Raw genomic sequence first — 70,328 nt, 5'->3', positions numbered from 1 at the left:
ACTGTACTGTGGGATAGCGACTGAGCCAGCATTCTTTTTTTCCCATCCAAAATCCTGCAAATTGAATTAACTAGTAATTCTCGGTCGCACTCCCGGCCTTTTGAAGACAACTTGGGAGAAGAGATAAATATGAGATAAGGCAGCACTTGAGAGGGACTGCAGAGAAGCGCAGGCTAGGCCGTGGGGGTGGGGGATCAGCCAAGGCTTTCAGAATTTCCCTGTTTGAATTTTCTGGCGGTCCCAGCATTCTGTTGCTAGAATTTCAAATGCTTGAAGTCATTTAGAGGTGTGAGAACTCCAACATTGTTCCACTTGGAGAGGGGATCATTTAACGTTAAATTCCATTAGCACCTAAATTGTTTCTTAAAGACATCCGCTCAGACGCAGGACTCGAAAGCGAGCGTTTCATGCAAATAAATTTCTCAAATTTTAAACCTTGTTAAAAGCTTGTCTCGCACCTCGGCTGCCTCCCTTCCCGGAAGAGAACAATAGGCCGCTGGCGCACCCCCACTTCGGAGTAAATATTGACGGGGGAAGTTGCTAAAACATTTGGCTTTCTTTTAGGAAATCGTCTGGCACGATTTTGGCTGGGACCTGGTCATAGATGAATAATCTATGAGGCGAGAGGCGCGTTCTTTCTCCGCGCTCTCTTCTCACGCGATTGCCCCGCGGGGCCGCGCCGCCCCGGGCTCTCGTTGACCCGGCTGTCGGTCCAAGTTTGGAATCGCAAACCCTCTGGTGCCTCTTAAGAGAATTTCACAGACTGCTGCGAACCCACCGTAAAGCTCCGCGACCCACCTCGAGATGGGCTTTAAAAACACTTTAAAAACGAGAAACGCTTTACAACTTCGGCTCACACCAGACTCATTTTTTAATGGGAAACAGTCCGGGTAAGGACGTTTGGGCCCGTAGTTTAAAAAAAAAAAAAAAAAAAGTGGAAAAACACACAAGCCACTCAAAACGCAGACGCACAGCCGGAGCAGAAAAGCACATTCAGACAAGCTGGCAAAATCCTCTCTAGGCTCGATTCCCGGGCACCGAGTTGGAGGGTACTTCTATTTTCTGCGTTCTGTTTAGGACGGAAATTATTCACCGAAGCTGAGCCAACGAAGCAGTTGCATCACCCAAAGCATGCATTTGATGTTACCTCGATTATTTAAAACTCAATTTCCGCGCATGGAAAAAACCCAGCCCAATAATAATATTCTTTCATTCGCCAACAATAACAAGCCGCTGGCTCGCTCTCGCACATACGAAAACATCTCCCGTTCCAGGGCAGGGGCTGGCGGTCGGCGCGTTTCTCCCAGCCAGCTAACCACGGCTTCTCTCCCTTCTGCGCCCCGAACCCGACCCGACCCGCGCGGTTACCTGTGTGGGTCCTTTTGTGGATCTTGAGGTTCTCAGAGCGCGCGAAGACCTTGCCGCAGCCCGGGAAAGGGCAGGGGAAGGGCTTCTCGCCGGTGTGCACGCGGATGTGGTTGACCAGTTTGTATTTGGCCTTGAAAGGCTTGCCCTCGCGCGGACACTCCTCCCAGAAGCAGACGTGGTTGCTCTGCTCCGGGCCGCCGACGTGCTCCACCGAGACGTGGGTCACCAGCTCGTGCATGGTACTGAAAGTTTTGTTGCAGCTTTTCTTCGGGTTGCTCAGCTGCTCGGGGTCGATCCACTTGCAGATGAGCTCTTGCTTGATGCACTGCTGCCGCATGTAGCGGAAAAAGGCACCAGGGTGGTGGTGGTGGTGGTGGTGGTGGGCCGCGGCCGCTGCCATGTTCATCCCCATGTTCATATTCATGGGGCCGTACTGGTTGTGGAGCTGCGCCGCCGAGTAGGGGTCGGTCCGCGGGCTGGCCACCTGGCGGTACTGCTCCGAGCGCCCGAACACCTCGCCGGGCAGCCCGAGGCGCATCTGCCCGTTGAGCACATTCTGCGAGCCGTGCGGCCCGTGCTGCTCCGGGAGGCCGGGAAAGAGGAGGTGGCCCTGCGCGTCCGAGTGCGCGTGGTGCAGGCCGCCGGCCCCCGGCCCGAACAGCCCGTGCTGTCCGCCGCCGGGCGCCGAGTCGCCAAAGCCGCGGCTGCGGAACAGGAAGTCCCGGGTGGAGTTGAAGGGCGGCCCGGAGTAGGAGCCGACATGCGCGGCGTGCGGCCCGAGCGCGGCGGCTGCCGCGGCGGCCGCTGCAGACCCGGGGTAGGCGCCGGGGCCCTGCGACGTGAACGCCGAGCTCTGGCCCGGGGACAACTCGTGCGCCCCCGGGTTGAGCTTGAAGGCGCCCATGTGAGCAGCCGCTGAGTCCACGAAGCCGTTCTGCGCCGCCGCCAGGCTCAGTTCGCGGTCCTGCATCTCCGCGGCCGCGGCGGCCGCCGCCGCAGCCGAGTGGTGATGGTGGCGCGCGAAGCTGCCCACCCCGATGGCCGGGAACTGCGGCCCCGCGTCCAGGAGCATGGCCAGCGCGCCCGCCCGCCCCGGCGAACCCCGCGCTTCCTCGGCTCCCACTCCCGCCCCGTTCGCGGGGCTGCGTCCAGCGGCCGCCCGGCTCCGAGCACAGGCGGCGGCTGCAGTGGTGGCGGCGGCTTCAGTCCCGCGAGCGGCGCTCCTGCGCCCGCCGCCTCCGCCGCCGCCTGGATGTGCCTCGGGCGGCCGGGCGCGGAGCGAAGGCGCGGAGAGGAAGAGGAGGCGGCGGCGGCGGAGGAGGAGGCGCGGGAGGAGGAGGAGGAGGAGGAGGTGGTGGAGAAGAGTCCAAAGGCAGCCGGAGAACCAAAGTGTATTAAAGGAGCTGCGGCGGGGGCGGGCGGGCAGGGCAGGGGAGGGCGGGCGGGAGGAGGGAGCGGGAGGGAGGCGTGGGGAACCGAGCGGAGAGGGGGGTCGGCGGGGGGCGAGCGCCGCGCCGCGGCCCCCACCCCTGCGCGCACTCGCGCGCGCACGCACTCACTCGCTCGCTCAACCGCCCGCCCCGCGGTCCCGGGGCTCGGCAGCGCCAAGCGGCGCCTGCAGATTGCGATCACCGCCGCGGCGGGGCCGAGGTGCCCGAGCGCGCCGGCCGCGCGCGGCACGGGCAGGCGGGCGAGGCGAGGACCGCGGAGCCCTCGGCGCTTCGGCGGCCCAGTCCGGCGGGGCCCGCGGCTCCACCTGGCCGCGGCGGGGGTGCTGGGGGCGGCGGACGGAGGCCGGGTACCCTCTCCGCGGCGCGCTCGCTCGGCCGCTCCCTCCCCCGCGGCCCTGCCCGCGCCGCCCGGTGCGCGGCGGGTATTGTTTGGCTCGGCGGCCGCGGTGTTTAGCCCTCCGCGTCCTCAGCGCTTGGCATTGGCTGCGCTTCGCGTAGTAAACTTGCTAGTGGCCCCGGATTCCCCCAGATGAAGGAGGCTGCCGCGCTGCTCCGTCTTTCTTTAAGTTGTGCGGGAGGAGGAGGCGGAGGAGAAGGGGGGCTGTGGGAGGGGAGAAGGCGAAGGAGGGGAGGAGGGGGAGGCTGGACTCAAAAACAATAACAACAATACCAAAAAAAAAAAGTGTTCTCCAGCTCGCTCGCTCCCTCCCTCTTTCTCGCCTATCGGCTCAGGAACCCCGGGCCCGGAGGGGCGGCCGCACCCGCCAGGACCGAGCGGAATTCGGAGCGAGTGTCCAAGCGGAGGGCGAAGTGCGTGTCCCCGCTTTGGGCTGCGGTGGGCTCCGATCGCCACCGCCTCCGCCTCTGTTTATCTCACGGGGTGCAGCCAAAGCCGCAGCCTTTTATTTTTTTATTTTTTTGTCTCCTCCTTTTCCTCTCCCCTCCCCCTCGCCCCGCGTCTCCCGCCCCAGCCTCCCTCCCTCGCGCTCCCGGCCCGGCCTACTGCTCACGCCGCCCCTTTAGCGGCGGCTCCCGCCCCGCCCTGCCACCCGCCCGGCGCCGCCATTGGTCGCTGCCGCGCCGTCAATCCAGCCCCCCCGCCCCGAGGCCGGCCCGCCCCCTCCGCTCGGACGCAGCAGCAGCTCCCAGCCGCCCGAGCCGCCGCGCATGGTGGCAGCCCGCCGGGTCGGCTGTCCTCCCGCTCCGCGCCCCCGTGCGCCTGGGCGCGACGGCTCCTCGTCCTGCAGGCGGAAGCGCTCCCCGGAGCCCGCTGGCCGGCCGAGCGAGGGCCTGAGCCGCGGGGGTGGGGTGGGGTCACAGTGCCCTTGGTTGGGTACCCTGCGCCCATGCCCTCCTGTAGAGGCCACCGTTTCTCCGGGGACCGAAAGCGGGCACCCCTGGTTGTTCGAGAACGCGGCTAGCGACCGGGCCCGCGAGGTGGGAGGTTCTGTACGCCGGGCGCCGGGGGGCGCGCGGCCCAGGAGCAGATCTCCCGACGTGTTGGCACGCTCCTGGTCCGCGCCCACCTCCCCAACACACACTTTTGTCGACTTGTCCTGGGGTAGTGAACACACAGGTGCACGATGGGGGGTGTCTAGAGAAAAACAGACGTGCCCTTCCCTCCCACCCTTCTGGACACTCACCCAGACGCCGCCCCCTCCCCGGCCACGGCCCCCACCCGGTGCTCGGCGCGCTCCACTCCTCCCGCCGCTCGCGTCCCGCTCTGATTACCGCTGTAAACACTGGGCAGCGGCCCCCGCGAGGGAGGGGATTGTTTGGAAGCGGTTTAAAGACTGTCACCCTCGGGGTGGGTGCCCAGAAGCCCGGGCCTCTGCCACTGTAGGGTGGGAGGTGTGGGGACGCCGGAGGCGCCCGGCCAAGCCAGGCTCAGGCTGTAGTTCGGCCGAGGGTCAGGCTCACCAGAGTCTCGGGAAAAGAGATCTCCAGACTGGTAGGGCTCAAACCTAGAAGATACTTATAAATCCTTCTCCAGAAGCGAGAACCTCCACCCCCGCCGCCCTCCGCTCTAGGCGATAGCGGGGCCCGAGGCTGCTTTCTGGGTCCCAAGTCCCCGGTTGGCCGCTGAGGACGTTTCCCGTCCCGAGGCCGAAAGCTTGCGCTCTGGAGGTAGAGGGAGCGACGGGCCCCGGAGGCTGCGGAGGTGCGAATGGAAGGCCCGAGGCCAGCGCCTTTCTTCGCCTAGCTAGCAGAGAGAACTGCTTTAAAAAAAAAAAAAAATCTCTGGGAGTTAAAATAAAATTCAAGGAAGAAAATAATGAACACGCATTTTTTCAAAATTTGAAGTTGAAATTAAAGCCACAGAAAAAGAAAACGCGGGAAGAGAACTCGAGCAGGCGATCGGGGGCAGAACCGGGCCCTTGCGCTCGCCCAACGCAGCCTCTCCCGGCTTGAGCGTGTCCCTAAAGATCCGAGCTGACCGCAGCCCTGCGCACAAGGGGCCCGGTGCCCTCCCGCTGCCCGCCTTCCCTGTCCCTGCCCCGGGGCTGGGGACAAGGAGGAGGAAGGCCCGGGCATCTTGTCTGAAAGCCCGGGATTTTGCTCGGAAGTTAGGACTTCTCGACTTTTCTGAAAGAAGGAAATGTTCCTCCTCTGGGCACACCTCTCCCTCTGTCGGGGGGGCAGGGGAAGGCAAATGCCAAACTGCCCCTCGAGGCAGAAAGGGACCATGGAGAGAGAGACAGAGACAGAAATACGCCAGGCAGAAAGGCTGCCCTGATACAGTGAATCTGCCCAATGCACAGCCTGTCACACTTGTTTCTTGTATTCATTAATTTGTATGGGGGGTGGGAGGTGGGAGAAGAATTGGCAAAGCTTACCCCGAAAGTATTTCCCAAAGAAAATATTTTCTTAGAAATAATGGTCGTGAGAATAACAATCCTGCACGTCCGCAAACCTCACTCTTCTTCCTTCTTCCAAACCATCAGACTTCTCCAAGTTTTCCTTCCTTCCCACGTACTAGCCCCCGCCGCCCTCCTCTGTCCCCTCCTCCCCGCCCCGTTCTCTCCTTTCGCTTGAATTGCCCCTTAGCAGCGCCCGTTGCGGGCCGAAGCCGCTGGGCGCTCGCGGGCCCAGGATCCCGGGGCTGCGCGGCCGGGTGGTGGGATGGACGGCTGATCCCCGCCGGGGACCCCGCGGCCTGGGCGCTCCTGGCTCTTCGTTCTCGGCTCCAGTTCACCTCTCTCTCTCTCTGCAGGACACGCAGGAGCTGAGCCAAGTTCAAAGTCACGTCGCCGTCTCCTCTTAGAAGTGCTTTATTTCTCCACAAACCGCAAAACCTCTTCGCTGCAAGACAGTTTTTTGTTTTGTTTTGTTTTTTGTTTTTTAAGGGAAGGAGGGAGGAAGAGGGAGAGATCAAGAAAGCAAGGGACAGAGAGAGAGAAAGGAAAAATAAAAAACCTGCAAAGGCTTTCAGAGTCATTGCCTCAAAAGTACATTTGAGGTCCTTGGCCGAAGGAAAAAAAAGCCAGCCGACTTCCGCGCCCTGGGAGTGAAATTCAGTTTTTCAACAGGTTTCTAGAAGGGCCCGCCGTGTTGGTGTCAGAACCCAGGGACCCCCAACCATCTCCATCCGGCAAACGTTTGCTCTCTTTGTAAGTTTTCCAAAATTGGGCTTTTCAGATGTCCTGGGGCCAGTGCAGGGCTAGGCCAGCGAGACTCCAGGCTTCTCTGTATATGGATGATCCCAGGGCTGGTGACCCTTTCCCGAACAAGTGGAGAGAGTGGCAGTGTAGTAGAGAATTCGGATTGTCTTCAAGAAAAAAAAAAAAAAAAACCACAAGAACACCAGTAAATCCCATCAAACACCCGGGCACTCATTCATTGAACACCTCGTTGCGGTTTGTGGGCCTCTGTAAACGGGTGACTGGCTTCTCTTGTAGTATGCTGATTATTTTGTGTACATATGCCTACGAACAATGCGGAGGCTCACACAGGGTACTCACATGCTCAGGTATATCTTGTTGGCCCAGAGAAGCCAAAACCAAACAAGCAGACAAAAGGGATCTTTATACTGGAAAGCAGAAACAGTGGGTGAACATACCACTCAAACTTCTAATTTTCCTCTTAAGGGAAAAGATGGAAATGGAGGAAGAGATGGGAGAAAAAAATGTGGAATCGACTGTCCATATACACTGGGCCAAAAAAGGGGGGGGGTCGAATTTCACAGGATTTCAGCACTGTCCTCTGTATCACAGACACTCATAAATTCAACAAGATCATCAACAGGATATTAAGTTGCAGGTCACCTTTGATTCAGCCTCTCAGTCACTCCTGGGCTGGGCGACCCCTGACCCATGAAGGACCACATGTGTGGTGGGGGACCCCCCCTCCCCTGTAAAACCCACCTAGAATAAAAGAGCTTTGTCTGAGGTTTAGAGAAGTGTAATGTAAAAGAAGGGGAAATTGTGAAAATCTCAGCCAACGTTGTAACTTTTAAATACCATTTTTAAGAAGGGGGAGATTTAGTGGAAGCAGGGAGTATCAGGGCATAAGGCCCTCTCTAGCCTGCTCAAAGAACTTCTTTCTACAGTTAAAATTTACTGTTCTGTAACCAGGCTTATTAAAAGTCTCTCTATAAAATATATGTTCACCAGCAGTTTAGTGATAGAGATGCAAATGTTTGTGTATTTGTCATTAGGGACTCAGAAAAGGAAAAAAAAAAAGAATCCAACATTTCTGGGTGACAGTGGTTGTGCTTTTGCAAAATGAGAGGACAAACTGTCTTTACTTTGTCTCCTTTCCTGATGAGAGAGTTTCTACTGCCGTAAAACAAAAACAAAACCAACCCCCCAAAACAGAAGGCAATGACTTATATCAATGTGTTTGATTATTTTGAGGGCAGTTATCCTTTGGGCTCCCAGGCAAACTACAGCCAGGAAGGCTGAATACCGGTGACAGGCGAGCAGCTTTCCAATAAACTGCAGTGTTATTGCAATAGACTTTGTAATACAATTTATGCTGTCATTCATAAATAACAATGCCATATGTCAACCATATTGCTTACACAAGTAAATCCGTCAACGTGTCACTATTTGATTTATCTCAACAGCTTCTTCAAATATTGAAGTATAGATATTGGAAGGGGTATGGGAGTGAGGGGAAACTACTCACAAAATTTGAGATTAGAAATAAAAGAACTTCTGCTTCTCTTTTATTCCTCATCCAAAAACATTCTAAAGAGTAAAGCATGTGGGGGGAGGAGAAATAAATCTTGGAGCCAACATAAAGAAGTACTGGGTGGTTATACGAACTGTGAACAGGTAAGAGGGTTTCTGCTTACCGTTTAGACCTTCTAAACATATTTTAAAAGACAACAATTAGGGATTTTGCAAGAAATTACCAATCTTAATGGTTGAATGTGGGTCAAAGGCCATTCAACAACGCTCACCCCTGAGGATAACAAATGATAACCAAGTGATAATATTTGATGACAGGTCAATCTTACTGATTTTTTTCGAAGTGGGGAAGTGAAGAGAGGCAGAATTTTTTAAGGCTTTTAAGTACTAAGGTCAGGTGTAAATGGGATGAGTCCAGTTCTTGAGTATCCAAAACAAATGAATAAACCCCAAGGTTGCAGTGATGGCTTCACACCCCTGGCCTCTGGGTTTTTTGGTTTGGTTTTGAATCCTCATGAAGTCCATGTTCATGGGACAGGGATCAAAAACTAGCAAGAAGCATGTATTTGGCTACTCTCAGCCTCACACATGTCCCAGGAGTCTGAGGATTCAGCTGCGGCTCAGAAGGACAAGAAACGGAGGGAACCCTCGGAGAAACTCTTAAAACTGAGACCTGAGCGTTGCTTCCTGGCACCCAAGGCCCCAGGGCCGGGTCCCAGGTCCCACCAAGTCAGGTCGCCAGCGGTGAGGACTGGGGGCTGGGCAACTGGTACCTGCCGAGTGTGAGCAGGGCAAGGGGCCGGATACCTCACTGCCTAGTGGCCTGGAGAGCTTGACTCGGGAAAAGCCCTTGAATCCGGTCTTCATCACTTCCGGCCACGACAGAGCTCAACTGAGACGCAGTGTTGCGGGTCCTCGTGCTCCCCTCGCCCCAGCTTTTGAGAGGTCTCCCCCCCCCCGCCCGTACCCCGCACCCACCTCCGCCACAGCCTGCTAATAAACCCTTCTCCCAGTTGAGCACCCACTGGGGAGCCCTTGGGCTGGGCTACCTAAGTCCTCTGACCCCTCGAGGGGCTCCGACCACCCTCTCCGCCCTTGAACCTGCCTCTGGTGCAGCCCAGATGGCGCAAGGTGCTCCAAACCGCTGGGCACCCAGCCCTTCTGCAAGGAGGCCGCCCTTGCGGAAACCACGGGCAAGGGCGTGGGCAAGCCATAAAGCAACTGCAAAGGCAATAAAGGCCAGCTCAGTGGGTCCCCCAACTCCTTTCTTGTCCACCTCCCCGTCCCCAGCGTACCCCTGCTCCCCACCCCCCTACCCCCGCCTGCCGAAACAATCAGACAAAGGCTCAAAAGCCAGGAAATGTCCAATTCACTTCCCATAGAGTTTATTAATTGCCCACACCCATCGCGAGGAGACTTGGCTGAGTCCAGGGACGAGCGGAGGGCACCGGGGAGCCTCAGTACACCCCCTCCCCGGCCCTCGGAGCAGCGAGGAGCCGTGAGCGCCCGTCTGGGCACCCCGAGACCGGGTTCGGCCGCCTTCGGGCAGCGGAGCGCAGCGTGGCCGCCGGGTTCCGGCCGGCTCGGCGTAGACGGCATCTTCCCACCCTCTTCGCGCCTTGGTTTGGGGCCGGGAACCGGTTGGGGTTCGGGGTGCAGCAGAGAAGTCTGGAAATCGACGTTCCCCAAGGAGCACCTGTTGACCCTAGAAAGGACACCTCCATGGATCGCCACGTTGCTGGCTCCACACCACCACCTCCGCTGCAAACGCGCAGAGAGGAGCAAGGGTTTGGAGGCTATGCCCTGGCGACCAGCACCAATGCGGAAATGGGGCTAAATCCGCACGGGAACTGGCATAACGACTTCTACACCCTTTTGCTTAAAAAAAAAAAAAAAAAAAAAACCCACACTAGTATTTATTTTCTTCAACGCCCTGGAAATTGTTGGTGTTTACTTAGGAAGTGTGACACAGTTATTGGGTCCTTAGAAACTCGGGATGTGAAGGGGTTTTGATTTGGCTCCCAAAATGGCTTGAAAAAGAACCAGAGCACCTGGGGTCAGGCAGGTCATCACAATAACAAAAAGCGCCTCTACAAAATAAAAAGCTCTTTTATAAAGAAAAGCAATCCGGAAATCCATTGCGAGCCTTCCTGATGATCATCTAGCCAGGCCTATTCTCAGGTTTAATTGGCAGGCGGTTTATTGGCGCCTTATTGGTGTTGATTGAAATTTTGCTTCCAGTTCTTTCTTTTAAGAATTAGCATCTCAAGTCGATTTACCTGAGTCAATTATCTTTTTTAGGGTCTGAGTTTGGTCATAAGTTTGCAAATATTCATTAAACACATTTCGCAAGTATCTCTCTCATTGCTATCCAAACCTCTATCATTTCCTAAGGAAGATTTTCTTTTTTAAAGCTTCCCATAAAAAGAAATTGATCAGGGAGCTATATTTGAATTAAGACATATTAAATCGATGACAGATACATATCACGCTGTGTTTAACAAGAGTTGTACAAGGAGGCGGGTTCCAGATTCCGGCAAGGCTCTGCTGCACCATTATTCACATTTTTACAGCCTCTCCTTCATGCCTTCACCCATTAAACCATTAAATTTCAGCAATTCAATAAAACAAAGCAGTTATAATTTTGAGGAAAAGCTATTTTGAAAGAGGTGGAGGTACCCATTTTATTGCACAATAAAAATGCTCAACAGTCTATATTAAAGGCTTATTTTCTTCTTTATTCATTCTTCTTGCTTTGTTTTTACTTATAACCTGCAGGACTGCACGCCACGCTGCCATTATGGACTTGTTGATGACTATTGCTAAAAATATTCAAATAGAGGAGCCTCATTTGCAAGGTTCTGAGAGGAAGTGAAGACGGTGGACAATTCCAAATTAGATGCTTTCTTCATAAACCATTCATAAAGATGACACAGTCCTTCCTTCACCTTGCCTGGGTGGCTTGAGACTTTTTAAGTCTTGGAAAAAAACATTGTGAAAGACTTCTTCCTCTCCAACTACAGATGTGGATTTTGTCTCTGTTGTTTATTAAATTGTTTTCCGTTGTGTTTGCACTCAAGCCTTGCTTATTTCACCTTATTTGAGCTTCACTGAAGCTTAAAGAAAATACCCATTTGAAATCTGATTGTACTATTTTCTTTGTTGGTTTGTCAGTTTCATATGAGTAATGACATTCTCAAAGCTCGCAGGGAAATTCCCTGTTAAACACTGTTCACATCAGTGTGGAATCAGCTCTTTTCAAAATAATTCTTCCCACTTCTCAGGATGATCTCACAGATGGTGGCTTTATGGAGTCTTTTCTTTTTTTTAACTTGGACAGCAAATGAATAAAGTGGGTAACATGTTTTACTGTATCCCAAACGGGGAGGGGGGAATTTTAGTCATGATTTCTTTTTTTTTTAATAATTTTATGTAGGGAAGCAAAAACAATTTAAAAACCTGACTTTAATTTTTGAGCACCATGGCATATGGCAAAATTCTAAGATGTTTTCTTTTTAAAAGCTGAATCACACTTTAGGGCAATAAGAACCCTTAAGTGCGAGGGATGTCACATTTCACTGCCCCCTCCCAAGTGATGCAAGGACCTATTTCTCTCTTCAAAAAGATTTGATAGCAAATCACTTGAAAGGGGGTGAGGCTTACTTTTTTTGAAAGCCAGTTTTTATGGTTTTTCAAGGAAAGCATCTCTCCTGCTTGATGAACTTTTTAGAAAAATGGTAACAGTGTTATTCTATTAGCACATTAAGTACAAAGATACTGCTTGCTTTTAAAATAATTATTTTATTATCTTCAATCTAACTTGTGGTCCTTTCGGAGAAAATGAGGCACCCATATGGACTGCGTTCTGCACCGGAAGGAGAACTTCTGTTTTAAAGATATGGTTTATTTAGCCGCTTCCCCCTGGACAGATGCTGTCTGTCCTGCCCTGCCAGTGTATCTCGGAGAAGCAAAAGTTAGAGTCACTGCCCGATGCCCCTCCCCCTCCGTAGATCTAATTGGAAGTGGCAGATCTAGAACCGATGAGCAGTGAGATTACACTTCGAGCTGACTCCTTTGAACCATGCTGAAAAGGATTCCATGAGCTAAAAAGTCGAGGTAAGACGGTTCCTTTGGGGAAAGATGTATTTTGACTTCACCTGGTATTTTGCAACCAACAGGATTTTAATATCCTTTCTCATTCCATCTACTGTCTGTGAGCCCTCCGCGAGCGCTCTGCAGATCGAGTGCCTTCCCAAATAAGAAGTTTCCACCATCCTGTCCTCGAGCACGATGGAGGCCATACATCTGTTCACCCCCTCCTCCCCTAGAGAGCAGCCCGGCGCTCTTCCAAGGGAGGAGGTAAGAAAGTGTTTGGATGCTGGAAGGGACGCGGTGTGCAGTTAGCGAAGGCTTTTGAAGTTGGGGGCTCCCCCTCCCCTCGCCTTTTGCTCCCCGGAGGTGTCCCCCAACCCAAAGCCGCCTGGCGCCCTTCGGCCGCGTGCCGGCGCACGCTCTCCGCCAGGCGCGTCCTGGGAACGCGGGGCGCTGCGCGCGCAGGCCGGCCACAAACTTTCTGCAAGTGCAACTTGGGCATCCCCGGGGAGGCGGGGACGCGGGGCTCCGGGGGAGGAGGGGGCGCGAAGAGAAAGCGAAGGCGGCCGCGAGCGCGGGGGCGGGTGCCCGCTGGGCCGAAGGCCGGAAAGGGAGCCAATCGGGCAGCCGCGCCTGCTGCCAATCACGCGGCTTCCTCCAATCCCACCCTTGCCATTTCCAAAATCTCGGTCCCACTGTGCAGCTCCGAGGTGGTGTCCGCTCGGCCAATCGCTGGAGGACCGAGTGGGAACGGGAATGAGCGGAGTTAGGAGGCCAGGACAAAGAAGTTAAAGAGCGCCTAACATATACATGGTTTTGAGGGCGGGCCGAGGGGGAAAAAGGTACCCCAGAGAGGGTCCGTGGGTCTGACTGTGTTGCTCTGATGGATCCCCCTTTGAGCAAGAGGAACCCGCCCGCGCCGAGATTAGCGGATCCGGCCGCGGCTCGCGCCTGGCCGCTGCAGAACATGACAGGCTTACCGGCGCTGGCCAGCGCGCCCGCCCACTCCCTGGTCCGCGCCGCGGCCGCGCACCTCCGCCCGCGGGATCCGGGCGCTGACCTCGGCGTGGCCGGCGCTCCGCTCAGACCGGAACACATGGCCCAGGCGAGCGCGCCCGACCCCAGCCCTCCCTCCCAGGCTCTCCCGGCGCCGCCCGAATCCCTGGCGGCCGCCGCCCGCACCGCCGCCTCGGCCGTGCACCCAGGCGCCCGCACCGCCCCTGGCAGCGGGGGCGCCCGCGGCGGGCAGTCCCCCGCGCCCCCGCCCCCGGCCCCTCCTCCTCCTCTCCCCTCCCCTTCGCCCCCTCCCCCAACCCCTCCTCCTCCTACCCCTCCTCCTCCTGCCCTCTCGGGCTACACCACCACCAACAGTGGCGGCGGCGGCAGCAGCGGCAAAGGCCACAGCAGGGACTTCGTCCTCCGGAGGGACCTTTCCGCCACGGCCCCCGCGGCGGCCATGCACGGGGCCCCGCTCGGAGGGGAGCCGCGCTCGGGCCCCGGCTCCCCCCAGCACCCGGCCCCGCCTCCCGCCTCGGGCGGCATGTTCATCTCGGCCAGCGGCACCTACGCGGGCCCGGACGGCGGCGGCGGCGGCGGCGGCGGGGGCCCGGCGCTCTTCCCCTCGCTGCACGAGCCGCCGGGAGGCCCCGGCGGCCACCCGCACCCGCTCAACGGCCAGATGCGCCTGGGGCTGGCGGCTGCCGCTGCGGCGGCAGCGGCGGCGGAGCTATACGGCCGCGCCGAGCCGCCTTTCGCGCCGCGCTCGGGGGACGCGCACTACGGGGCGGTGGCGGCCGCAGCGGCCGCCGCCCTGCACGGATACGGAGCCGTGAACTTAAACCTGAACCTGGCGGCGGCTGCCGCCGCGGCGGCGGCAGCGGCCGCAGCCACCGGACCTGGGCCCCACCTGCAACACCACGCGCCGCCCCCGGCGCCGCCGCCGCCGCCAGCGCCCGCGCAGCAGCCCCCCCACCTCCCGGGGGCGGCCGGGGCCTTCCTGCGCTACATGCGGCAGCCAATCAAGCAGGAGCTGATCTGCAAGTGGATCGACCCCGAGGAGCTGGCCGGGCCGCCGCCGCCGCCCCCGGCCGGCGGCTCCAAGCCCTGCTCCAAAACTTTCGGCACCATGCACGAGCTGGTGAACCACGTCACCGTGGAGCACGTGGGCGGCCCGGAGCAGAGCAGCCACGTCTGCTTCTGGGAGGACTGTCCGCGCGAGGGCAAGCCCTTCAAGGCCAAATACAAGCTCATCAACCATATCCGCGTACACACCGGCGAGAAGCCCTTCCCCTGCCCCTTCCCGGGCTGCGGCAAGGTCTTCGCGCGCTCTGAGAACCTCAAGATCCACAAGCGCACTCATACAGGTGGGTGTCTGTCCCCGGCCGCCGCAGCCGCCGCCGCTTCTGCTGCCGCTTCTGCCTCCGCTTTCTCTTCCTCCTTCGTCTCCTGCTCGCCTTCATTTTTTTGTTTTCCCCTCCTTCCGCTGCTTCTCTTCGCATCTGTATAACCCGGACATGTGACTTCTTGTTTTTCTCTCCCTCCCCCCCCTTTTTTTTTCTATGAATAAGTAATTCGATAGCACACACACAGGCCCCCGCGCTCCGTTCCTACGCGGTCGAGTCTCCAGCGCTCCCCGCAGCCCCCTCCGCCGAGACCGGCCACACGCTCCAGCCCCCGCAGCCGCCGCCACCCCGGAGCAGAAGCCGCCGCCGTCGCCGGATCAGGAAGGCGCCCAGGACGGTCGGCAGCCCCCATCCGCCCGGCCCTTGAAACTTGGGGAGGGCGATGGGGAAGGAGCGCCGAACCGGAGCCGCTCCGGCGGCACTTGCCTCCCCACCGGATGGCAGGCCCCGCGCGGTGTCCGCGCTCCGAAGAGCGGGCGTGCTTGGGGCGCGTGGGGCGGGGGAGGTTAGCGGTGACATCGAGGCCGCAGGGGGGCCAGCTCGGTGTGGCCCTTCCGGGACGGGACAGGGAAGGGGGTCTTGTTCCTTCCGGGCGGAGTGTAGAGTGCGAAAGGAATGCGCCCCCCGGAGACCTTCCCCCTACACACACACGCGCGCACACATCACACGAGCAACAACTTCACACAGCCGTGTAACTTCTGTCCCGCACCCTCAGAGCTGGGACACCCTTGGGCCCTGATGACACAGTCACACTTGCTCATTCACACGCCTTCATACACACCTCTACTCACACGCGCCGTCACACGTTTTATCACACGGGCCCTAGAGGGTGCTGAGAAATTGGTTTCCGTCATTTTGGAGAAAGTTCTCCCGAGAGGAGGACGGGGCGGGCTGCAGAGGCTCCTTGAGGCCCACCGCCCGCTGTGGGGCCCCCTCCCGCCCGCCCCGCCCCTGCCTTAGGTGGGGGGGCGTGCCCCCTTCTGGGGTGAGGGCGGCTGCGGCCTCGGGCGCCGGGTGGGCTCCGGTGGGCCGTGCGCCCCCTTGGAGCGGGCGCGCGCGCTGGGCCGGAGCGCCGATGAGCGCGAGCTCGGTCGGGATTTATAGGGACAGAGGAGATTACCCCTCGGAGGACACTTAAGTAACTGGAGTTTACGTTCGGCAATTACTTGGCTGATTTATCGGCGCGGTGGCGGCGGCGGCGAGGAGGCAGCCGCCAGGCGGGGGCCCCAACGCCTGGCCAGCGGCCGAGGCCGAGGCTACGGGGAGGGGCGGGGAATCTGCGCGAGGAGCCAGACCCGGGGGGCCCGAGGCTGGAGCCCCAGGCCTCGCTCCTGCCGCCGGGACCCGCCAGGCCTCCTGTGGCCTGGCCGATGACCCCAGGCTAGAAGCCCGTTTTCCCCAGAGGCCGGTCTGCCAGCCACGGTGTTTTCTCATCGGGATCGGCCCGCCTTAAGTGATGTTTCCAAAAGGAGGTTTCCCACCAGGCTCGCATAAAACCTCCCCGGCCCCGCTAAGCCAGCGGCTGGCCCCGGGGCCCAGCATTTCCCGACCAGACGGAGGCCTGGGGTTGTGGTGGTGAAGCACCTCTCTCAAGGGGAACGCCCTGACGGGCCCCCGCGACCTCGGGCCCTTGGGGCCTTTTCACCTCCGAGGGGAGGGGACCTTCCCTCGGCGGCCCGGAGGTTGCCCCGGGCTGAGGCCGTGCTCGCCCGGGTCCCGCACGGAGCTGGAAGCTGACGGCGCGCGTGCCGGCCCTCCGGTTCCCCCGGGACGGGCCGCTTCCCGCCCCTCGCCTCAAGGACGCGCCCCCGGGGGCAGGGACCCGGGCCGTTTGGTTTTCGGGTTCCCCGCGCGCAGGACTGCGTCCCCACCCGGCTCGCGGCGGCGGCGGCGGCGTGGGCCTCGCCAGATCCCTGCGGCAGGGATGCGAGCGCCCGCGCGTTGATGCTCGGATCCGCGCTGGGTGCTCTTGGCGGTCCCTGGGCCGCTCAGCCATGGAGCCTTGTGTCCAGCGGGGGCCAGCCCGGACTCCCCTCCCCACGGCAATGCTCTCCCTTTTTGGAGGGGCGGTGGGGGGGGGGGCGGGCAGCTATCCGGGGATCCCGGGACATGCTGATCAAAGGGAATAATCCCCCGACCACTCCAGAAGGCCCGTTTCCTGACCCACGTGCCCCCAATTCCATTTATAACCCTTCTTGGGGCTGGACTCAGAGTTCTCACACATAGCTTCCCTCACTCTCTAAAACCCTATAAGTAGTTAAATTCCGACTTGACCCCACTGTCAGCGTCTGAAATGTAAACACTGGGACCTCTCACCCTTCCTAGTTAGGTAGAATTTGCTCTCCCCCACCTGCCCACCCCGCGAATAAAATAGGCAATTCTATCACCCTTTTGTTTTTTTTTCTATTTTCTTCCTCCATCTCCCCTTGTGCTGGCTTTTCTACCTTTCTTTCCACACGGTATCTGCCTTTTCTGGGCCTGATTCTTAATGCTTCTCTTTATCGTGAGCACTGGTGAAGCTTGCAACGTCCAAGCCGTTTATTCTGCACAATAAATGCTTAGCCTGTGCAGAAACACAATGTTCTAAAAAGCAACATTTGCATAGGGCCAATAAATCCACTTAAGCCTCCATGTTGAAGAAAAGCTGATTATGTTTTTTAGAGGGAAGAATGCTATATTAAGTTAGTATTATCTCCAACTTAAAGTGGAATATAGAAATCAGGACAAATAATCAGTGTTTTGATAAAACTTGATTTCTGTTGCAGCCCCTCTACAGAGAATTTTTAAAGGGTGTCGCTTATCGCATTATGTTGTGTTTTTCCCTCTCTGTAGGCCAATGTAGGAATGAATAATAACTCAATTTTTAAACAATACTTCCAGGTAGGGTAAGTTATGTTACAGGCATCTGAATACTTTTCAGATGTACTAATATATTCTGGCACTGAAGTATATTCATTGATGAAGTTAAAAGAGAGAAAATTACACTGAAATATTTGTATAGGAGAATCCACCACAGAAAATTTATGTACACTAAGCTGTCTTAATAGTTGTTTGGCTTTTTAAAAACAATTTGTTGAAAAACAAGGAAAAGACTGTATCTTATATATCAGCAGAGTAGCTGCTGAAATGTAGAGAACTCCTTTTAAAATCATTTAAATATAAGGAATAAATATATTACTATACCACAGTATGTATAACATTCAATTATGGACTCAAATACATCAAGTTCATGGATACTAAGGTGGGGGGGCGTCATAACTGCTACCTGCTGTCTTTCTGTCCTTGCTTTTTAAGACCAAGGTGTAGAGTGGCTGGGTTATCTAGTTGTCTTCGCATTTCTACTGCCTGCACCCAGGCCTTGTGTGTAAAGGCGCTGTGTTCCTGGGGTGGGTAGGACAGCTTAAAGGGGCAGTGGGCCCAAAGACTCTGATAAATAGCATTTTTTTCCCTGTTTACTATTAAACAGTATGTTAGAAGAAGCCTCTGGCTGAGGTTTGTGGTCTTTATTAATGCTTGTTAAGGTTCTGTTCCGCTAGGGTCTTAACTGCCCAGTAAGTTGTGAGAAGAGCTGGGAGAAGGAAGAGGCCAAGAGCCTATTCTGTGCCCAGCTAGGCTTGTAAAAAAATATAGTGGTCGGATCGTGGTTTTCACAGATGTCTTTATTTCTGGGGAGGAGCGGGGTTTTGGTGTATTGCCTTTCCTTTCCATCAGTGAAATCCTGGGCAACGCTCTGAAACAGAATGCCATTATTATAATTTTACCGATCAATCCCAGTTTACCTTTACTTGAGTATCTATTTATTTTCCTTTTCCTTTTCTTACGGTCTTCACCTAAGCTGTGGCTTTGGAAGTTACTTCAACAGCATTGACCTTGACGGGGGATCTGTTTGAATTTTTGTGTGTGTAGACTTGAGGGGGACAGGATGCAGGTATTTGGGTCCCCGTTGGATTTCAGCATTATTGCCTGATCCAAGCTCTTAGCCCTTCTCGCCTTGACCCCTATGGTACTTCAGGTGGACATCCAGCCTCTTGCAAAACCCAAGTCCAAGGAGAGCCTCCAGGCCAGGGGACACCAGGCCCATTCTGGAAGTATCCCTTCCCTGTAGCATTCTGGAACCTGGGAATTGGGAATTATTAGGCTGGGAGTCGGTCTTCAAGAGAATGGGAAGTTGCATCCTCCTATGTGCTTGAAGATTATTCTCTCAAGTTCAGAGGACTCTGAAGAGCCCCTGTTAACCTCCCCTGTGCTTTCTTGCAGGGGAAAAGCCTTTCAAATGTGAATTTGATGGCTGTGACAGGAAGTTTGCCAACAGCAGCGATCGGAAGAAACATTCCCACGTCCACACCAGCGACAAGCCCTACTACTGCAAGGTCCGGGGCTGCGACAAGTCGTACACCCACCCGAGCTCCCTGAGGAAACACATGAAGATCCACTGCAAGTCCCCGCCGCCTTCTCCGGGAGCCCTGGGCTACTCATCAGCGGGGACTCCAGTGGGCGCCCCCGTGTCCCCTGTGCTAGACCCCACCAGGAGTCGCTCGCGCACTCTGTCCCCTCAGGTGACCAACCTCAATGAGTGGTACGTATGCCAGGCTGGCGGGGCCCCCAGCCACCTGCACGCCCCTTCTAGCAACGGAACCACTTCCGAGTCTGACGACGAGGACATGTACGCGAACCCTGAAGTCGTGCGGACGATACATTAGATTCGATCAGTCGCCATCACCATCAGTAAAGTAATAAGTGGGAGCCCTTGGACCGCATCCTAACCTGAGACAATGCTGAGCCTGAGACAAACCCGACTCAGACTTGCCACCAGGTCTAATTAGCCCTATTTATTTAGTATGAAACCCTATGGTGTTGGTACATTCAATTAATTTAATTAAGATATTTGGGCTTTTTTCCCCCCCTTAGAAAACAAACAGACAAACAACAACAAACCCAACCAAGCTGGACTTGTATGTTGCAGGGGGACAGGACTGGGAGCAAACTGTACCAAGGAAGATAAATGGAGAGATTATAATTCATCGAGACACACTGCCAATGCAATATATGTAGTTCTTTACAAGGGTGAGAAAAAGAGCGTTAAGTCAGCACTCAACACAGCAACAAGGCCCTCTGCACTTCCCGGAGTGCCTCGAGACCGCCTTTGACACCATAATGAAGCCCCTCTGCTTCCCGCTTGGACCCTAATTCTGCAAAGACCTCTTGATTGTAAACCACACACACTTGCTGCATCACCAACAGATCCTGGACTGTACCTGTGTCCGAAAATATTTGTAAAGACCCTTTCAGTTCTAATACTTGTAATTTTTCATTCCCACTCTTTTATTACTGATCTCATCATAACACAGTATTTTTATACAGGATTATTCCTTCAGTACCCTGCTTGTATGATTTTTAAAAAAAGGAGACGCAGCAACCTAGTACATTTCCATGTATTGTGTTACTGTGATTGTTCAAGCAGCTGGAGAGAACTGCTGCAGTAGACAACTGTGAAACTGTGATATTTTATAAAATAGAAGAAATTCAAGTGCTTTTTTTTTTTTAAATCAAAAATCTCAGATGCTGCCTCTTTACTCTGTCTAAACTTCCTGTGTAATAAAAATACTATGTTTTAGGTCATAAGGTCTTGGGATGCCAAAATTCACAGGCACGTGTAAGGAGGGGTGATGTTGGCAACATGCCTATTTTTTAGGAAAGCTGTTGTTTTAAAAAAGGTCAACCCCTCTTTTATACTGTTTATCAACCTTTTAAAAAGTCTTTATTTTTCAACGCTGGAAACTGCATTTTAATGCATTTTCTTCCACCTGAGCATACAAAACTCTATCCCACTTGAAAATGACACTGTATGATTTACACTAAAAGAGGGGAGGGAGTTGCCATACATATTAAAATTGTTAAAAGGTTTATAGCTACCACCAAACACTGATGAATGTGTGACCCTTGCCAGAGCTGTCAAGCTAGGACAAAAAAGGTCAAGGACCTAGGACAATAACTCTTAGTCAATTTATTTTTGGTTGTGGTGCAACACATCTCGTGTGCAAAACGTAGTCCATCATAAACATCATACAAATAGACTAAAGAGCACTAATTTATCCTCAGAGACCCTGAAGACACCCCTTCCCCAGGGTTTGTAGAAATTTGTTTTGTGTGCTGTGAGTGGTTGATGTAGTCTTGTCATTGTTAATAACTTGTATGTGAACACTATTATTTGTACAGTTGAATTAATTTATTTTCAGACATCATCCTTTTTTTTTTCTTTCCCCTGGAAGAGTTCAAAGCACACCAAAGAATTATATTATACATTTTGGTGAGAGATTGTCATTTATGACCTATGATTTATTTTAAAAAAAAAAGAAAGAAAATGGGAAAAATATATTTTTAAGCTTACTTGAATGAACAACGTAATGTGAAAACCAGGACTCTTCCTGCATGTGTCTTTTTTGCATTGTGTTGATGAGATGATATATAGTTTATAGATATATTCTATTACTAGTACAGTGCATGGTGCTGTCACTTTGAAAGCCTTTCAATGTTGTCTTCAGATTGTTATGGTGAATATAAAACATGCAGACCCTCCTTTATTAAGAAAAAGACCAGAAAACTTGAACAGAAAATAATTCTACATCTTTAAAGTTTATTTGATTTTCGTATTCATTTTCAAAGCTTTTTCAAATAGACAAAATAAGATGAGGTATGAACTTTGGGGGGATAATTTATGTGTCGTAAACTTATTCAAACAAAATATTCCTGATTTATAATGAGTTGTTTTATTTATACAACTTTTTCAATGGTAGTTTGCACTATTCTTTATTATGCTACAGGTTTATTTATTATGAAACAAAGGAATATGTATTTTATGTATTTTGCCATGCGTAGGTTAACTCTGCCACAGATTTATTGGTTCCTGATACACTTAAAGTAAAAACTTAAAATGTGTACCTCCAATAGAAAGCAAGAATGATTATGAAGTAAAGAGTTTAATAAAAGTATTCTTCCTATGTATTGCTTATGTTTTACATGATGGCACATCTCTGCCATTCTCTTCCAAACAGAACAGGTTGCTCATGTAGTAATCATTTGGTTCTCTTCCCTCGATCTCTATTTCCTTACCCTCCCCAAGCAATAAAATATGTTTACAGCTTGGTCTAATTTACAATCTAATCTAGAAAGTACAGTATATTTATGAAGACTAAGCCCTGCAGATTGCACAGCACAGTGGCATAAATCTTAGGGGTTACTGCGTGCATTTGTTAAAATTAATAATAGCCTTAGTGATCCTCCTCAGTGGAGAGCTGAAAAGCAAATTTTAGCGTTTCTTTGCTGTCCAGCCTCTTTCTAAAGAAAAAGGGTACAATGAGGAAAAGATGGAGAAAAGCACAAGTGAGATGTTTGCAGACACAAAGAAGCTGAAAGAATCAAGAGCTAAGGTGGGTATGGAGTTCAAAACATCCTGAATGAAGCTCAGTAGTGGGCACCAAACACCTCTTCTATTAGGTGATGGGGATCAGAACCCACTTGTACTGTGGTTTACTTGGAAGTTGAGTGGAGATAAGTAATTCAGTCTTTTGCGGCAGGTGTTATGAAGAAATTTGCTTCATTGCCACAAAATGCCCAAGTGGCTTAGAGTAATAAGATTGGCTGTCCATATTAACAAGGCTGCATCCTTGTTTGTTTTTAAGCTGACTGATACGAAACTGATAAAAAGCAACTAGTCAAAAACAATTGGTAGTAATGTCAATAAACAGTTCTCCAAAAGGTTATAGTGGGTTTGTTTTTTTTTTCAAGTCGGGTTCAGTTAAACGTAAAGGGGAAAACAGGTTGCAAAGGGTTATTTGAAGCCAGATGACAATAACCAGAAGACGAAGGAGAAAAACACTCAAATGAAGTCCCCAATCAATGGAAAAACTTACAGCTCTCTAATGAAGTTTCTCTTGAAAAGAGGGGTGACACAAAGCCACCAAGACATGAATCATTCATGGGAAATATAAAAGATAAAAGATATCTGACAATGAGCAGAACCTTGTATAGAGTGTATAAAACAAGTTTCCCCTTCTTATTTTCTGCTTTAAAACGCACAATCTCCCACTCCCAGCGTCTCTGTCCAGTCTATAGAGTTGAAATTGACCACTGCTCGTCCTGCGCCACTTCAAAGTAATTTAGTCCAGAACGGAAGGCTTGGCGCTTGGACAACCTTCATGGTGTGTTAAGATTTCTATGGCAATTGGCAAGCAAGAGGTTCCCATCTGAATATGTCTCAAAGAAAGCCACTATTGACACTAAGTTGGCTATCATCAAAGACTTTATCTTTCCTAGGCAAAACGTGGCCCTCGAGGCCCTCGCAAACACTGTTTAAATCATCTACCTTTGTTTTCCAGGCTAGGAGGCTCTTCAAACACAGGAGTGTTTGCTGTTTATGTGTGTTTCCCCCCATTTAGGATGCTTTTTGGTAAAGCTAATGCTCCTAAATGCTGAAGTACAGAGTAAGAGCTGGAGGACAGGCATTATATTCTTTTAAAGAGATGGAGATGACCACACAAGGGGGATAGGAAAAGAGGAGGCCCAAATTCCTTGAAAGCCAAGTCAGAACTGATCTGTGACATCACAGTTTTGCCATTTATCCCAAATACCACATTTAGAAGCTTTCAGAGACCATAGCGGTTCTCTATCCATCTATCTATCATCTATCTCTTTATGAAAAGCAACAAGAGATGTTCACCTGAACTATTTGTTATTCCAGTTTGGCTGGGAACTACAACTGGGGTGGCAGCTGCAGAGAAAATTTGATTTCTCAAGTGGTCACCTTAAGTCACAGGAAAAGCAAGCTGCACAGAGAAACGAAACAACCCAGACATACAGTAATACTGTCAGCCGGTCACACCACACTGCCCACTGGTCCCTCCACCAGCAGTCTACCGAAACAGACACATGGCCAGGAAAGCCATCCTTCCAGGGATGGAAGGTTGGGAAGGAGGTCCACGGTGACAGGGCCCTGGGGTGGCCAGCACACTTGCCCTCTGTGAAGAAAATCTTGCAAAAAACTCAGACTCTTGTCATCTCCCACGCCCACTCACACTTCGGAGCACACATTCACACAGGCGAGTGCCTAAGCAGGCACAGAGAAGTTCAAAGGCGTGTTCTTTGAAATTCAAAGTACTGCTTTTATGGTACATCCACACTGAGCGTAGGCATTGCTATGGCAATGGGCAGGGCCAGGGGAGTCTGGCAGGAGGGTCCACAGTATTGGAGACACTCTATTAAGATACAGTTGCAGTGACCTTTCCTTTCATGCCAAATTAGCTCCCTCGATTTTCACCTGATCAGAAATACATATTCCATATCGCACTGCCTAGATGTAACATTATATATGTACAGACATATATGTATCTTTCCATCCACTTTGTTTGTTAAGATTCCCCCTTAGAATCTCCCAGCTTGAGAGAAAGGAGAAAGAATGAGAGGAGGAGAGAAAGGCCGGTGGGGGTGGGTGATGGCAGAGGCGGGGGCGGGGTGGAGGGGGGCAGGGAGGGGGCAGGGGGGGGCCAGGAGCGCCTCCGCCCGGGCTCCTCTTCCTTCTCTCTCCACCTAAGTACTTTTATTTGCAGAGCGATTGTTCTTTGTTTATTTAATACAAGTACTGTGTGAATGGTGAAAAATAAACACGATGAAAAATAACCAAACAGATGATTCCTCCGAGTGAAAAAGCCCGGACTTAATAAAAGTGCGAAGCAGTCACCGCTGAATGAGAAACCCTTTGAAGTGGAACTTATTATAGGAGGAATACTTCGGGGTTGCCTTAACGACGCCGCTGAATCGAAAGCGCTCGCCTTTGTCAGCGATTTGTTCTCCTTTGCTGGGGTGCCCGCAGAAATTACTTACATGGGCTGCCTTAACATGCAGCCTGCAAATCAGTAACCTTGCAGCTCAGACTTGAAGACGCCACTGGGCCACGGACAAAAAAGAAGTCGGGGGAAACGCACCAACCTTTCACGCCGGGTCTCCGCGGACGGGGGCACACCGGGCGGGATGGGGGCGGCAGATAATAAGTTGTCTTACAACGGCCCCCATCCTCGGTCCCCACCCCCACCCAACGCCGACCCCTGAGCCCAAGCCCGGGCCCCCCACCCCCGGCGGCCGGGGAAGCTCCGGCCTCACCCGGGCACTCCAGCGAGGGGCGCTCTCCCGCGCGCGGGCCGGGCCTGGGACGTTCCCAGCGGCCCGGGCCATATTTAATAAGGGTCGTTTATCACCCAGGCGCTTTGAAGGGTCGCCTCCAGCCCTGCGCCCATTAGAAAGGCGGAGGTGACATTTAAACTCCGTTTTCAAGGCTCGCGGGGGGATTTCAATGAAAAGGCAACTCGTTTGTCTTATGAGCCTGGAAACAACCCCCTTCTCGCTCCTTTTGACCACATGGCATAACTCAAAAACAATAGTTCAAAAGTGAAATGGCATCGCGGCGTTCACTGAGAGACAGGCCCCCATCTAGCACCAGAGAAAAGAGGGAGCCCGCAAGACAATGTGCTTTTTGTGTCTGACTCTGTCACAAGGATTGTGTTGTTTGCTTTGGAGGCTGCGCCTGTTACATTTTCCTGAAAGTGCTTGTGTTAAACAAGAGTTATAAGTCATCCCAAACAACAAACATTTTGATTTTCTTTGCCTAAAGGGCTTTCCCTGGCTATGGGTACCGTGAAAAAATAATGTCCTTGCTGAGAAAGGAACACCAGTAGTAGCATTAGAAGCGGGCGCATTAAATATTGAATGACATGGGGAAAAAGAGCTTGTCGAGGGGGCACTCAGCCTTAAAGTCTTTCTTCAACTTTGTCTCCGCTGGCTGCTGGACTATTTAAGATGGTATTAATTAAGGCGGCTTCGGGTGACGCCGAGCCCGCCGGCCCCTCGGCCGCCCTCCGTCAATGGGCCTGTGTCCCCGCGCTCTGCTCACGCGTTGGCTGGGCCGAGTGCAAATGTCACTTCTCATTTGGAGGCTGAAGTGAAGGGCCCATCCTGCATTAAGGGCGGCAGGGATGTAGTCGGCAGCAGGCGTTAAAGGAATACGAGGGGCTGGGGGCCGGGGGCGGGGAGGCGGGGACGAAATGGGAACAGCTGCCCTGGGCCAGGGACGAGCGCCCGCCGCCGGTGTGCACGGCTTTGGGCACCTTTCAGAGAGGGTTGTTCGGCAAACACCGGCCGCGCGGGCCTCGCTGGGCCGGGACACCCACGCTCTCTTCCAAAGTCTCCTCTTGTGTGGGGACCATCTACACCTCAGCCCTCCAAAACTCGAGTAGGCAGTCTGGCGGGGCGTTCTCTTACGAACGGGGTAGCTTCTGCAAAGAAAGACAAAGGCCTGGCGCAAACCGGCTTCTTTCCCGGCTTCCTCCTCCCCCACTCCCGCCCCTTCGCGGATCACAAATAAAGCCCCCAACGGCCTCGGCCCAGGACCTCCTATCCAGTTTTACAGACGGTCAAACTGAGACCTCAGGCCAGGCTCAGGGTTTCTTGTCCGTTTTCCCGCTAAAGAGTGGAAAGCAAGACCCTCATGGAGACCGAAGACCCAGACAAGGGAGGAGCTCTGTTTAAGGGTGCCAACATCCACGCCAAAGATCCCCTTCTCCTCAGTCCCAGGCATTTGATTGAAAGCAAATGGAAGTTGGTTTCAGCAGCTGGAAATTCCTAACACTAAAAAAAAAAAAAAAAGAACCTTTACTGCCAACTAACTGTGGCATAAACGCAGTGCATGTTTTAAGAAACTCTATCAGTTCTCCATGAGGAGAGACGAGACTTGGCTGCGGAGAAAGGGGCAGAAGACTCTGGGGGATTGATTTCTGCAGCCAGATTGCCCCCATGAGGGCCCATGAGTTCCTGATGTGGGGCTCCAGATGGACATGGACCTTCTCTTTTATCACAAGAGATATCCCACCCTTGGAGGTGGGAAGAAACTCAGTTAAGTGGTCTTTCCTGTGTCTGTGTGTGTGAGAGAGAGACAGAGAGAGGGGTTTGGACCCTAAATGTCCTGCACAGGCGTCTAGCACCCTTAACTCTGGATTCATTTGCATTATCTGATTCTCCTGGGGATGTGCCCCTCAAGAGCTCCCTGGGTCCTCCGAGTAAGGCGAGGTCACATTTCCCAGAAAGCCATGCTGCAGGAGAATTAGTTCGAGCCAGGGGGCGGGTATGGGTAGCTGGGATCTGTCTGCCTGGAGACTCGAGCCTGCGGCCTGCACCCTCCGCCTCTTCGGGAGCTGGAGGCGTTGCTCTAGGGTGGGGAGCCGCCTGGTGGGGGCCGAGGTGGGCGGTGGGGAGGAGAGGGGCTGGGCCAGACCAGCCCCCCCGCCCCCTCGCGCAACAGGTCTGCAAAACCTGACACGGGGGCTCACGTGCTCAGCCGCTGACCTGGGACGTCTTTCTTCATCTCTTTTTTTTCGGTCCCCTTCTTCCTGACTCTACTTTTTTTTTTTTTTTTTTTGCACAAACAGGTCCCAGGTCAGGGCAAGGGATGCAAAAACGTGGCCTTTAGGCCCGGTACACACTGTCCAGGGCGGCGCGTACACACACACACACACACTCGCTCAGGCACAACTAGCCCCCCGCGCCCCTCCCCCGCCCCGGCACTGGGCACACGCCCGGGCTCCAGGCACCTTGCCAAGAACGCGCGAGCACCCTGCGTGGCACACTGGCTGAAGTTCCTCCACGAAGTGGCGGGGGTGGGGTAAGGAGGGAGGGGGTGGGCGGCGGTGGGCGCCGCCGACTGCTGGCGGGTGCGCACAAGTTCAGTGCTTAACTTCCCGCTCCTAATGAGACCCGAGATCCCTTTGGAGAGGCCCTCGGGAGCCGGCGGCGGGGCTGGGAGTGGCGTGGGTAAGCTGGCCGGCGCGGGGCGCGGGCGGCGGGGCACGAGGGCGCGACAGGAGGAGGGCGCGAGGGTGCCCGCGGCCGACCGGGCGCTCCGAGAAGTCAGCGCGAGCAGCTGTGACTTCACCTATTAGCCCCGATGTCTTTCCGAGGAGCCTGGTGGAGTTAAACAGCCCACAATGGGCGCTCTGGGGCGCCTCCAGCCTGACCTCCACCCGGGTTTAATAGTTTCATAGGAACTTCATTAAATCAATTACTTAGTGAGCACATCATCATTTATTTGTAATTAGCAGCGAGGAGCGCGTTCTCTCCCCCAGCCCCGCAGCCCGGGTCCCAGCGGGGTTGGCGGAGTTGTGCAAGGACTTTTGTTTGCTCGAGTGTTGACTCCCGGCATTATTCGGCCCCGGTAATCTTTACGTCTTAATCTAGCATTCAGGGGGCGAAAGGAAAACAAACAGGGCGCAGGCCAGAGGCCAGCCCTGCGGTCCCGGCCGCGCGCGCAGGGCGCGTCCCCGCCGCACCCTCTCCATCCCGCGGAGAAGGCGAGGGACCCCACGGGGCAGCTGGAGGGGAATGAGGCAGGCCAGGGTTCTGGGAGGGCGGAAGCTCAGAAAGAAAGTGGAGAAGGAAGAAGAGGTGAAGGAGCGAAAAGAGGGAACCCGGAGCCGGAAAGCACGTCCCGCAAAGCGAGCGCAGTAAAGAAACGTCCAGGCTCGTGCGCGTGTGCCGGCGGCGTCGGCGGGAGAGTGCGTGTGTGCACGTGTGTGCGCGCGCAGGGTGTGCGTGAACTCACATCCATTTCAACTGCTGGGGACAGGGCGGAGAGAGGCGAGCGCCAGCGGGAGGTGCCGGCCTGGCGTGCCTGGGCACAGCTCGCTGGGTGTCCGAGCTGCCAAAGGGCTTGCATTTGGGGGAGACTGCAGCCCGGGGCGCAGCTCCATCGCAGCCCACAAATAACGAGCGAGTGGTTAGCGATCGGGAGCGGGTGGGGTGGGTGTTGCTGAAAGCCGGGCCCGAACCTGCGCGTGCGGAGAGACGCAAGTCGTGGCCCCGCGAGGAGTTGTTGATTCGTTTCGGGTGTAACTGTCGTTCCCCATCGTCGCGGCGCCGGCCGAGAAGCCGGCGGATCGTGGGGGTCTTGGCTGCCGGGGCCAGAAACGTGGGCGACGCTGAAACGTCGCCGCGTCCCCCGCCTGGCACCCGATTTCCGCTCGCGGTTTCAGAAGTCCCTCCGGCACAGGAAACGCTCACGCTTGACTACAGCGGGAGATCCCAGCGCAGGAAATAGGGGGGGTGGCGGGGGAGGCGAGGGGTCACTGACGATCTGGCTCGGGTTCTCAGGAGCCCGCCAGTGTGCACAGCTCAGAGGTTAGCAACCGGCTCGTGGTACCCCCTCCCTCCCCCCACCCCAGGAGTGGGCTTTCAGAAGCAGCCCTGATCCCAGAGGGTCCCTGAGGTTCGTCTCCCAGGTGGCCCTCCTGTCTGAATTTTTGAGGAGAGGGTCTTGAATTTCTCCACCGGCTTTTGTGGCCAGGCCTGTTTAATCCAGGTTGGTATCTGGAGGCTCCGTGAAGGCAGTGGTTTTTACCGTTGGCTCAGTGTGGACGCAGAGAGAACCTGGTGAGTCAGTGGGTGGGGGCTTGGTGACAGACGAGATCTGTCCTGGGGGGAGTGGGGAGGGAGGCTGAGGGTGGCCCCAGGGCCTGGCTGTGGTGGTTTCCTGGGAGTGGCAGCTTTGTTTGCCTGGGACCTACAGGTGGGCTCTCCTGGGGCTTCCAGCTGGGAGAGCCTGTACTCATGACACCACCTTGAGGTGCAGAGATCCCCACGGACACCCACCCCCCCCACCCCCACTGATGCTGATCCACCCTGGATTATCTGAGAACTTGGGTCAGCCCGATAAACAGGAAGTGTATCCAGAAAACAGCCTGCCATCCCCTGGCAGGGTGGCCATGGGGAGAAGGACCTTTTAAAATAGAAGAGCACTTTGCAACTTGGCATACTTCTTCCCACCCCCCAAGGCGATCCACGCTGAAGTAGTCAAAACGGTCAGGCTTCCAGAAGGATTACCAGCCAAAGCAAATATGTATGCATAAAGCAAAACACAATCTTCTCACACATATCTCCAAACACTGTAAACACCAGCTCTCCTTAGAACCTGTTGGCCATGTTTCTGCTCTGATATAATGAATACTTATGCAGGTTAAATGTATGTTTGATCCTTCAAGACTATACACATACAGACACAGAGTTCCAGCACGTTTAAATCCAACCTTGCATATGATCAGGGCCTACCCATCCCATCTAACCAAATTTTGGCACAGCCTTGAAGGAAGCAAAACTGAGAGAGACTCCTTTTGAAATTAACAGTAACATGGAATTCACCCCTGACTTGTCTCTCTCTGCTTCTTCCCCTCAACCTTGTGGCGACCCTCCCCCACCCTCCCCCAGCTTCAACAACATTTAATAAAACAGCATCATCTTAGGGAGGAAAGCCAGTGAGTCAGGCAAGCACTTTATGAGCTGGCAGTGACTTGGGTGAAGCAGCTGATGTAAAAAACCTGGATGCTTGGGCTGCAAAGTTCTCCTAGATAGGCAGATCTGGCTTCTCTCTGCCTGCTCCAGGTCCTGACAGTTTCAAGCCCATCAGCTGGCTCACATTGCACACTCTGTTCTGCTTCTGTCTTTGCTCGGTCGCGTGTCATGGACACCCGGCCCCATCCAAGGCCCTGGCTTCACAGTGGGAGCCCTGCATTTGCTCCCCACCTCCTTCCAGTGGGCCTTCTCTGGCAGGTATAGGACCCTTCAAGCCCACTCCCCTATTTGTCTGGGGTCCCTCGCCCTTGGGCCCATCACCCTGAAAACGAAAAGAAGTCTGCTCACATTGTGTTCTTGTCCCCGTGGAGGGCTCTGAACAGGCTAGTCCCTCACCAGACGCAGGATGCCTCTTCCTGACCTGCAGGGAGAAGAGAGCTGGCCGTGACAGACTGTAGATGCAAAGCTGACCGAGGCCCGTGTGACTGACCCGGAAGCTCCCGGGAGCCTGCTCTGGGGTAATGGGACGTCAGGGAATTTTAAGGGAAGGCCACGGGATACTTGGAACTGCGGAGCTTATGCCAACTGTTTGTCTCCTTGTTGACTGCCCTGGCCATGTCTTACATAAACTGATCCCAAAGCAGCAAGCATTAGAAAACCTGTGTTCAAGGTCGAGTGTCTGCTGTGTTACTGAGAAGTATCTGGGCACCCCTTTCTGCCTTCAGACCTGACGGCATGGGTGGTCCCCTGTGTATCTGTGAGGGGCAAAATCATGATGTGATTTGCGGCAAGTGCAGGCAAACGCTGCAGTCCGGCAAGTGCCATCCCCCCCGGCCCCCCGCTGACGCCATTTTCCTCACCTTTTACTTTCTAGACCTTTCTATCGACCGCATAAATCCAAGGGCTGAGGTGGTCCAGAGGTAGAAACATGCCTTGAAAAGAACCAGCGTCCTTGGCCACTGGCAAGGAGACTGGGGTGTTGAGTTAGATTCCTCCAATCTGAAGAATGCCTGTTAGGAAGGGGCAGAGGAATGGTATCATGAAAAATATCCTTCCGGCTTCTTACATTCCTTTAATGGGAAGGCTTCCGTGGACTGCATGCCTGTCTGGAGAATTGTAGACATAAAACTTCCCATTTCTTTAAGAGCAAAGGAAGCCAGCGTGGGCCCTGGGGGAGCTGGGGGCAGCCTCCCTCCAAGGCCCTGGGAGGCCGCTGTGGGCCTGTGGAGACGGCGGAGGGCGGAGAACTCATGTCCATTTCTCACGTGCTTTTCTCTCCCTGTTTAAAACATGCTGGTAGAATACGTGTGACATAAAACTTACCATCTGAACCATTTTTAAATATACAGTTTTGTGACCTTAAGTACATTTACACTGGTGTGCAGCTGTCAACATCATCCATTTCTGGACCATTTTCATCTTCCCAAACAAACTCTGTCCCCATTAAGCACTAACCTCCCATCCCCCTCCAGCCACTGATAACCTCTGTTGCACTTCCTCTCCTCCTTTTCATGACTCCAATCCTTTACATGACTGAGTAGTGTTCCAATGCATGGATCCATAACATTTTGTTTACCTGTCAATGGACCTTTGTGGTGTTTCCACCTTTTGGCTATTGTGAATAACGCTGCTAGGAACATGGGTGTCCTCACAGGCCTTTATATGTACCTATGCACCTGTGTATTATACTTTTCTGTGAACAGAAGGAAAACACTTTAAAGGGGAGCTTCAGCCAAGAATTGAGAATATCTGATTTCTCACTTGGATCTGGTTTTCTAAGGTCAACAAAGTGCAGCTGGATCTCAAGGAGTATTAAAGCATTGTTTTCCAGTTCCGTGGTATTCCCATCTGTGTGTGTGTGTGTGTGTGTGTGTGTGTCTGGCCCTACCCAGTGCTGTTGCTTCAGAGGAACTATTAACACATTAATATTATCAATAGCAGGCAGTGCCTGAACCATTAGGGATTTATGAAAACATCTGAAGCAAGTCGTTTCAAAGCGCTGATTTGTTTTATAGTCAGTATTACATTTTATGACAGGCTCTTTTGCCAGCAAAATGAGCGTTCCGGCATCACACACAGTTCAGTAGACGGAAACCACTGCCCTGCAAATTCGTGTTCCAGATTCCTTGGGGAGCTTCTGCACTTTGCAGACAAATACTGACCCTTTGCTAAAGGGTCGGCCCGGAACCAGATAGCAAACTCCACCCCCTCTTGCAATTTTAGCCGTAGAAAAACTATGGCTGCTTTTTCTCTTTCTCACTTCTCTCAAAGCTCAAGAAGCAAGCCAGGATCCAGTAGCCCAAGGCCAGACATTTTCCTGGCCGCCTCTACTTTTCCGTTAGATTGATTTTGCCCTTGATTTGCCAGTTTCACTGGGCAAGCTCTCTAGATCTGGGGAAGTCGTTTCAGCCCCGCTTAGAACCGTGGGGGAAGGTGCTTAAGGTGTCCCCTGGAGGAGACGGATGGGTGTCGCTCAGCTCCCCATTCCAACCCGTGCCACCTCCACCCCACCCCCAGTGGCCACCGAAAGAGGAGATGGCATTGTGCGGTGGGGGGAGGGGCGGAAGTGGGGGAGGGGCGCGAGGTTGGGGGAGGGCGAGAGCACACCGACCCCCTGCACCCCCACCCCAAAGCTGGGCTTTGTGGGTCTCCTCCTAAGGTCCCCTCTCTGGGACAGGACACCGCACTAGAAAGTTCCCTCTCTGCGTTCCCAGGGAGCGGGGTTTGTAATATTTTACAGCAGCTGTTTAACATTTCCCTACCTAGTTATTAAACACGAAAGGGAGTAAATTAAAACGGCAAAGTAAAATGAAATAAAAGGCGTCTTTTCTTTCTGTAAAGAGACAACACCTAATTAAGGAATATTTGAATCCCACAAAAATGCAGACTCTCACGGATGACATAAAACTTTTTTTTAAACCGGGAACGAAACTCCAGAAAACTGGGTAACCGGCCCAAGACGGGAGTCCCTTCCAACACAAAGCGCCTTCCTCCCGGGACCCTGGGCCTGGCCGCCCCCGCTCCTCTCCAGGGTCCAGGGCGGTCGGTTGGCTCCTGGGGTTCCAGCTGGGGGGAGGGCCCCTCCCCCACGGCCCTCGGGCCTCGCTTCCCTCTCCGTTTCCCGCTCTCCTCCCCTCCCGACTCAGTTGCATTTTTTTGTTGTTGTTTTGCAACTCTCTCTCTCTCTCTGGGTTTCCCATCTTTTCGGGCAGCCCGCCCCCATCATCTCCGCCTCCCAGAGCTGCGAGAGCGGTACCTTTTTGCCTTTTTTTCCTCCTCGGCTCTTAATCTGGTTCTCGATTAGATAACAGAGGCTTTGCTCTCCGTCGGCGCGATTCCGCCCTGGGGGCCCAATTCGGCCCCGGCCGGCCCTAACCCCTCCCTCCTGCCCTGGGTGTGGGCTCCCCGGCCCGCCGGAAGCTTGGCTTTGACCTTTGCCCTCCGCCCCCCTCTCCTTCGGGGACACCCCCGCCGCACCTGCCCCAGACCAGACTCAGGCAGTGTCAGGGGTACGCAGCTACAAGGCTTTGGAAGAAGCGGGCTCAGCTCCGGCTGGAAACCTGCCTCCTGCCTCGGTCCGGCTCTGCCGGGCTTTCCTGCCGCAGGCAGAGACCAGGAGCATCCGTGGCCAGGCCCGAAGTCTTCCCTTCGTACCTGCTCAATCTCTTCGCTCTCCGGGTACTCTTCCAGGAGAGTGTCTCCTTTAGTCCTAGCTTCCAGGAGAAAGAAAACTATGGGGATTAAGAAAATATGGATTAAGGTGTCTTGAAATGTCTACAAGTTAAAGAGATTCACAGTCACACTTCACCCCAGGTTTGCCTTTCTGGGATAATGATTTTAGGATTTTGATAGTTTAAATCTTCCCCCAACATCACAATGCATAGGATAGAGCCAGAGCTGCCCAGATTCCTGCTTATTAGACTCTAAAAGAAATCCATTTTTCCTTTCAAGAAAGAGAAGCTATTTTGTTGGCATTTCCCTTTGGGGGTAGATCCTGTGTCTGGCTTGGCTTTTTTAAAAGGGTGAACACAGATGTCACCAAGGTAGGGTGTCATAGAAGCAGTGTCTAGTTTTCCAGGGTCTGTTGCAGTAGGACTTGTGGCTGCCTCTGCTCGAGTCTGGGAATGCAGCCCTCTTAGTCCTACCTTCTGCTTTCTTTTCTGAAACATGTAGGTAGAAAGAGGTTTTTTTTTTTTGAAAGTTCTTTCATTCTTTTCTTTGGCATTAAAATGCATATAATATTTCTGAGTAGTAATAAAAATATTCTATATCACTGTTACTATATTTACCTAACACTCTTAAGCCTTGCACATGTATGAATTGATTTGATGAACAAACTACCTCTCTAAAGTAGAGTGGGTGGGATTTGTTTATTCTTGTTTCAGGGGTGAGGAAATTGACTCAGAAGGTTAAGCTCACACAGTAGTAAGTGGAAAGCCCAAATGAGTTCAAGTTCACTTTTTTTTTTTTAACCAAAACATAATGGATATAAATTTTTTTAAAAAAGAAAGTGATAGTGATAGGCGATTTAGTGACCAGATCTCTCACATTTTCTGATATAACAGAATCAATGTATTCGCATAGTTCCATCCACTGCTCTCCTTCAAAAAAGCATCCTTCTTTACACACATGAATGAACAGAAAAAATGGATCTTTGCCCAAACTTCTTCCTAAGCAGCACTCTGGCCATGGTGTATCTTCTTTATTAATGTGCAAGATAATCCTTCCACCAAGAAGGCTCTCATCATCTTTTCCATGGAAATGCAGCTTATCTCAAAAGTCAGCCCTTCCATCATCTCTGTCTCTAGTCCTGTGTGACGTGATCACTCCTTTCTCTAGTGGCCAGACCTAGGAGCCTCTGTAGCCACATGCTTTACTTAATATAACTCATTTAAATCCATGGCAAGGACATGAAGCAAATGCTTTCATTATCTCTATGTAACAGATGAGGAGACTGAAGCACAGAGAGATTAAGAAGCGAGTTGAAAGTGACACAGTTGGAAATAGCTGAGCGGGGATTCGGACCTCTAGACTCTCTAGAGTCTACTTTAGACTCTAGAGTCTGTGTTCCTGACCCTTACATGATACCGCCTTTCGACCCTTAGACAGTTAGGCATCTTGTATGCATTATCTTACAAGGCGATGAATGCCCTTTATCACATGATGCTATACCATCTCCTTGTAGTGTGTTTCCTATTATGTCTGAGGTGTGTAAATCACATTTTCATCCTTCTCAAGCTGCTTGAGTCAGGTGACTGTGTGCCATCAGTTTTAAACGTCATGTAGTATGTATTGCTTATACAGTGTACATACTTGATAAACATATTTTTCAAATCAAGCTTTAATCAGCTGGAAAATGATTTGTTCTCCAAGTATTGAATACAAACTATGCAACAAGCACTATTTGGCCTTGGTGAGCAAGTCAGAAAAGATTCCTCTTAAGAAACAATTTTAATGGAAACAGATGGTAAACAAACAGATACAATAAGAAAACTATAGCATCATCAACTCAATGGACATGAGTTTGAGCAAACTCCGGGAGACAGTGAAGGACAGGGAAGCCTGGCATGCTGCAGTCCATGGGATCGAAAAGAGTCAGACACAACTGAGCAACTGAACAACAAATCAGAGAGTCCCTTTGGAAAACAAACATGGGCTATGATAGGGAGTGAGGGGGGTGGAGGTACTACTTCAGGATGGATGATCAGAAAGACCTTTGGGAAAATAAGACCTAAGGTGGGCTCTGGAGGCCAAAGAGTGAGCTGTGCAGAGACAAGAGGAAGAGCATTCCAGGCCAAGGGAATAGCTTGTGCAAAGGCCCTGGGGAAGGAAGGAGATTGGTGCCTGCTTCCTTTAGCAATTTGCAGGATTTCTCAACCTCAGCACTTGCCAGCTTGGGCTAGTACAACAAAATAACAAATGTTCATGGTGGTTTAAACAATGAGTAGTTATTTCTCACAGTTCTGAAGGCTGAGAAGTCCAAAGATCAAGGTCCGGGCAGATTTGGTATCTGTTGAAGTCCTCTTCCTGCTTTGCAAAAAATGTCCTTTTGCTGCCGTGTCTTCACATGGCAGAGAGTCTCCTCTTCCTTATGGGAACAGATTTCATCATGGGGCCTCACCTTCATGACCTCATTTAAGCCTAGTTATATCCCGAAGGCCCTACTTCCAAATATCATGGCACTGGGAATTAGGACTTCAGCACATGGACTTGGGGGCAGACAAATATTCAGTCCACGGCAAGGCTGTTGACACTTTGGGGCCAGATAATTCTTTGTCTGGGGGTTTTCCTGTGCCTTGTGGGACGTTTAGGAGTCTCCTGGCATCACCCCCCAAGCCTCTACACGTTAAGACGCCAGTAGTCCCCTCCTCCCCTCTAAACTGTGGCAATCAGAATGTCTTACGAGAGAGACCTCCCTGGTGGTCCAGTGGCTAAGACTCCGTGCTCCCAGTGCAGGGGGCCCGGGTTCCATCCCTGATCACAGAACTAGATCCTGCCTACTGCAACTAAGGGTTTGCCTGCTGTGACTAAAAGATCCTGTGTGCCACAATGAAGATGGAGGATCCCGTGTGCTGCAGCTAAGACCCGGCACAGCCAAGTAAATAAACATTAAAAAAAATAAAGGTTTTAGCTGGTTTGGGACAGAAGATCATTAATGTGGAGGTACCTGCTAGAGAGAGGCTTCCCTGGTGGCTCCGTGGTAAAGAATCCACCTGCCAATACAAGAGACAAGGCTTCGATCCCTGGATCAAGAAGATCCCCAGGAGTAGGAAATGGCAACCTGCTCCAGTATTCCTGTCTGGAATATCCCACGGACAGAGGAGCCTGGTGGGCTACACTCCACGGGGTTGCCAAAGAGTAGGTCACGACTTGGCAACTAAACATCAGTAAGAGGAGGGAGGCAGACCGTGACAATAGGTAGGAGCGTCGATGGGAAAATCAGGGGTTTCTATCCGCCAGCTTGCGTTTTCTCACTGAAGCTTGAAGGTGAGGAGAGGCCTAAGAGTGGAGGAGGAGACTGGAGGAAGTGTGAAGCAGTCATTTGGAGAGTGGGAACAGGAAAAAGCCAGGGAAGTATGTTAGGATTGATGAGTGAAGTGAAAGTCACTCAGTCGTGTCCGACTCTTCGGCACCCCATGGATTATACAGTCCATGGAATTCTCTAGGCCAGAATACTGGAGTGGGTGGCCTGTTCCCTTCTCCAGGGGATTTTCCTGATGCAGGAGTAGCCGGTGTCAACTGTCCACTAGCTATCTGTGTACTTAAAGTGAAACCAGCCAACAACTGAGTTTTTTTTAAAAATTCTTTATTGTGGTAAAATGTCTATGACACAAAACTTACCATTTTAACTACTTTCAAGTGGAATTAAGTCCATTCAAATTGTGGTGCAGCCATCTCCACCATCCTCCAGAATTTGTTTATTGTCTCACATTGACACTCTGCGTCCATTAACCGATAACTCCTGATTACCCCTCCTCCCAGTCCCTGGGAGCCACAGCGGATGTGTTTCACCCCAGTGGTGTTCGGGTGTAGACAAGGAGCGGGTGAATGGTTGAGACACACAGCCTTGGAGATCAAAAGGAGAGGAAGGGAATTAGGGGTGCTTGCAAAATGAGAGTTCCAATGGGGCACCCCGTAACTCAGGCTGGATGAGCCAGGAGGTTGCAGGGGGTCATGAAGAGTGACCGATGGGTGTCTTTGGAGCCCCAGAGATGGTGCCATCTTCCTTCTCTTCCTTCCTCGTTATGGCAGGAGTCAAACCTCACTTCAAATTGAGTCATTCATATGGTTCCCTACTGCGCTTCTCATCCTGGAGAATGTTCTGCAGAAGAGCCCAGAATGAGTCACCACTTGAGCTACCTGGCATGATCCCGTCCCTCGGGATGCATGCACCCAGTGAGGTAAGGGGAGAGGCATATGGTGTTTATTTGGGGAAAGAGGTATGTGCTCTATGAATAGCACAGCGATGCGAACAGGCAGGCTGACAGATGATTCCGCGTTATCTGATCACACAATATGGGCATCCACACTGTGTGAAATCCCCCGAAGCTTCGGGAACTTGCAAAATGTCCTCCTTGCTTTCTGCCTCTCAGCCCTTGCTTTTCCCTTCACAACTGAAGTAGAGGCGGAAAGGCCCTTTCTCGAATGCTCTGGGCTCTACTTAGAAATTTCCTCTGAGCTCACCTCTTCAGTGCTCTTCATATTTAGTGCTGGGCTCTCTTCTGCATTGCTGATGAGCTTGTCTCTTCTTCAAAACATGTTGGTCGTCCTTCTGCTGCGTTTTCTGATGTCGCCCATACATTTGGGGGTAGGAGCGCACTCAGTCCCTTTAGCTGTATCTGACTCTGTGCGACCCCAGGGACTGGAGCCCGCCAGACTCCTCTGTGCATGGGATTCTCCAGGCAAGAATACTGGTGGGTCGCCCTGCCCTCCTCCAGGGGATCTTCCCTCCCCAGGGATGGAACCTGCGTCTCTTACATCTCCTGCCTTGGTAGGTGGATTCTTTACCACTAGCCCACCTGGGAAGCGGGAGGGCTATTCATTCTATTCCTAAAAGGGGCACTTACACTGTGTATGAGACTATCCCTTAGAGGGGAGCAGTGCTCCAGGCTGTCTCTCATACCACAGATGCCCCTGAGCAGAAGACAGAAAGCCACAGAGGGTAGGTTTTCCATGATGGAAGAAGCCGAGGCAGGTCACATCTTATATGGTGACACTGGGTTAACTGTTTGATAGATTAAGTCTAATTTCACATAGAGTTATGTTTCTAGTACTAGTTCAGAAGATGAAGGGAGTTCTCTAGTGGCCTAGTGGTTAGGATTCTGGGCTTTCACTGCTATAACCCAGGTTCAGTCCCTGGTTGGGGAACTGAGATCCTGCAAGCCAAGGTTAAAAAAAAAAAAAAGTGATGTAGGAGGGCATCAGAATGCACTAGAGTGACCCCTCAGGGCCACCCTGAGTTGTGTATATGGGATGCAGAACTTTCTGTGATGATGGTGGTGGTCAGTGCAACAGAGGCGCTGATGTCTTAATTTTATTTAAATTGAATTTAAATGGCCACATGGGGATAGTGGCTGCCATGTTGGACAGTGGAGCTTGTACGTGTGTGTGTATATGCTAAGTCCTTCCGTCGTGTCCTATTCGTTGTGACCCTACGGACTGCAGCCTGCCAGGCTCCTCTGTCCATGGCGTTCTCCAGGCAAGAATACTGGAGTGGGTTGCCATGCCCTCCTCCAGGGGATCTTCCGGACCCAGGGGCTGAACCCATGTCTCTTACATGGGCAGGCAGGTTCTTTACCGCTAGCGCCCCGTGGAAAGCCCATGGGGGTTTGTAGTGGAGATCAGCTTACTAAAAAGTTACAAGCTTTTCAATTAACATAATTTGAATTAGATTTACCCAATATCTAAATTATTATGAGTCTTTGGCTGTGAGTAATAGGCTGGCTGAATAGCTGGCTACACAGGTGAGGGGTTTATGTTTCTCCTGTAAGAGAAGGGCTGATGGGCAGTGGGGGACTGGAAATGGAGATGGAAAATGAACCAAGGGCAAACAAAAAGCTTTGCAAAGTCAAAATGGTACAACTCCTGGAGCAGAGAAGTTGGCAAGATAGACCACAATTATGTATGTTATTACCCTTCAACCCAACAATTCCACTTCTAGGAATCTACCCCACTCCGGATCAGGAATAAATAGAAAATGACTCATGTAAAAGATTATTCACTGCAATGTTACTGATGATTAAAAATATTGGAAATAACCCAAGTGTCCATCAATAAGGGACTGTTTGGTTAGTTCATAATGCGCTGTGCTGTGCTAAGCTGCTTCAGTCGTGTCCAACTCTTAGCGACCCCATGGACTGCAGCCTACCAGGCTCCTCCATCCATGGCATTTTCCAGGCAAGAGTACTGGAATGGGGTGCCATTGCTTTCTCCAAAATCAACTCTATGTCAATACAATTTTTAAAGTGTTTTAAGAAAATTAAATCCTGGGTTCATTTAATTAATTATTATTTAAAAAAATTTTTTTGACCCTACCCCACATCATATGAGACCTAAGTTCCCCAGGCAGGGATTGAACTCACACCCTGTATGCTGGAAGCCAGAGTCTCAAGCACTGGATGCCAGGGAAAAATCCCAAAACTTTTTAAATTAAAAGAAAAAAATAATTTGGCAATGCATTAAAATAAAAAGCATTTGGCAATGCACAAAATTATTTTTTCACTTAAAAAATATTAGTCGACTTCTTTTTTTAGAGAAGTTTGAGGCCCACAGCCAAGCTGAGGGGAAAGTAAGGAGGGTTCTCCTGTTACCCTCTGCCCTCCCCCACTCTCAGCCGCCTGCTCGGGACTTGCTGGCGTATTTGTTATAACTAATGAACCAACACTGACACATCATTATCACCCCAAGTCCCCAGGGCAGGAGACTTACTGAGAGTTCACTCTTGCTGCTGTTCCATTCTCTGCACTTTGACGATTGTATAATGACACAGAAGCCCCGAGATGGGATCATTTGGAACAGTCGCGCTGCTCCAGAAATCCTCGGGGCTCCGCCTTTTCATCCCTCTCTCCTTTTCTAACTCTTTTGCACTGTCTGCTGGTGATGGTTTTGGCTGTCACAGCTGGGGGTGTAGGTGTTCCTGGCATCTCGGGTGTAGAAGCCAGGGATACTGCGAAACACATTCTATAAGGCATGGAACAGCCCCGCGACAAGGAATTATCTGACTCAAACATGGCAATAGTACCGAGGTTGAGAAATCCTGTTGCCGAAGCTAAGCAGGAACCTCTTTAATCCACGACTATGTAGGGTGCACGGGCTTTGCTGGTGGCTCAGTGGTACAGAATCCGCCTGTCAATAAAGGAGGCTCGGGTTTGATCCCTGGGTCAGAAAGATCCCTTGGAGAAGGAAATGGCAACCCACTCCAGTATTCTTGCCTGGAGAATCCCCATGGACGGAGGAGCCTGATGGGCTACAGTCCATGGGGTCGCAAAGAGTCGGACATAACCTTTCAACTAAACAACAACAGTGATGTAGGGTACATAGTAGATACTCAGGAAATACTAAATAAGTAAATGAAGTGTTTGAATAACCCGAGAGAGCTACTTCTGAGTATACACAAAGGAAACATTATCTTATTAAATTCGGGTCCTGTGGTTGTTGTTTGGTGGGGTGGTCTGGCCAGGAAAGGGCATTTTGACAAGGAGAATGCCATTTTCTTTAATGGCCGTGCACGGAGAGTCTGTGCAATAGAGTTCGTGCAAACACGCATGGTGGTCCATCGGCAGGTGTGAGTTCTGTGACACTGGGCAACAGCTGGTCTGTACTGTTAATCTGTAAGACAGAAGTCCCGGGGAAGCATTTAGCACAGAAGCAGCACTTCCCTCCTTTGTTTTATGAAACAGCCAAGAGATTCAGAAATGAAGAAAGGCGAGGGTGGCCGGTTCCTAAACACCACTTGAAAGTGCATTTTGTGTGCCCCGGAGAGTTTTTAATACAGTGTATGGAGGAACTGCCAGGAAGAACACAGAAGCAAAAGACTTTTGATATTTAGCTTGAAACAAAGCACAGAGACTTGAGATTCAAAACTAATGAAGGGAGGGCTTTCAAGAAAGAAACCGGGGCTGCATTTCCTGGTTATTGCCCTCAAATTGATCGAGATTTGATTACCTACCATCGTAGGTAACTGCTGGCACCCCGGTGCTTCGGCTGTACCAGGAGACCAGGTACTTCATGCCACACGTCCCTCCTTCGGAGACAGTCCTCAGGGGAACTGAACCTCCCTTGGACCTGGTCAACTTTGTGTATTCCCAAGTCGGTTTTGCATGCTGCAAGCCACCCTTGCCTTGACAACACAGAGTGCCTCTCAGTCTCCTCTTCTGCAGACATGCATGCCCGCCAGAGCAGGGCAGGTCGCCCAAGTCCATACCAAAAAGAGGGAGACTCCCTCCAAGCTCGGGGAGCTCGTGGGGAGCAAAGGAGACTGTATGAGGATGAACTATGGAAGCCACATGAAAACAGGCTGATTTTTCTAACAGTGTTTTCTAAGTGCTCTGAGAACACCTGTGTGCGCGCGCGTGTGTAGTCACTCAGTTGTGTCCGACTCTGCAACCCCATGCACTGTAGCCTGCCAAGCTCCTCTGTCCCTGGGATTCTCCAGGCAAGAATACTGGAGTGCGGTGCCATCTGAAAACACTGACGGCAGAGGGGGTTTTTTGGGGGGCGGGCACCTCTGCCTGGGCTATCAGAGGATGCTTGGGAGAGAAGGTGACTTTTCATCTGGGTCTTAAACGCTGAATAAGAATGGAAACAGGGGAGAGTAGGGGAAACATTCCAGGCAGGAGGAGCACAGAGGAAAATCTGAGGGGTTGTAAATGGGCCCATTGTGTTTGAGGGTAAGACAGTCAGTGGGATGGGGGTTAGTGGCAGAGGGAGTAAGCTGGAACTTGACTGAAGACGCTCATTAAATGGCAAAGCTAGCTGGCAGGGGTGCACAGTTGCTCAACTCCAGGGGGCGCTATTCCCAGCACAGTGTGAGGCTGTACCCATGGGCTCAGCTAATGGTTGCTGGGTGATTTCTTCTAGAAGGTTCACTGAGAGCTCTGATTATAGTTTATATTATTTGATTCTCACTACCCCATGAGGAAAGTTTTATTTCCATTGCCAGTTTACAGATGGGAAGCTGAGGCACACACAGGTAAACTTGTGCAGCTATGAAGCAGTAGGATTGGGGTTTTAATTCTGTTTGCTTCTACACCCAAGGCAGAGCGGTTCCGAAGTTTTGTCACTGCTGGCGCTCATAGGAAGTGACGTTTCAGGACCCAGTAGGGTAAATGACGAAGCTGCTCACCATCTGAAAGGCCCTGGCCCAGGGACTGCTGTGACCCGGCCTGCAACCTGGCCAGCCTGATGGCTGAGGGGACACCCGGACCCATTTCTGCACCACCACTGGGCAGCAGGTGGATCTGAGGTCTGGAGAGGACACCTGAGGTCGCTTTTCTAGACAAATTCGGGTTATATTCTGATTAAGCTCTCAAAGAGGGCATGGGGGGAAAAGTCCTGTTGGCTACAGGCTTCTAGGCGGTTGGTTCTCAGTTTTGTAGTTTTATAGATCAAGGGCAAAATGGTGGTGGAAAAGCCTGGGGTCTGGAGACAGACAAGTTCGGTCATTTTTACATGACTCTGGACAAGATACTTGCTCTCTCTGAGCCTCAGTTTCTCTGGATGGAAAGGCTGGAGTAAATAGGCACTTCATTGATTTGTTATAAAGATTAAATGCAGGAGCTTCTATCAAGGAGCCGGCACCAGCTGTAAACGCCAGCTTCCTCTCCACCCTCCAATCTTCATCTTTCTGATTGGAAGCTACAGTGATGTCGTGCTGGAGGGCGGTGGTTTGGGGAAAGCCGGGCAGTAGCCATCTATCAGCAAAACCAGTTGTGGTGACTAATGGGGACGTTGCTAGTGACATCGCCCTTCCGAATGCCTTCCGGGAGAAAGCACTCCTGACTTCTGTGGGCAGAGGCTTAGAGCTGTCAAAACTGGCCATGAAAACAAGCAAGGAAACAGTCCCACTGTTGTTTCCACTTTTTTCCCACATTTGCTTTCCTGTGGTCATCTTGATCATTTAACAGTTTAAATATTTTGCATTTATTTTATTGTTAACATGAAATTTACCCTCTTGACCACTTTTTAATTTTTTTTTGTGGACACGCTGCCATGTGTGGGATCTTCAGTTCTCCTGCCAAGGATCAAAGCCACACCCCTGCAATGGAAGATTGGCGTCCTGAACACTGGAGCACTTCCCTAACAATGAAAGTCCCCCATCTTTGAGTACTTTTAAGTGCACATTTCACTAGTATATTCACATTGTTGTGAAAGACATCTTCAGAACTTTCTATCTTGCAGACCTGAAAATCTATACCTATGAAATAGCAACTATACCCTCCCAGCCCGTAGCAACCACCATCATTTAATTTTTCAAAAGACAATTCCGTTTCCTGATAAGATGAACATTCCTCTCTGCCAGTCTAGCAGGTTGCTTTTGAAATCACAGCTCGGTTAAATACTCCTGGGTTAGACGCTGATCAGAATTTCTGGGTCTTTTTTTTTTCAAAATTAGTATTCAGAGGAGGATCAGTGATACTACTTGAAGACACATATCTCACAGAACACCCATATCTGTTTTCTTCCCTAATAGCTGATGTATCCCACGTTCATCCAATAGTCTGACAGTATCCTAGGTTTTACAAGTTCCCTAAAAGGCCCACTACTGAGTTTGATCTACAGATCAGGCAAAGTATGAGTAAAGGATGCTAGCAGAAAAATCACCTGGACTGTCTTTCTGTTTGAAAAAAAAAAAAATCACCTCCCATCCTCTCCCCCACACGGCCTGGAACTTACCTGTGAAATCCTTGGGGAATGAAAACACATGGTATCTCTTGTAGGATTTGGTCCTGCGCCCTAAGAAGGGGCTCAAGCGATGCCTGTGCTGATCAGTAAAAGATAGAAGGACTCTGGGTGAGCAGAAAGAAGTACTGAGACCCACAGTCACGGGTGCTTATCACATTCTGCAAAATCAGGTCTGTGATGTTCGTTATCGTCTGCCTGGTTCTGGCCAATTCACAGAATATCAAGGATGAAAGGCCCCCTTCCCTAAATAAATTCCACCAAGATATAGGAATCGACCCACAACAAATGAGTTCTCCGGAAGGGGCCTAGCACATGTGCCTGGGGCGCGCCCGCTGCCCTCCTAAGAAGGCCTCCTCCCTGCCCCGTGGCTCAGCTTCCTGGTCCCTGCACCTGGTCCTCAACAAGCTCCTTCCTCTTCACCTCGAGTCTCATCTCTGTGCCTTTTGTTTCCTCACTTGGGCGCCTCACCCCCGTTCATGGCCTAAATTCGGGATCTGGGCCAAAAGCTTTTCAGTGACCACAGGGCAGGCAGCCTTCCTGTGCTCGCTACTTTCTGTGCCCATCCAATGAGTAATGAATCAGGGAGACGTGTTTCAATAATTCTCTTGCCTTCAATTCTCAAACACAGCTCTCAGGGAGGTATAAGGAAGCAGCAGCCCTCAGAATTTCTTCTGTCCTGCATCTTCAGACAGTGGGCCACTCATTGGTCTCTATAAATAGTCAAGGAGGCTGGAACTATGGAGGGGGAAGGCTGGAAGGAAACTTGGAAGCTCGAGGTATATCCTGTGTCATCCTCGTTCAGAGCAAGACTTGAATGCTCCCTGGGTGTTCAGCTGCCAGAGGAAGTGAGGAAGGTCAGCAGTGGAGACGGAGGAGGAGGAGGAGACAAGGAGCCCCGTCCAGAGAGCGAGCTGGGTACCTGCCGGGACCTGACTGGGGGAGAGCGCCACTGACGGACATCCATTTTCATACTTGGGTCATTAAGAGAATAAACGAGCTTCAACTGCAACAGGGCAGGGGAAGCAAGATACCTCTTTGGGGGATTTTTTTGGAATATATTGGAATTATTGGAATATAATTACAATGTATGTATACGCATATCCCCCTCTCTTGGACCTCCCTCCCATCCCTCCCATCCCTCCCCATCCTACCGACTGAGGGTGTGGATAAAGGGAAACCCTTTTGCACTGTTGGTGGGAATTTAAATTGGTGCAGCCACTATGGAGAACAATATGGAAGTTTCTTTAAAAATTAAAATGAAACTACCACATGAGTCAGAACTAACATCATCCCACTATGGGCATATACCCTGAGAAAACCATAAATTCAAAAGCACACATTCATCCTAGTGTTCATAGCAGCACTATTTACATTAGCCAGGCCATGGAGGCAACCTAAATAATCAACAGAGGAAAGGATAAAGAAGGTGTGGTATGCATAGACGGTGGGTTACCACTCAGCCCTCAAAAGGAACAACACTGGGTCATTTGTAGAGATGAGGATAGACCTAGAGCCTGTCACATAGAGTGAAATAAGAAAGAGAAAAACAAGTATCGTGTATTAACACATAATTGTGGCATCTAGAAAAAAAGAGGCCTCTTTAGTGATGACCTTTGAAGGAAGAACTGAAGCAATCCTGATGCCTGGACCACAGGCCCAAGGGAAGACCAGGGAAGGATAAGCAGGTGGGCAGTGCTAGCTGGTGGGCAGCTTAGCACAGCCCCTCCCTGGTGTGGCCTCAGGAAGAGGTCACAGGAGAAAACTACCCAGGAAGCAAAACACATTCTCCCAGAGCTTTCCACTTTCATCCTTTCACATCATCAGATTTATGTTTCTCTCCTTGTCATATTCTCTCCAGTCTATTTCCAGATCTCAACCATGGGTAACCTTCATTTTCATTCTTTCAGCATTGGTTATAAAGCCAGCCTTCCTGGCTGGCTTCCTGGGGTAGCTAGTTGGGGTGAACAAGTCATTCTCCCCTGTTCTGCTGGCTGGAGGAGGGGGCTCTGGTAGGTTCCGATGGGTGGACTTATGATGTCCAAAAGGGACGTCATCAGTGGGTCTTCATAAGTGGAGGTTGCAGTAACGGGAATAAAACTGTGCACTGGATGTAGCGTTGAGGTAGTCTAGAGTACTTAATCTGTGGTGTGGTTTAGCCCCTAACTCGTGTCCGACTCGTTGCGACCCCACCGACTGTAGCCTGCCAGGCTCCTCTGTCCGTAGCATTTCCCAGGTAAGAACACTGGAGTGGGTGGCCATTTCCTCCTCCAGGGAATCTTCCCCCACCCTGGGATCAAACTTGCATCTCTTGATTGGCAGGCGGGTTCTTTATCACTGAGCCACCTGGAAGCCCTTTATTTGTATAATGAAGTGAAGTGAAGTGAAGTGAAGTGAAAGTTGTTCAGTCGTGTCCAACTCTTTGTGACCCTATAGACTACAGCCCTCCAGGCTCCTCTGTTCATAGAATTCTCCAGACAAGAATACTAGAGTGGGTTGCCATTTCCTTCTCCAGCGGATCTTTCCAACCCAGGGATTGAACCTGGGTCTCCTGTACTGTAAGCAGACTTTACCATCTGAGCCACCAGGGAAGCCCATTTGTATAATACTTGTTATTAACACCCAGGAGGTTCTGTGGAATGAGATTCTCAAAGCTGTGGCTGAAGATCCATGCGTTTACCGTTGCTCTATAGTTTACGGTGAGGACATGTTCTTAATGGTGTTCCACATTAGGCAAGAGTGTTTACTGAGGACAGGTTCAAGTCTGGAGCGACCCCAACATATTCCAGCCCTAGATGATTCTCCCACTCACCTCATGATCCAGGCTCTGAAGCAAGTGGTGGAGGGGGTCTTGGTGAGAAAGTGTGTTTTGAAGCAAAGGGTCGAGCTTCCTTTTGATTCCACGTTGCTTTAGGAGCTACATCAGTTAGTGGAAGGTGAATTCTGTTGTCTGCCTGCATATGTGAACAAACACAAAGTTCAGTGTCCTTTCTTTAAAATGTGCTATTATGATTCCCTGGTAGCTCAGCTGGGAAAGAATCCGCCTGCAATGCCGGAGACCCCAGTTCAGCTTCTTGTTCCGGAAGTTCCCCTGAAGAAGGGATAGGCTACCCACTCCAGTATTGTGGCCCTTCCGTGGTGACTCAGACAGTAAAGAATCTGTCTGCCGTGTGGGAGATCTGGGTTCAATCCCTGGGTTGGGGAGATCCCCTGGAGGAGAGCATGGCGACTCACTCTAGTATTCTTGTCTGGAGAATTCCCATGGACAGAGAAGCCTGGGGGGTCCCAGTCCGTGGGATCGAAAAGAGTCAGACACGACTGAGGACTGAGCACAGCACATTATGTTAAGTGCTTTTTATATACCAGGCTTTATACCCACAGGTTGTAAATAAATGCTTTATCCAACAGTCTCACTCATTCCTAAAGAGCTCCCTTAGATAGAAACCCCGTGATCATATCCCCATTTTACAGGGGAGAAAACAGAGGCTTAGGAGTTTCACAGCTCATCATGGAACAAGTGGCAGAGCCGGGATTTGAACCCATTTCTGTCTTGATTCCAAAGCCCATTTTCCAAACTATAAAGTGAGACTACCTCTCACTGCACGTCTTGGGTTTGAGTGATTTCTTCATGTCCAGCATGGTCTCCAAGAGGCATCTTTGTAGACCTCTCACTCGCATTCCCCAAACACCAGCCCGGCTCCTCTTCTGCTCAGAATTAATGAGGGTGGGTGGCTGGGGTGACATCCGGGTGGCCTCCCATGGTGAGCCCCCCAGTCCAAACCAAATGGCGAGATCAAGCCCACTGGGGGTGTCATTTCCTCACCCCTCTAAAAGGAATTCAGTTGTTTCTGCTTGCCAAACGCTTCTGTTCCCTCGCTAAGCCCATGTTAGTCACTGGGATATGTCAGTATGTGAATGGATTTACTGTGTTCCAACAGCTGCCGAGGGCCGAGCATATGCCCCACACATGGCAGACAGAGGGGCGGGGGGTGGGGCGCCCAGCCGGCAACCGGGATCCCTGAGATCGCGCCCGGACCCTGAGACTGGAGAGAGGATGCTGGGGGAAGACCAGCAAATCCTGGGGTCCGGCTCTTGGCTCCCCTTCCGCCCCCACCCTCCCTGGCAAAGTGATGAGAATACTCGTGAGCAGCGAGGGGACAGCCCTAGAAAACACGTCCCCTCCGAGGTGTGGCTCTTGTCTGCTCACAAGGGAGCCCATCTGTCCAACAGTGCCTGAAATAACACCGCCGGCCGGCGGAGGAGTGTCCATTGTCACACGCGCATTTGGACCACAGGTATTCCCCACGGGCCCCTGTAATTCAAGTCACAACAGCCTCTTCCGTGCCAGGGAGGTGGGGACTCAAAGTGGTGACTGTGATTCTAGCAACTGGGAGGATTGTTTTCCTAAGCATTTCTGCCAGTGGCCGTGGAGGACTCTTTGTGTGCAGCACCCACAGGAGATCTTGAAATTTAGGCAGCTATCAAATTCCAAATTAAACACACCTCGGCGCAGCCTGGTCCTGTGGATCTGTGTTCAGGAAAGGCCAGGGTGTGATTGTGCTGGAAGCTTTTAGATGGAACTCCTCCTAACAGGCTTTCGCAGGATCTCAAATCAGATGCTCGAGTTTGAAGCTAGCAGGCCAACGGAGCTGTTGTTTAAAAAACTCAGAAATAGTCTGCTTTGAACCTCGGGTCTTGGAATTTTCTAGAATGGGCTATTATGATCCAGTCATGTGGGGATTTTTCTTACTGTTTTTTACACCCAGTGGGGCCTGGAGCTGACATCCGGCCTTTGTCACTCCTTTTCCAGAGGTGAGCAGCGGTCCGACTGTAGCAAACATTTTCTCCTTTCCCCTAAATATTAACTTTGACCTCGGGTAGGAGTGGGGGGAATGAAGATGGTGCCATCCAGGACTGAGGTTTAGAAAAGGATTCTTTTTCTAAACATGAACTGTGTTCTAAACACTGAACTGTGAACCGGTACAGTGTCAGATCCTAAACTTGCGACGCTTTGGGCCCTTGGGCAAATTACTTAGCATCCCCAAGCCTCAGCTTTTTCTTCTATAAAATGGGGAAAATGGCAGCAAGAAGAACTAACTTCTTAGATTGTTGTGTGAATTAAATGACATGATTAGGAGAGGAGCTTCCCTGGCGTCCCCATGGTTAAGATTCCCAGGTTCCTTTGCAAGGGACACTGGTTCAATCCCCACTAAGGGAACTAAGACCCAGAAATAGTGCAACTCAGCAAAAAAAAAAAAGTAAAATGACATGATTGGAAATTCCCTGCAGTTGATCCCTGGTGGGGGAACTAAGGCCGTACGAGCTACAGCGCAGCCAAAAGAAAAAAAAAAATGACATGATTAACAAAACATTTAGCACAGTACTTGACTCGTGTAATCAGCACTTAATGTATCAGTTCAGTTTTCGTGTCCAACTCTTTTTGACCCCCATGAATCGCAGCACGCCAGGCCTCCCCGCCCATCACCATCTCCCGGAGTTCACTCAGACTCACGTCCATCGAGTCGGTGATGCCATCCAGCCATCTCATCCTCTGTTGTCCCCTTCTCCTCCTGCCCCCAATCCCTCCCAGCATCAGAGTCTTTTCCAATGAGTCAACTCTTCGCATGAGGTGGCCAAAGTACTGGAGTTTCAGTTTTAGCATCATTCCTTCCAAAGAAATCCCAGGGCTGATCTCTTCAGGATGGACTGGTTGGATAGTAGACTGTTTCTAAAGATGAAGATGGAAGTTGATTTCTGATGTTTCTTTTGTTCCCTTATCCCTCTTGGGGGATTGTAAGGTTTATTCTTGGTTTGTTTTTTTGGAGAGGGGCTGCAGGAGCTCCAGCACAAGCGCAGCCCACAGAAAGGCAGAAGGCCAAGGCACTCGAGGTCAGTGGTGGAAGCACAGGTTCAGATGCTGGGGAGAAGACGCAGCAGCCCCAGGCTGGGAGCCGCGGGTTCCCAGGCCCGAGTGTTCCCAGGCCCGCGTGAAGCAGGCCAGGAACAGGGCAAGGCTGTGGGGGCGGGGTTTGAGCCCCAGAAGGTTACTTTGTGGGATGCATGGATGGGTCAGCTTGGGCTTCAGGAATGGCAGGAAAGAGGTTGATTTTTTTTTTTAATTGTACCACAGTAAAATATACAGAACACAAATTTTACCATTTTAACCACTTGTTTTTGAAATTTCTTTTTTTTTTTTTAAATTTTGGCTACACTACGTGACATGTGGGACTTCCCTGGTGGCTCAATGGTAAAGAATCCGCCTACCAGTGCAGGAGATGCGGGTTTGATCCCTGGGTTGGGACGATCCCCTGGAGAAGGAAATGGCAACCCGCTCCAGCGTTCTTGTCTGGGAAATCCCATGGACAGAGGAGCCTGGTGGGCTACACTCCATGGGGTCGCAAAGAGTCAGACACGACTGAGCGACTAAGCACAGCACATAGTCATTCTGTTTTATTTTTTAAAAAACTATCATAATGTTTTCCGTAGTAGTTGTACCATTTTTACATTCCCACCAACAGTGCACACGTGTTCTAACTTTACTATTCCTCACCAATACTTCTTCTCTGTTTTTTCTTTTCTTTTTTAAAAAAATAATTTCTATCCTAATGGGTGGGAAGTGGCATCTCATTGTGGAGGAATGATTTTCACGGCATCGTTAAAGAGTCAGTCTGTAAACAGAAGGTCTGATCGGCCCAGTGGCTGGCATGTGCTGAATGTTTCAGAACTACCCCTCCTTTAAGGCACTAGCAGTTTGAGCGGGTCAGACCAAGCGATCTCAGCTCACTAGATTCTTAGCTTTCTCTGGGGCAGGCCCTATTTGGAGACCAGTGGCCCACCTTGGCAGTGGGATTTTATGGGCATCAATATGTCCATCCGTCCCCAAAGGTGGTCTTCCCCAGGTTGGCGTGGTGCCCGACGTCCCCAGCAGGAAGGTTACCTGTTGACATGGAGACGAGGTGCTGGGAGGAGTGGCCTGCTGGTCCGTGTGAGCGCCCTGGATGGCTGGCACCGGGCACGGAGGCCTGGGAAGGCAGGACGGGGCCATCCTGTTGGGGAAAGGCAGGGAGACAATCTGAAGCTGGAAACCAGGCAGCCTGGCGAAGCAGGGAAGAGCTGGGGACGGCCTAGGGCCAGCTCCTCTGTTCCTGGGTCAGTGGCTGAACGGGGTTGTGTCCTCTCTCCTGTCAGTGTCAGAACTCCTGTGCGGCTTCATCCAGAACCAGGACACTCACTCTCTCTGGGACCTCTTTGGAGTCTCGTCTCCTGTTCACCTTCTTTCCATCCTGTCCTGAAATGCACCCCCACTCATGTCTCCACTTGCCAGCTCCCTCCCACTTTGAGTTTTAGTCCCTGCGTTTCTCACCACCTGGAGCTTAACTAGAAAATCTAAAAGGCTTGATTCATCTTTGTTCTAGGTCGCAAGTAGCTTCAGGCTAAACGTGCCAAGTGGGGTTTAGAGAATAAAAGGAAGATTTTGGAGAACGCAAGATTATGTCCTTTCCACGTTTAAGAGTGCGTTCTTGGTCGTATGGCCGTGGCAGTCAGTGGAGACGCAGGTGATGGAGGCATTTCCCCTCCTGTTGAGGAGTCTGGTGTGTGGCCAGGGACGTAAACGTAGAAGCCAGTGGATGTGGACAGTTTAAATGTCCCAGGTGCTGCCGTGAAGATCGTACACGGCCTGGGTGGGGGAGGCAGAAACAATTGGGGGGATGGCTCAGGGAAGGCTTCAAAGATGAGGTGACCCCAGCTCACTCACCTTGGCTGCAGTATCAAATAATTGGGGTTTGAAAGGTGTCAGAGTCCAGAGCCCACTTTGCTATTGTATATATGGAATTTAAGTTTCTCTCCTTAACTTTCCTATGGTGCTTTTATGTTTTAAGAGAGAACTACATCAGAAAATGAAAGGGCACCAGCCAGAGTTCCAGGCCCCCCTTTCTTACGTGGGATCTCAGTGGACAGCAGTTGGGTTACCTGTTTTCCTATCATTTTCTCTATCCCAGGACTGCTGGGGATTAACGAACTGATGCTCAAGGAACTTTAAGAATCTTACATCGAAAACACTTGTTAGTATCAAGTAGAAAGTACTTCTTATTAATATTTACTTAGAGATGGTCGAACAACAGAAGTATATATGAAAGAAGCTTTAGCTCTTTGATGGATCAAAAAGAAAACATGTTAAAACATTATACTTTAAACTCATGAGCAATCAAAAAATATATTTTCCCCCCAAGTGTATTCATCTCTCCCTTCAAAAGTTAGTACACACTTAGAAGAACAAAAATTTTAAAAAGCAAACAAAAGTTAAAAAAAGTACACACTTAAGGTTAGTGAATAATAGCTAGTAAATCCAGTGTTATAATGGCTGCAGACAGGAGCAAAGCATTTCCTTTTCTTCAACTCAATAAATAAGTTAAAATCAAGATTCAAACTTTTTTTTGGCATTTTGTATATCTACACGTTATTTTATTCTTAAAAAGAAAAAGAGACCTTTTCTATGTTTTTTATTTTAGGGATCCATCACTAAGTTTTTTGTAACTCCTGATATTGTCTTAAAAAAATAGGTTTTAAAAAAGACCGCTGGTGATTTTCAGGCATTTATTAAAATATTTCCCTGCTTCTAAAATACATGGAAAAGTGATACGACTGCTTTCTTAAAGGATTTACCCCGGATTACTGTCTTCAAGTAAAGGGATCCTGAATTCAGTCCGGTTGTCAGTTTGATTAAGAAGGAAGTAGCTCATCTTAGTATAAATATTCGTGAACCGTGCTGTGTGACAGTCTGGCCCAGAGCACCCAGTGGGGGAAGCCTTCTAACTACAGTTGGAAATATTCTAAATAATTTATTTTAGAATTAGTGGTGGTGGGTTTGAAGAAAAGACTTCTCTGTGGGCTTGTGATTTTCTTGGGGAGCAGAGTGAAGTCCCCACACCTTGGGGCTCTGGGCTGGTGCAATGTGTGTGGATGCCGCTGTGGCTCCCAGATCCGCCTTACTTACATTCCTTACTTTATCCTACGTGACCTCCCGTCAGTAACACTACACTTACATATTTAAGAAACAGGCACTTACAGTTCCTAATGGGGTAGGAGCAATTTCTTTCCTCTCAGAACTAAGACATTTTTGAAATGATGTATTGACAAGAAAGTTAAGGGTAAGGGATGTGTCTAGGTTCGGTGGTTCAGGCAAGAAAGGAGGAAGAGAGTTTTGAAGATGTTAGAAACTGTCGTTGCCATTTTGGGCTGTCGGCTTGGCTAACTGGAAGAAAGGAGGCAAGACAGTTTCCTTCTTTTAATGGAAATTCGAGGTGGGCTAGAAGGATATTTAAGAATTAGGGGATTAACATTTGGGGGAAGTGCAGCAGACGTGGCCAAATTTTGTTGAAGTCATTCAGATGAAAATCTGAATCAGAAATTAAATCTAAGTGAATGGCATGCTTCTTCAGTTTACCGAAATGGTGACTATAGTGATAGGAAAATAAAATGATCTGAACATGCCGTAATGAGAGTGACCGTGGATGGCTAGTCTGGTCTGGAACATGAGGAATTTTGTGTGTTTTGGACTAGGTAGGGGAGGGCTTGGACGGTCACCCTATTTCATGAATGCTGTGTCAGCCAGGAGTCCTAGGGATTTGCCTGCCCTGTTTGTTATGTTTGAGTCTTTGGCTGAATGTGGGTTCCGTGTAAGATTTGAATGTCCTTCTTGGTTGGCTAGAATCTTTGCATGAGAGCACTTTTGAGGAATATTGGTAATGAAGCTGGGAGCCACTTAGGGAGCTGGCATAGAAATGCTTCTGGACACACGGACGAGCTACTGCGGGAAGGGGGCAGGTGCCTGGGGTTAGCAAAGGAATTGCCCAGGAAATGGGGGAATGAGGTGATTTTCCTGACTGCCCTGTGGCCGGCAAGGCACATTCCAAGCTGTAGTAGCCAGTAGCTGGGGCAGGGGGAGGGGAAGGGGTGGGGGTGGGGGTTGTTTTCAGGAAGAGGGGACGGACGACCACACCACTTTCTTTCCTGGCAAAGTACACAAAATACAGATTATACCACAGGTGGCTGAATCAATGCCAGGTTTCCCTCTAGATAATTCATACCATGGAGATGAAGGAAGAGATACCCAGAGCAAAGATGGTGGGTGAGATAAAAGTGAGAAGTTTATGGTAGTGCTTCCCATCTTTTATTAATGGTGGCACACAGAGAAAATAGTATTATTTATCGATTTATTTATTTTTCAAAGTTTTTTTGGCTGCACTGTGAGGCATACAGGATCTTAGTTCCCAGACCAGGCATGGAAGCCATGCCCCTCTGCACTGGAAGCACAGAGCCTTAACCACTGGAGTACCAGGAAGTCCCAAGAAGATAATATTTTTATGGCAGCTGGGCAGCTCTTGGCAGGAGATGACCACCTGGGAAGCTAAGGGTCACCTAAGGGTTGAGGAGATCAGAGGTTCAAGCACACACCTGGAACCCATTCTTGCACACTGACTGGGAAAATTCTGGCTCAGTGAACATCATGATTGCAGAATGGAGCTCATGGAGCCCTTTGAGAATTTGATGAAGACCATCCCAGAAAAACCATTATGTACACGCATGCATGCCCGGTCGCTTCAGTCGTGTCCGACTCTCAACCCCATGGACTGCAGTCCACTAGGCGCCTCTCTCCATGGGATTCTCCAGGCAAGAATACTGGAGTGGGTTGCCATGCCCTCTTCCAGAAGATCTTCTCAACCCAGGGATGGAACCCAAGTCTCTTACGTCTGCTGCATTGGCAGGTGGGTTCTTTACCACTAGCGCCACCTGGGAAGCCCTCCAGCATGTACATACACAAAGAATTTTACTCCCAATTTCAAGGGCTTCATGAAGTGCTCAAGTCCACTTCTGGACCTCAGGATAAGAATCCTCCCTTTGGGTAACTAAAGAAAGGATGTTAAGGAAGAAATGGAGGCAAAGTCATGTGGATAAACTCGAAAAAACACTTGGATTAAAAAAAAATCCATCTAAAGAAGGACAAAACCACAAACTCTACCTAAAAGGATTTTCAAAGACCCTGTCTGTAAAGCTCTCGCTTTGGAAATGGTTCAAAGGTTGGAGACACCAAGCAGAAAATAGCCAGTCTAGGTAATTAGATCCAAACAATTGAGCAGATTGCAATGGTTGAGCAGATTGCTGAGCTCCATGTTGTCTACTTTCTAAAGGTATTAGTGCTAACTTGGTCAGGGTGATTATTTGGTAAACGGTCAGTGCAGAGGCACAAATTTCATTTCAGAATCCTTCCAAACTATTTTCCAAAGGAACCTTTTCGAATTCTCTGAATATGCATGAGGGAATGGGCTAGCCCTGGCCCTAGAGGCTCTACTGCTTGGTTTGTAATCAATTGTTCTGAGTGACTCGGCTTCACTTGCCCAGCTCAGGGCCATGCACCTTCAAACACCTAGATTCCTACCACAACAAGTACTCAAAACAAGCCATTCAGGGCTAAATGCCCTACCAGTTATTTCAGGAACAAAACAAAAACCAGATCTCAAAAGACTAAGTGGTGAGGAAGGCATGGAGGGTCAGCTTTACCTTGAATAATGCATGACTTCTGTTCTCACGTGAAAAGTTGTCTCCTTGCAAAATGTAGCCTGGAGGGAAATTTTGCCAGTGTCGTGCTCTGGTGAGTTAATATGCATTGCAACAGTTTTATAACAGATTATTTACCAACGGGAACAGAATGCCTTGGCACGAGATGCCTTTGAGAGAGCAGTTGTGTTGCTAATTCCATGTTTCAGAAATCATTTCCACGCACCTCCTAGTTCTTGTAGGTTCTCTCAAACTCTTCCCTCTACTGGTGAAATGAAAGAACTGGCAAGTAGGTGAGATTATGTTGCCCTCTGGTGTCTGCCAACCCCAAAGAAAGAGCTAGAACTCGGAGGGGACAAGAAGTAGAAGGAAAATGGAGAGAAGACACTCCATACTAAGAGCAAGAGGGAGGGGTGGGGAGGTGAGGGAATGGGGAGAGAGGAAGGAGCATGAATCTGACATGGATCCCACATCTTCTTGCTGGTGAGTGACAGGTTTTCAGCTCCCCATACTGGCTGAGAAAGAGAGTGATTTCGGGCTATTGGCCTGATCAACCTGGAGCCTTTGTGATCTGTGATGGAGGAGGAGGTTTATGGGCGAATAGGGCCTGGCTTTTCTCTTTGGAGAACCAATGGGGGAAGAAAACTGGGTGATGGCCATCCATCAGAATTGTAGATGCGTATCTGAGGACCCATCTCTCCCTTGATTGAAACTGAGATTTCCATCCCTTCTGGAAATTACCAGAAGATGCATGCTCCTTGGAAGGAAAGCTATGATAAACCTAGACAGTGTATGAAAAAGCAGAGCCATCACTTTGCCACAAAGGTCCATATAGTCAAAGCTATGGCTTTTCCTAGTAGTCATATACAGATGTGAGAGTTGGACCATAAAGAAGGCTGAGCACTGAAGAACTGATGCTTTTGAACTGTGGTAGTGGAGAAGACTTTTGAGAGTCCCTTGGACTGCAAGGAGAACCAGCCAGTCCATCCTAAAGTAGATCAGTCCTGGGTGTTCATTGGAAGGACTGAAGCTGAAGCTCCAATACTTTGGCTACCTGATGTGAAGAGCCAACTCACTGGAAAAGACCCTGATGCCGGGAAAGAATGAGGGCAGGAGAAGGCAGTGACAGAGGATGAGATGGTTGGATGGCATCACCGACTCAGTGGACATGAATCTGAGCAAACTCCAGGAGACAGTGAAGGACAGGGAAGCCTGGCGTGCTGTAGCCCATGGGATCACAGAGTCAGATGTGACGCAGCGACTAAACAAACGACTGTGTAAGAAACTCAGGTTGGTACTAACTAGAGTCAAGGAAACGGCGAAAGACTAGAAAACCCAAGGGAGGTTTAGAGGGAGAAAAGAAAGCCCATGGAATCATTTCCAAAGATAGTTAATTCATAGATTTGCAAATTATTTCAAGTTATTGAATCATTATGCAGCTATTCAATGGAAAGAGAAGTAGGCATAATAATAGTGGTCTCCCCAAACTCTTACCTGTAGGAACACAGATAAGGGTGGGGCATGGATTGGGTCAGGAACCCTACTGGGCACTTCCTGTTACAACCCCCCGCCCCCCCCCGGGTATTTCCCTCACAGGGGGAACAGCTTAGATGGATGCATATGAATGCCTAGGGTTGACTGTTAGGGCAAAGAAGCTGCAAAAGGACACTCTGAGCCCGCGTAGGGTGTGTATGGGATCCTACTCATTTCACCTTTGAACTTGGGCTCTTTGAGTACCCCTTCACCTCAACTCACTTCCCTTGCATTTCCCCCCTCAGGAAGTGACCACTACTTTGGCCACCTAATTAGAAGAGCCCACTTGTCAGAAAAGACCCTGATGCTGGGAAAGATTGAGGGCAGGAGACAGGGACGACAGAAGGTGAGATGGTTGGAGGGCATCTTTGACTCAATGGACATGAGTTTGAGCAAATTCCAGGAGATTGTGAAGGACAGGGAAGCCTGGCGTCTTGCAGTCCACGGGGTGGCAAAGAGTGGGACATGGAGCGACTAAACAACAGCGTCTATAGCAGTGGCTTTGCCAGTAACCTTCATGATCTTCTCTACAAACAAAGATTTGGTGAGGCTCACTGTTTTCAGACTGGGTTGTTCCTTAAGAAATCAGTTCGTTTTGGCTTTGTTTTGTCAAAATATGAGATACACCGAATTGGATCAATCATTTTGCTAAATCCTCCCCCTGCCATGACCGTGTCTTCCTTTGTAAGTCAAAGCTATTTTGTATTACCCATGCCACAAAATGATTTACAAAATGAAACAGAGGAACAATCTATTCTAATGGTTGGAAAGCAATAAAATATAGTTCAGTGCACCTGGCCGATCTTGACTTCTGGGGAGCGTTCACTTGTGAACTGAAAACCAGCTCTCAGGGTTCTAATTCTGAGGGCACATCTTCTAAGGAAAAAACCATCTTCGTTTTTTGGTTTCAGATTCTGCATGTGTCAAACAAAAGTTATTAGCCTGCATCCCACTATCGGTAATGCTGTGCAGAACTGTAGTTGATTTCTGTGAGGCTGATTCTCAGAACGGAGGCCTGGAGGTTGGCGGTGGAGGGAGAGGGGCTGAGGGTGGGCATGGAGGTAGGTAAATCCATAAAAGGCGATCCTGTCAGTTTCCTCGGCCAGTGGTAGGGGGAGAGTGGGCTCTTAAATTCTAATCTTCCTAGGCCCCATTTTTCCCTCTATCTTCCTTCCTCTCTCAAATAACAATGCCCTTGTGAGGAAAGATTTAAATTTTTTTTTTCTTTTTGCTTTTCTTTTATTGATTTCTGTTTTCTTTGACCAGGGTTGAGGGATCTTAGTTCCCCCGAACCAGGGATCAAACCCTTGTCCTGGCAGTGCAAACCTCTGATCTCTAACCACTGGACTGCCAGGGAATTCCCAAGAAAGGTATTTTAAAAATTAAAGAACAACAGACCAAAAAAAATTAAAAATCTAAAACAAACAAACAAAAAAAAAGGAGTGGGGAACTTCCCTGCTGGTCCAGTGGTTGAGACTTTGACATGAAAGGTATTTTAAAAATTAAGAAACAACAGACAAAAAATCTCAAAAAAAAAAAAGAAAGAAAAGAAAAGGAGGGGGATACTTCCTTGGTGGTCCAGTGGTTGAGTCTTTGCCTTCCAGGGCTGGGGGTGTGGGTTCAATCCCTGGTCAGGGAGCTAGGATCCCACATGCCTCATGGCCCCAAATCCAAAACATTAAAAACAAAAAAAAGAAGAAGCGATATTGTAACAATAAAGAATTTTTAAAATGGTCCACATAAAAAAAATCCTAATAAAACCGCAGCAGAAGTTTCTGGATGCCTGTCTCACCCTCCTGCAGGCACCTCCCACCTCTCGGAGCCTGCCTGCAGCCCACGGTTGGGTGAGCAGATTTAAGGCTGTCGGGGTCGGGCTGCAAACCTGCTGGCACCCTGGCTGATGAATCAGTTGTAAAACTCGGCTCAGTAATATTTGTACGGAAAATGCAATGTTTGCACACTAAAGCTCTCCAGATTTTTAAGCCGTAGGAGTGAAGCCAGTTTACAATCAATGATAACAGGTTTCCCTCGTTGCCATTACCACAAATAGTATCTGATTTCGGCGAAATGGTGGCAGGCAGCAGGAGACCCAACAATGCAGATTTTAATCAGAAAATTTAATTTTATATACAATTCACAGTTTGTGCACGGCGAGAAGTGTTTCTCACTGCATGAACTTTCAGGACTCGGCTCCAAGCAAAAAGGAGTTTCAATTGATGTAACGCCTTTCTCAGCACACAATACCCCCAAAGCACTTCCTGGTAATAAGGGCTGGTGCTGCTACAGGCCACATCTTTCTGAAAATCACCCAGCAGATTTATTCAGAGCAATTAAAAGAAGTGGCTGCTCCCCACATAAATCTGTGGTTAATGTAGATATTAAGTTGGCCAAGATTTTAAGGCCGTGTGGCCTCCCTGGGTCCTCTCTGGGCTGAGTTGCTCCCTGCTAAAAGGTAGATTTCTGCCTGGGCTCATTGTGTTTCCTAGTTGACTTGTAAACTGAACAGAAGCCTCAATTGAAAATGTTGATGGAGCCTTTAAGAGAAGGGCACTGGAGGAGCTGCCTCTGAGGATGAGCCCAGCAAGAGTGGTGGGTATGGGGTGAAGGGTCAGGGGTGCGGGCTCCTGATTCCCTCGCTGGACCGGAATGCTGGGTGGGTCCTAAGGGGTCAAGGCTGGTGTTTTGGATTTGGGGGTGGGACCAGAGCAGACCCTGTGTGATGGAGTGGGGTGGGGGGATGTCACACACATACTTGGTAGGACTATTGGTAAGAGTCAGAGGAGGCAGAGTTGGGGAGGCAGGAGATGGAAATGGCCAGAGGCTGAGCGTCACAGGGAAGTTCAGTTCAGTTCAGTCGCTTAGTCGTGTCCTACTCTTTTCGACACACCAGGCCTCCCTGTCCATCACCAGCTCCCGGAGTTCACCCAAACTCATGTCCATTGAGTCGGTGATGCCATCCAACCATCTCATCCTCTGTCGTCCCCTTCTCCTCCTGCCCTCAATCTTTCCCAGCATCAGGGTCTTTTCAGATGAGTCAGCTCTTCGCATCAGGTGGCCAAAGTATTGGAGTTTCAGCTTCAACATCAGTCCTTCCAATGAACACCCAGGACTGATCTCCTTTAGGATGGACTGGTTGAATCTCCTTGCAGTCCAAGGGACTCTCAAGAGTCTTCTCCAACACCACAGTTTAAAAGCATTAATTCTTTGGCGCTCAGCTTTCTTCACAGTCCAACTCTCACATCCATACGTGACCACTGGAAAAACCATAGCCTTGACTAGACAGACCTTTGTTGACAAAGTAACGTCTCTACTTTTTAATATGCTGTCTAGGTTGGTCATAACTTTCCTTACAAGGAGTAAGCATCTTTTAATTTCGTGGCTGCAGTCACCATCTGCAGTGATTTTGGAGCCCAAAAAAATAAAGTCTGACACTGTTTCCACTGTTTCCCCATCTATTTGCCATGAAGTGATGGGACTGGATGCCATGATCTTAAGTTTTCTGAATGTTGAGCTTTAAGCCAACTTTTTCACTCTCCTCTTTCACTTTCATCAAGAGGCTCTTTAGTTCTTCTTCACTTTCTGCCATAAGGGTGGTGTCATCTGCATATCTGAGGTTATTGATATTTCTCCCAGCAGTCTTGATTCCATCTTGTGTTTCTTCCAGCCCAGTGTTCCTCATGATGTACTCTGCATAGAAGTTAAATAAGCAGGGTGACAATATACAGCCTTAACGTACTCCTTTTCCTAGTTGGAACCAGTCTGTTGTTCCATGTCCAGTTCTAACTGTTGCTTCCTGACCTGCATATAGGTTTCTCAAGAGGCAGGTCAGGTGGTCTGGTATTCTCATCTCTTTCAGAATTTTCCACAGTTTATTGTGATCCACACAGTCAAAGGCTTTGGCATAGTCAATAAAGCAGAAAGAGATGTTTTTCTGGAACTCTTTTGCTCTTTTGATGATCCAGCAGATGTTGGCAATTTGATCTCTGGTTCCTCTGCCTTTTCTAAAACCGGATTGAACATCAGGAAGTTCATGGTTCACATATTGCTGAAGCCTGGCTTGGAGAATTTTGAGCATTACTTTAGTAGCATGTGAGATGAGTGCAATTGTGTGGTAGTTTGAGCATTCTTTGGCATTAACTTTCTTTGGGATTGGAATGAAAACTGACCTTTTCCAGTCCTGTGGCCACTGCTGAGTTTTCCAAATTTGCTGGCATATTGAGTGCAGCACTTTCACAGCATCATCTTTCAGGATTTGAAATAGCTCAACTGGAATGCCATCACCTCCACTAGCTTTGTTCATAGTGATGCTTTCTAAGCCCCACTTGACTTCACATTCCAGGATGTCTGGCTCTAGGTGAGTAATCACACCATCATGATTATCTGGGTCATAAGATCTTTTTTGCACAGTTCTGTGTATTCTTGCCACCTCTTCTTAGTATCTTCTGCTTCTGTTAGGTCCATACCATTTCTGTCCTTTATCGAGCCCATCTTTGCATGAAATGTTCCCTTGGTATCTCTAATTTTCTTGAAGAGATCTCTAGTCTTTCCCATTCTGTTGTTTTCCTCTATTTCTTTCCATTGATCGCTGAGGAAGGCTTTCTTATCTCTTCTTGCTATTCTTTGGAACTCGGTATTCAGATGCTTATATCTTTCCTTTTCTCCTTTGCTTTTCATGTCTCTTCTTTTCACAGCTATTTGTAAGGCCTCCCCAGACAGCCATTTTGCTTTTTTGCATTCTTTTTTCTTGGGGATGGTCTTGATCCCTGTCTCTTGTAGAATGTCACGAACCTCCATCCATAGTTCATCAGGCATTCTGTCTATCAGATCTAGTCCCTTAAATCTATTTCTCACTTCCACTGTATAATCAGAAGGGATTTGATTCAGGTCATACCTGAATGGTCTAATGGTTTTCCCCACTTTCTTCAATTTAAATCTGAATTTGGCAATAAGGAGTTCATGATCTGAGCCACAGTCAGCTTCTGGTCTTGTTTTTGCTGACTGTATAGAGTTTCTCCATCTTTGGTTGCAAAGAATATAATCAGTTTGATTTCGGTGTTGACCATTTGGTGAGGTCCACGTGTAGGGTATTCTCTTGTGTTGTTGGAAGAGGGTGTTTGCTATGACCAGTGCATTCTCTTGGCAAAACTCTATTAGTCTTTGCCCTGCTTCATTCTGTACTCCCAGGCCAAATTTGCCTGTTACTCCAGGTGTTTCTTGACTTCCTAGTTTTGCATTCCAGTCCCCTATAATGAAAAGGACATCTTTTTTGGGTGTTAGTTCTAAAAGGTCTTGTAGGTCTTCATAGAACCATTCAACTTCAGCTTCTTCAGTGTTACTGGTCGGGGTATAGGCTTGGATTACTGTAATATTGAATGGTTTGCCTTGGAAACAAACAGAGATGATTCTGTTGTTTTTGAGATTGCATCCAAGTACTGCAAAGGACCCTCCTAGTTGAGACAGGAGCTCATTGCTGAGTCATCCATACTGAGGTCTAGTTGGAGGAGGTAATGAGAGAGGCTCCTAAATAGAGGGGCTTGGTCTGAATTAGGGGCTTCCCTGGTGGCTCAGACAGTAAAGAATCTGCCTGCAACGCAGGAGACCCAATTCGATCCCTGGGTCAGGAAGATGCCCTGGAGAAGGGAAGGACAACCCACTCCAGTATTCTTGCCTGGAGAATCCTGTAGATGGAGGAGTCTGGCGGGCTCCTCTCCATGGGGTCACAAAGAGTTGGACACAACTGAGGGACTAACATTTTTTAGGGCTTCCCAGCAGCTCAGTGGGGAAAGAACGCATCTGCAATGCAGGAGGCACAGGAGATGCGGCTTTGATCCCTGGCTCTGACAGTTATGTTGAGTGGGGACACTGGTGGCTTGGACAGAAGACCCCAGCCCTGTTTTCTGCGGGACCCTGGGGGTGAAGTCACAAAGGCGCTGTGTGTGGCTGGTGGGAAGATGGCGTTTACTTTTGACAGAGAGCCGGCGTCACTTACACACATGATCACTTTCAAGCCTCACAGCAACCCGAGGGAGGGTCTGTTTACCTAGAAGGAGCTGGTGGCTCAGAGAAGGGGTAAGTGACTTGCTTGGCTGCAGTCACAGAGCCGGCCAGTGACCATGGACCCACAGAGGGGGCCAAGTATTAACAGCGCCAGCCCCACTGGTGATCAAGTGGCCAGAATAGTGGAGCTTCAGCTTCAGCATCAGTCCTTCCAATGAATATTCATGTTGACTTCTCTTAGGAATGACTGTTTGATCTTGCTGTCTAAAGGACTCTCAAGAGTCTTCTCCAGCACCACAATTTGAAAGCATCAATTTTTGGTGCTCAGCCTTCATTATGGGCCAGCTCTCACATCCATACATGACTTGGAAAAGCATAGCTTTGACTAGACGGACCTTTGTCAGCAAAGTGATGTCTCTGCTTTTTAATATGCTGTCTAGGTTTGTCATAGGTTTTCTTCCAAGGAACAAGCATCTTTTAATTTCATGGCTGATGCTGAAGCTAAAGCTGCAATACTTTGGCCACTTGATGCAAAGAGCCGACTCATTGGAAAAGACCCTGAAGCTGGGAGAGATTGAGGGCAGGAGGAGAAGGGGACGACAGAGGATGAGATGGTTAGATAGCATCACTGACTCAATGGACATGAGTTTGACTCAGTGGACACTCTCTCCTGGGAAAGAGTGAAGGACAGGGAAGCTTGGTGTGCTGCAGACCATGGGGCTGCAAAGAGTCAGACACGACTTGGTGACTTAACAACAGTGGTGATTTCTCAGGAGTGGGGGCAGGCAGGTCACTGTGGGATCCAGGCTTCAGTCCTAGAAGAAGGGCAGTCACGCCATGGCTCTGGGGGACAGGAGGGCACCCAGTATGTTCAGTGAGAAAAAGGACCCTGAGGCTGATCCAAAGGTAAGGTTTAGGCCAGAGAGGCAGAGGTAGAGACACAAGACAGGCCCTGGTTAGCAGTCACTGCCTGGGCCCTGTTTGGAAGCAGTTCTGAGCCTGCATCTGGACTCAGTTGGAAAGGATTCTGAGGTCGTTTAGCCATGTCTGCCCTGGACCAAGGGAGAGGGAGTAGTAGTTATTTAGAAAGCATTTGCAACCCTCACTTAGATGTTTCTTGGCTTTGAGAATGTTTTTCTTTTGGTTAAATGCTTATTCAGGCTTCCCAGGTGGCTCAGATGGTAAAGTGTCTGCCTGCAATGCAGAAGACCTGGGTGCGATCCCTGGGTTGGGAAGATTCCCTGGAAGAGGCCATGGCAACCCCCTCCTGTACTCTTGCCTGGAAAATCCCATGGATGGAGGAGCCTGGTAGACTACAGTCCATGGGGTCACAAAGAGTCAGACACGACTGAGCAACTTCACTTTAAATGATTATTTTCCACAAACAGGAATCTTACCTCTCCTTCCCTGATTAACCTGAGCGAGTCCACGGTTTTGGAGTTACACTTCGTCACAAGTCCTATTAGGGGAGAGTCATCAGGCATACACAAAGAGAAAGTCAAACAGAGTTCTTAATGAGAATTTAAAATTCATAGAACACAGGGAAGTTTAATTTATTTCATATTTATTTATATGGTACTTAGTACAAGCTTGCTTATAAAAAAATCCTGAGTTTTACAGATGTTAACTCATTTACTCTTCATAACAACCCTAAAAGATAGGTTCTAGTATTCACCTCATTTTACAAATGGGAGAGTTAAAGCCCAGAGGAGCTAAGCAACTTGTCCAAGGTCACATAGCTTTGTGAACTCAAGCAGTCTGATGCCAGTCTGCATGATTAAATCAACTGAGTCCACATTTCTGTTTTGCTTTCCTTGTGGTGTTGTGCCTTCTATGCTTCATGTTTGTTTTCCAGAATGGACTGTGAATTTTGAAGGAACGGATCACACTTAATTTAATTTCTTTTTTCCCCACACTGTGCAGCGTGCATGTTCGAAGTTCCCTGACCCAAGATTGAACCCTCGCAGTAGAAGGTGGAGTCTTAACCGCTGGACTGCTGGGGATATCCCTTAATTTTTTTAAATTTAATTTGTTTTAGGATGACATTTTACTGTGTATAAGTATTTGACACATAGGAGGAGCTGAAACATGTCTACTATTAGTGGTATGATTTTGGGAATCAGTCATTTTGTATTTGAGTCATTTTCTATTAGTGTGTCTGGTTCCACCACTAGAGTGAGCTTCTGGGGGTGGGACTGTGAGTTATTTCTTTCTCTATCCGCATGATCTAACACAGTAGAGAGGAGACCCTCTCTCATTTGTTCATCAATCCATTAGCTCATTCAACAAAAATTGATTAAGAATAAGCATCATGCTTAGTGCTAGGAATGAACAAAATAGAAGAAATTTCTGTCTCTGTGGCTTAATTCCAACCTCGCAAGAACAGATATTAAAAAAATGATGCCGACATTCCTTAACTTTGACACGTTTGTGCATTTTGCCAAAAATAATACTAGATTATCTGTCACGGCAACTTGCAGTTCCTTCCTTTGCATACTGTGTGATGAAGTCAAGTCGCCAACAGCTGTTTACTTCCTCTTTTATGGACCAGCAACCCTGGTAGCCCACTGTTAGTCAGATCTAATGTTTAAAGGTAAGAGCGAGCCCTTTTGGTGTAGAGCCGGCGGAAGAGTGATTGGGTTCCCACAAGGCGAGGGGGAACCGCGTCATCCCCTTTTGTTATATGAAAAGCTTCAAGCCTTATTAAGTGATGACAGAGAGTGCACTTGGCTTCTGGGATTTCTTTGAAGGCTTGCCTGTGGCCTGCTGCCTGGAAGCAGGAATGATCCCACAAATGGTCTGGGAGCCACCGTGCAGACCGCCCCTCGCACCAGGTCCAGGTGTGTAAACAGAGCAGACAGGCCCTCCCCCGGGGAGAGGGAATTCCGAGGGTGGACAGCTGGAAAGGAGTGGCGTTCGGACCGCTTTTCCTCCCGCGGTATCTCAAACATTCTCTCGACCCGCTTTTCCAGTTCTCTGAGGCTGCTAATGGCATTAAGATCCTCCTAATGGAGAAGGAGCAGGCTTTCTTCAGGACCCACCAGGAGTGGGTGGCCAAGGCGGGGGTGGAGGGTGGGGATCAGGTTCCTCTCATGCCAGTCCTGGGCACGGTCCATGACTGGCCGCAGCTGAGCTCATCCTCCCAGTGCCCAGATCCTGGCAGCAGGAGGCTTTAGATCGTATGAAAATTTCCTGCCAGGGTCTCTCTACCCAGGGCCTTCTAGGTGACCTCAGTACCATCAAAAGCGGTGTTTCATAGATTCTGTTTATGATTAACTCCAACTTGCTTTTTTAAATTTTTGATATATATTTCATGAAAAATTTAGAAACACAAAAATGTAAAAAGAAGTCAAAATGAAAATCAGCAATAGGCTCTACCTCCAGACACAGTAATTGCTAACATTTTGGTGAATTTTCTTCTGTTGCGATTTCTTATTAACACCTTTGGAGAAGGAAATGGCAACCCACTCCAGTATATCTCGCCTGGAGTCAGACACGACTTAGCAACTATACACACACAAAATCACATTGTAATAATAATAACAGCTAACACCTGTTGAGGGCATACTATGTGTCAGGTACTCATCTTTTCAGTTAAGTCTCATAACCATCCTATGAGATGGGTACCACTATTACCCCCATTTCACAGAGAATTAAACTGAGGCACAGAGAGGCTAGTTTCTTGCCCAAGGTTCCTCAAATGTAAGAAGTAGATAGAAGTCAGACAGTTCAGCTCCAGACTCTACATGCACAGCTTGGTATCTGTTGTTAATTGAAGCTTTTCTTTATTTTACTCAGAAACACAAGTTTTAAGTGGCTGCTTAATATTCCATCACCGTTTCCATACTTCTCTAATTTAAATGATACATCTGTGAGTTGTGTTTGTGAATGAGGCTTTTTCTATATTTAAAATCATAGAATTTCCCAGATCCAGAGGTAAAAGGAATAAGTAAATAACAGTAAGTCTGTGGACACACATTGCCAGATATTTTCCAGGAGGACTATACCTCGTTACACTGCCACCAGCCTTGGCAGGTTTTAGCCTTGGAGGTTTGCACTCAAAAAATGATTTAGTTTGCTAGTCAAAAAACTTGGAGAAGGCAATGGCACCCCACTCCATGTTCTTGCCTGGAGAATCCCACGGACGGAGGAGCCTGGTGGGCTGTAGTCCGTGGGATCTCGAAGAGTCAGACACGACTGAGCAACTTCACTTTCACTTTTCACTTTCATGCATTGGAGAAGGAAATGGCAACCCACTCCAGTGTTCTTGCCTGGAGAATCCAGGGGGCAGGGGAGCCTGGTGGGCTGCCTTCTATGGGGTTGCACAGAGTTGGACACGACTGAAGTGACTTAGCAGCAGCAGTCAAAAAATTTACATTATTGTTTTAAATTTTCTCTGGTTCAGTTTCTGACTACTCTTGTAATAATAATGAACTTTCACTCTCATCCAAATTTTGATTTTGGGGCCTTCCCTGGCAGTCCAGTGGTTAGGATTCCATGGTTCCATAGCATAGAGTGGGGGCCTGGGTTCGATCCCTGGTCTGGGAACTATGACCCACTAGCTTCAAGTAGGAAACAAAAAACAAATTCTGATTTTTGCCTAGATTTATTTTGCTCACTTCTAGTCATCCTTATTAAAACAACAAAATTAAATGGTAACAAACATTTTTCTGTTTACAAAACTTAGATCCATTTTAGAAAATAAGGAAAAACCCAAAATCCCACATTTGGGCTTCCCTGGTGGCTCAGATGGTAAAGAATCTGCCTGCCAGCACAGGAGACTCGGGTTCAATCCCTGGCTCGGGAAGATCCCCTGGAGAAGGAAATGGCAACCCACTCCAGCATTCTTGCCTGGTAAATTCCATGGACAGAGGAGCCTGGCAGGCTACAGTCCATGGGGTCACAAGAGTCAGACACGACTGAGGCGACTAAACAACAACAATTTTATCATTCATCGTATTTCTTGGCTATCACAATGATACGAGTTCACTGTAGCCAATTTGAAAGGTATAGAAAAGTGTAAAGAGGCAGAAAGTGAAATAACCAAGCAAGGGCAAATGTTTCAGCAGTTCTTGTCATTAAATGTTTTAAAAATCTTTTCATAAACATTCTTTTTTTATGATTGCATAAGAATCTACCTCTAAGATACTCTTGATTTCTTCCTTATTTTTTGGTCTCAGGCCTGGAGCTACAATCTTGGTGCATGTTTGTTGTAAAGGATAAGGAAGAGTAATTAGAACAGGATGGGGGCTGGGGAACCAGAATGAGAAAGGCTTTAACCACCCACCTTCTTTCACTCTGAAGGATCTATTGGACTCGGGGGCCTTGGGGCCAGCCTCAGGATGACCCTCTGAGCCCATCAGTGACACAGTGACATCACTTACTGCAGGCACACCATAGAAGCTCAATTAATATCTGCTGGAGGAGTGAATTAATGAGCGTATACTATGTAGGTATGCCACATATTAACGTGCCATCTCCCTGTAACTCTATAGCTTTAATCATTGCATCTCGGCATTCCTTTCGTTTCAAAAAAAAAAAAAAGAAAAAAGGTTTGCATCTGGGATCCCAGGTCCTGGCCTTATTAGGATCCTTGAGGAGTGTCCCAGTAGAGGTCTTTCAGCCCAAGGCAAATAATTGAGATCAAAGCTCCCTGGATCTCTCCTGGGAGGTCCTTGGCCCTTTAGTCCAAATGACTGGAGCGCCCCTTTTCCCTTGGTGACCTGCAAGCATGCCACCTCCGATGCATGGGGAAGGGGAATAGGAGGCAGCTACGGTGTGGGAAGGGTGAGGGGGTACTGTACTTGGGGGAGGCGGGGTGAGGGCCAGCGTTGACCAAGCTGGCTCAAAGGGCCAGGGAGACCCCAGCTGAGGCTTTTTCCTAGAAGGAGCCCTTGCTTTCAGTGTGGTTTCCCTTGCTCTCTTGGAGGTGACATCAGAGGTGACAGCTAAGCTCACTTCTGCTTTCGAGGGACTCTGGGATGTCCCTTTGCTTCTGTTTTTATAAAACCAGTATGTTGTAAAGCTCTATGGTTCGAGTGTTTTGAGATCATCAGATGACACTGGGAGTAATACTGCTTTTGCCGAGACATTTTACATACATGTAGGAAAAATAAGTTGGCAGGACATCAGTCATGGAGCATGCCACTGCCACTGAAAAGAGCCAACTTCAGTGAGTTCACAGGAAGGGCAGACATCCACACACGTGTCCCTTATTCAAAAGCTAAAAGTGAGGCATCTCAAGGCTGTGACCATCCCAACCTAGTCTGTGACCAGTCAGGGATGTGCATGTGGATAAAATTCCAAAGTATATCGTGGGAAGAATCAGTAAACTATTGTTCAAGCAGTGTGGCCCAAAATGTAGTTACGGAAACCTAAGTTTACTTTTTAAAGTTTAGCATGGCCAGGAGTTGCCAGTCATTACGATATTGTATCTTAGACCTCTAATGTAAAAGCCATATAGTGTCTTTCAGAGTTTTGTTTGGTTGTGTCTCTTTTTAACCTGCAAAATGATGGGTTAAACTGGGGTATTTACTAAATGTTCACCTGATAATTCTAATATGTGCCAGGGTCCAGATCTTTGGCTAAGGTGATCTTAAAAGTCCTTCTTTGGCACCAAAATGCTGTAATTTCTACAATTTTAAGTCATAATAAATAAGAGAATCAGATTCACGTAGCAGATAATTCTGCTTGAAAACATCTTCCTAAATTCAGAGGTCTCAGAATCCTAAAATGAAACTTACTTAATAAGTGGTCCAACCCTCATGAAATACTTTGGGTGGAGCTTATGAATCTGGCAAGTTTATGTTTGTTCCAGATTCTAATATTCCTATATGAGTTTTAAGTCAACACCAAAAAAAAAAAAGTATTTTTTGTCTTTGAGAGTCAGAATGTGGTCAAAGTGTTTCCAAGGGGAAATCAGAAGGCTCAAGTGAAACTGTTTATGGATAAGAGAGGAGAAATGAAGATATTCAGTCTTTGTCAGTAGCTTGAGATGACAACTCCATGTGTGT

At 49.8% G+C, this 70,328-nt stretch overlaps 3 protein-coding genes and 1 long non-coding RNA gene across 4 annotated transcripts in view; 1 reads left to right on the top strand and 3 right to left on the bottom strand.

Moving 5' to 3' along the window:
- The window catches only part of ZIC2 (Zic family member 2), a 4,750-nt gene extending 2,295 nt beyond the window's left edge, over positions 1-2,455 (bottom strand). Inside the window, exon 1 of the mRNA XM_040267276.1 lies at positions 1,369-2,455. Within this exon, the coding sequence (XP_040123210.1) occupies positions 1,369-2,440 (1,072 nt within the window). The 5' untranslated portion in view covers positions 2,441-2,455. The remainder of the gene's footprint in view (positions 1-1,368) is intronic.
- Positions 2,456-12,770: 10,315 nt separating this feature from the next.
- Positions 12,771-21,446, top strand: ZIC5 (Zic family member 5). Its single transcript, XM_040267407.1, has 2 exons — positions 12,771-14,409; positions 18,706-21,446. The coding sequence occupies exons 1-2, from the start codon at positions 12,930-12,932 to the stop codon at positions 19,146-19,148; spliced, it is 1,923 nt and encodes a 640-aa protein (XP_040123341.1). The 5' UTR covers positions 12,771-12,929; the 3' UTR covers positions 19,149-21,446.
- Positions 21,447-29,740: 8,294 nt separating this feature from the next.
- Positions 29,741-33,189, bottom strand: LOC120883342. Its single transcript, XR_005725744.1, has 3 exons — positions 33,086-33,189; positions 30,690-30,839; positions 29,741-30,250 (listed from the first exon to the last, which is right to left on the bottom strand). It is a non-coding gene; the product is annotated as an uncharacterized LOC120883342 (long non-coding RNA).
- Positions 33,190-64,862: 31,673 nt separating this feature from the next.
- The window catches only part of CLYBL (citramalyl-CoA lyase), a 238,173-nt gene continuing 232,707 nt past the window's right edge, over positions 64,863-70,328 (bottom strand). The window contains exon 10 of the transcript XR_005725743.1: positions 64,863-70,328. This exon is cut by the window's right edge and continues 1,322 nt beyond it. The gene's annotated coding sequence lies outside the window, so the exon portion shown is untranslated.

This window comes from Oryx dammah, unplaced genomic scaffold (genome assembly GCF_014754425.2).
Source record: "Oryx dammah isolate SB20612 unplaced genomic scaffold, SCBI_Odam_1.1 HiC_scaffold_24, whole genome shotgun sequence".
Lineage (NCBI taxonomy): Eukaryota > Metazoa > Chordata > Mammalia > Artiodactyla > Bovidae > Oryx > Oryx dammah.
The sequence above is the reverse complement of the archived record's forward strand: the minus strand, read 5'-3'. Positions and strand labels throughout refer to the sequence as shown.

Excerpts from the sequence above, each read along its gene's own strand:
- ZIC5 (XM_040267407.1), top strand. The coding sequence starts at position 12,930 with ATGGATCCCCCTTTGAGCAAGAGGAACCCGCCCGCGCCGAGATTAGCG. Across the intron at positions 14,410-18,705 it reads CCACAAGCGCACTCATACAG|GGGAAAAGCCTTTCAAATGT; the intron begins GTGGGTGTCTGT and ends GCTTTCTTGCAG.